At 60.4% G+C, this 65,375-nt stretch overlaps 7 protein-coding genes across 12 annotated transcripts in view; 2 read left to right on the top strand and 5 right to left on the bottom strand.

The window, feature by feature from the left end:
* SPEN (spen family transcriptional repressor) overlaps positions 1-1,598 on the top strand; it is a 62,271-nt gene extending 60,673 nt beyond the window's left edge. Inside the window, exon 15 of the mRNA XM_088529616.1 lies at positions 312-1,598. Within this exon, the coding sequence (XP_088385742.1) occupies positions 312-443 (132 nt within the window). The 3' untranslated portion in view covers positions 444-1,598. The remainder of the gene's footprint in view (positions 1-311) is intronic.
* A 1,606-nt stretch (positions 1,599-3,204) lies between these two features.
* On the bottom strand, positions 3,205-11,811 carry ZBTB17 (zinc finger and BTB domain containing 17). The gene is made up of 15 exons (XM_088529504.1): positions 11,726-11,811; positions 10,108-10,177; positions 7,624-7,830; positions 7,277-7,465; positions 6,739-6,867; positions 6,181-6,419; positions 5,950-6,092; positions 5,312-5,612; positions 5,134-5,221; positions 4,705-4,821; positions 4,497-4,617; positions 4,211-4,341; positions 3,905-4,120; positions 3,570-3,659; positions 3,205-3,479 (listed from the first exon to the last, which is right to left on the bottom strand). The coding sequence occupies exons 3-15, from the start codon at positions 7,826-7,828 to the stop codon at positions 3,205-3,207; spliced, it is 2,244 nt and encodes a 747-aa protein (XP_088385630.1). The 5' UTR covers positions 7,829-7,830; positions 10,108-10,177; positions 11,726-11,811.
* Positions 11,812-13,981: 2,170 nt separating this feature from the next.
* HSPB7 (heat shock protein family B (small) member 7) lies at positions 13,982-15,018 on the bottom strand. 6 transcript variants are annotated; one of them, XM_088529522.1, is made up of 3 exons: positions 14,871-15,018; positions 14,575-14,716; positions 13,982-14,167 (listed from the first exon to the last, which is right to left on the bottom strand). In XM_088529522.1, the coding sequence occupies exons 1-3, from the start codon at positions 15,005-15,007 to the stop codon at positions 13,982-13,984; spliced, it is 465 nt and encodes a 154-aa protein (XP_088385648.1). In that variant the 5' UTR covers positions 15,008-15,018. The 6 variants fall into 6 exon arrangements, with proteins under 6 accessions (XP_088385648.1, XP_088385650.1, XP_088385647.1 ...); XM_088529524.1 differs by having other exon boundaries at positions 14,590-14,716; XM_088529521.1 differs by having other exon boundaries at positions 14,575-14,720; positions 14,872-15,018.
* A 1,565-nt stretch (positions 15,019-16,583) lies between these two features.
* On the top strand, positions 16,584-20,572 carry LOC104570501 (chloride channel protein ClC-Kb). Its single transcript, XM_088529503.1, has 19 exons — positions 16,584-16,749; positions 16,827-16,955; positions 17,199-17,327; positions 17,416-17,555; positions 17,656-17,733; positions 17,837-17,915; positions 18,004-18,129; positions 18,221-18,305; positions 18,430-18,531; positions 18,621-18,705; positions 18,783-18,941; positions 19,021-19,090; positions 19,195-19,296; positions 19,420-19,633; positions 19,715-19,851; positions 19,927-20,006; positions 20,093-20,170; positions 20,283-20,369; positions 20,451-20,572. The coding sequence occupies exons 1-19, from the start codon at positions 16,584-16,586 to the stop codon at positions 20,487-20,489; spliced, it is 2,085 nt and encodes a 694-aa protein (XP_088385629.1). The 3' UTR covers positions 20,490-20,572.
* Positions 20,573-21,434: 862 nt separating this feature from the next.
* Positions 21,435-30,379, bottom strand: EPHA2 (EPH receptor A2). Its single transcript, XM_088529615.1, has 17 exons — positions 30,301-30,379; positions 27,932-27,999; positions 27,168-27,834; positions 26,559-26,714; positions 25,787-26,119; positions 25,588-25,712; positions 24,624-24,783; positions 24,415-24,514; positions 24,201-24,256; positions 23,982-24,107; positions 23,700-23,882; positions 23,469-23,530; positions 22,914-23,123; positions 22,691-22,840; positions 22,233-22,426; positions 21,991-22,146; positions 21,435-21,635 (listed from the first exon to the last, which is right to left on the bottom strand). The coding sequence occupies exons 1-17, from the start codon at positions 30,377-30,379 to the stop codon at positions 21,536-21,538; spliced, it is 2,925 nt and encodes a 974-aa protein (XP_088385741.1). The 3' UTR covers positions 21,435-21,535.
* A 1,979-nt stretch (positions 30,380-32,358) lies between these two features.
* CPLANE2 (ciliogenesis and planar polarity effector complex subunit 2) lies at positions 32,359-33,645 on the bottom strand. The gene is made up of 5 exons (XM_088529502.1): positions 33,435-33,645; positions 33,219-33,371; positions 33,030-33,154; positions 32,823-32,959; positions 32,359-32,629 (listed from the first exon to the last, which is right to left on the bottom strand). The coding sequence occupies exons 1-5, from the start codon at positions 33,643-33,645 to the stop codon at positions 32,359-32,361; spliced, it is 897 nt and encodes a 298-aa protein (XP_088385628.1).
* A 1,969-nt stretch (positions 33,646-35,614) lies between these two features.
* On the bottom strand, positions 35,615-65,158 carry FBXO42 (F-box protein 42). Its single transcript, XM_088529614.1, has 10 exons — positions 65,080-65,158; positions 53,144-53,410; positions 50,920-51,036; positions 48,921-49,055; positions 40,558-40,711; positions 39,477-39,587; positions 38,973-39,069; positions 37,549-37,605; positions 36,985-37,101; positions 35,615-36,812 (listed from the first exon to the last, which is right to left on the bottom strand). Exons 2-10 carry the CDS (start codon positions 53,391-53,393, stop codon positions 35,739-35,741), a joined length of 2,112 nt encoding a protein of 703 aa, XP_088385740.1. The 5' UTR covers positions 53,394-53,410; positions 65,080-65,158; the 3' UTR covers positions 35,615-35,738.
* Positions 65,159-65,375: the final 217 nt, after the last annotated feature.

The following is a 65,375-nucleotide window of genomic DNA, read 5'->3' as shown; positions in this document are numbered from 1 at the left end:
AGGGTTAGATGGTTTAAGCCAGCCCAGCTGCTGCGTGTCTCCATAATGAAAACCATGATTTCCCTCCCGCTTTTACAAAAATCAAAAAAAAAAACGAAGGAAGAGTGAAAGGATTCTCATTCCTTGCTCAGTTGATGACTTGCTTTGATACAGTCGTTTGCAGTTCTTGTGATAACTTCACAGTAGAGAGGGGGAAAAGCAGCAGCTGCTCCTTCCCAAGGCTTGTGCTTGGGGCAAAGGGGAGGTGGGGAGGGTTCCTTAGCTCCTGTCTCTCTTTGTCTTCATTTCTTCATTTTTTCCCTCTTTTGCAGCCTGCCTACGTTCTGCAGATATTCCCACCCTGTGAATTCTCGGAAAGCCACCTGTCCCGTCTGGCCCCAGACCTCCTCGCCAGCATCTCAAACATCTCTCCTCACCTTATGATTGTCATCGCGTCGGTATGAGCTGTTTACCGGTTACAGACTTTTCCAAGGCCCTGCAGCAAAAAAAATAAATATATATATATATATATATATATATAAAACACAATTAAATAAAAAATAAATAAGAGAGAGAAAGTACTGAAACAAGAAAATGCTGCCAGACTACCAGCCTCCTGCCCTAACAGGCCTCGATCAAACTGTTGCTGGGTAGTGGTTCTGCTACCTTGTATGTTTACATATTGCTTTAGCTTATGGACAACTGATGCACTCAACAGGCGGACTGGTATTGGGTTTCTGTGCCTCCTTTTGGGGAAAATAAAGGATGGCTATTTTTTTTAACAAAAAAAAAATAAATAAAAAAGAACCTGAACTGCCTTTGCACTAAATTAGTGACTCGGACCTTTGCACAGTTGGAGACACGCTGTGACGTTCTGGATGTCTTGACACACAGTTAACATTTGCGTTGTGGACTAAACGCAGGACCTGGGAACTTCTGCTGAGATTTGTGGGTCAAGGATCATTTCACACATTATCTTTTTGGTCCTTTCTTTTTTTGTTGTTTCTTTTTGTTGTTGTTTTTTTTCCTCCTCTCTGGATGTGAACCTTCCTCTCCTCCACTTGCCCCTGCTGCAGCCGTCTTCTCTTCATCTGGGATGTACAGTTTACACTGAAAAAAAAGAAAAAAAAAAAGCAAAACAAAAGGGAGAGCTATTTTCCTTCCTGGTGGGATATGCAGAACTCAGTGGGTGTGTGTATATATAAATATATATATATAATATATATAAATATATATAATGCTGACTTTAAAGAAAAAAAAATCAAATCCCCACAACATACATTTTTTTTTAATCTGTGCCAAAAATGTGTTTTCAGAGAAAATCTTATTTTCATACTCAGACTTTGTATTGTCACTCATTTGTAAGTGCGCTTCATTTAAACATGCCCTTCCCCGCCCTCATCTCACGATACGTGGAAGTGTTATACACTTGTGCAAAAAGACTTTGGACCTTCCTCCCCTCCTCCTCACCTCCCGTAACACTTATTAATTTATGGAACTGTTTTTTTTTTTTTTCCTTTTTTTTTTTTTTGGTTTTTGTTTTTTTTTTTTTTTTCTCAGCGCAGTTTTTGTTTTGTGTGTCCATTGGATTACAAACTTTATTAAAAAATACAAAACACGTTGCGCCCGGCTGTGCTGCGTCGCTCGCTGGGGGTGGTCGCGGCGGCGGGTCGGGCGCGTTCCCCCCGCCTTGATCTTCGCTGTACAGAGATGCTGCTGCGGGGGGGGGGTTCCCTTGGCGTCGGTCTTGTTTAAAAGGGAGAGAAAAAAGTAGAAAAACCAGATAATTTTATCAGAGTAAACTCTAATCTTTGTTTATTTTTGGTTGCGTGTTGTAAGTATTTGTCGAACGGCAAAGTTGCGTTTTATTTTTAACCTGGGTGATGTTAAAGCCACTGGTAATTTTCATATGTTGTAACAAAATAACTTACTTTAAAAAAATCCCCAAAAGAGAAGGAAAGAGAAAAAATGCATTTTTTTAAGAAGGGTTTTGTGTCTTCTCGATGCCAGGGCTGAGGAGCAGGGGAGCTCGGCGGAGCAGCCCTGGGGTGCAGAGCGGCTCTGGGGCTGGTGACGGATCATCCAGCCGCCTGTGAGTCCGACTGTGCAGCCGTCAGGGTGTGTGCCCAGCCGGCCTTGTGCCTGGGTGTATGTGCAGCTGTCCATGCAACTGGCTGGCTGTACAGCCAACAGCCGGTGTCTGGCTGTGCATCCAACAGCCCGTATGTCCAGGCAGCTAGCTGTATGTCCAGCTGTGCATGGATCTGGCTGTATGTCCGACCAGCCAACTGTCCAGCTGCATGGCCAACTGTTGGCGAGCCTGGGTCATATCCAACAGTCCACCAGCCTGGTTCTGAGTCCAACCGTCCATTTGTCTAGCTGTACAGCCAGCTGGCCTTGTGATTGCCTGGTCATGGTCCAGCTGTCCATGAGCATTGGTTAAATCTTAACTGTCCGTTTGTCTGACTGTACATCCAACCATCCCTGAAGCTGCCTATGAGTCCAACAGTGCCCTTTGTCTAGTTGTACATTCAACTCTGTGCAGCTGCCTGTACAGCCATGAGGTCGGCTGTGAGCACAAGCGCCCCTTCCTCTAGGTGTACGTGCACTTGTCTGTGCGCCTGGCTGTACCTCCCGGTGTCCCTGTACACCCCCTGGCTGGGTGTCAGCCTGTGCCTGTGTCCCTGGCTCTGCCTGCACCACCCTGGAGGAGGCCGGTCCTGGCACCCACTTACGGCCACGTCCTCCCCTCTTCTCCCTACCTGACCGTGGGGCCCAACAAGGAGCCAGGGGGGCGCTGGGTGCGTTGGCGGGGGCACAGGGGGAGCAGACGGATCACAGCAGCGCCGGCTCCGCCGGGATAGAGGGGAGTCCCTGGCCCGATCCATGGAAAACCTGGAGCAGCCCCCAAGCCAGGAGAGGAGAGAGCCCCACCATGCGGATGGGACACACTAGGGTGCTGCTGAACAACAGAGAGGGCAGCAGGACAGCTGTAGGTTTTAAATAAGCTTTAGAAAATAATGCAATTTATTTAATCTAGATATTACACAACTTTAGAGCGGATTTTTAGTCTTTTCTCTCTCATTACAGAAATACACTTTTTACATCATTCCCAGGAGCTCTTTAAATAAACCGGGCAGCGAAGCAGAGGGCAGGCCAGGGGGCTCCCCGGCCGGCGGAGGGCGCAGAGGACGGAGTGGGGGGACGGGACGGGGCCACCGCGGGTCACTCGGCGGGGGGCTCCGCGGCCGGCGCTTCAGCCAGGGGCGCCGGCACCTCGGCCGCTCCGTCGCGGGGCCGGAAGAGCAGCTCTCCCGACTGGATCACCTGCTCCGCTTGCCAGGTGGTGGCGGCGCCGTATTGCTGGTAAAAGTCCGTGTCGGCCTGGAACATGACGAGGGCCTGGGCCGTGTGGATGCGGACGTGCTGGGCCAAGCTGTTGGCGTCCAGGAATTTGTCCCCGCACGAGTCGCAGGCATAGAGGATCTGCGTGTTGGGGTCTGCAGGGCACAGGAGATGCCGGGGAGCCGCCTGCTTGCGCGGGCAGCCTGGACCCCCGGAGGGTCCTCTCACCCATCCCAGAACCTCACCTGCTTCTTGCACCTGCTTCACGGCCCTGGTGATCTCAGCTTTAAGTGCTTCAGTCTCATCTGCTGTCACCGCGGCCGCCACGGGGACCACTGCAGGGGGAGGAAGAGCAGGGAAAGGTGAAGCATCAGCGACTCCCCCCGGCAGAGAGATGGAGGGTTTCAAGCTGTGATGGGGACATGGGGCAGGGCAGGATCTGGCCCATCATGGTTTTGGAGCTGGGTCCAGTTCGGTCATATTTTTCCCAGCCCTCCCCCTGCCAGGCAGGGCCCCCCCGAGCCACCAGGTTCCTCTATGGGGTCGGGTTCCCGCAGGGCAGGTGATGCCCAGTGCTCACCCGTGAGCTGCGTGACCGCAGTAGTTGCCAGCGCCTCGGTGGCCAGCGTCACCATGTCCTCCGAGGCTACCGTGACGATGTTCACCTCGTCACCCTCCTCGGGCTCCAGGATCTTGATGCCGGCCTTGCCCTGGTGCACCGTCTTCACGTGGGAGCGCAGATTGTCCACGCGGTTGAAGCCACGGCCGCACTTGTCACACAGGAAGGGCTTCTCCCCTGGGGCAGGAAAGGCAGCGGTCAGGAGAGGTGACAGGACGGGGAGGCAGCAGCGAGCGCTGCAGCGCAGGGCAGGATCCCTGGACCCACCGGTGTGGATGATGATGTGCTTGGAGAGGTCGCCCACGTTGACGAAGGCCTTGTTGCACACCGTGCACTTGTGAGGCCGGATGTTGTCGTGGTGGCGGATGTGGTTGGCCAGCTGGCTCGACTGCACGAACCTGGCGTGGAGATGAGGGGACGGTGGGGAACGTCACGCGACTCCCACCCCAACGGGACGGTCCAGCACCCAGCGCCCATGAGAGCCAAAGAGGACGGAGCTGAGGGGCCTGATGGCATCCCAGCCGCATGGGCAAGGTGATGCGGGGACACTCACCTCTTGCCACAGCGTTCGCACACGTAGGGCTTCTCGCCCGTGTGCTGGCGCACGTGGGCGATGAGGGAGCTCGCCTGGGTGAAGGCCTTGCCGCAGAGGCGGCACTGGCACGGCTTCTCCCCTGGGGAGAGAGCAGGGCAGCTGAGCCGGGCCAGCGGGAGCAGGAGCACCCCCGGAGCGCCCGGTCCGCACGGCCCCCTGCGCCTACCCGTGTGGATGCGGACGTGACGCTGCAGCGCCCCAGGGTCAGCAAACTGCCGCTGGCAGTGGACACACACGTAGGGCTTCTCGCCGCTGTGGATCCGCAGGTGCCGCTTGAGGTTGCCTGCGAGTGGCCACACGTGAGGGAGGGGTCAGGGGCCTGTGTCGCCTTCCCCAAGCGCCACTCGCCCTCCCCTCCTGCCATCAGCCCTGCAGTCACATCTGTCCCCCCATCACCTCCAAGCCCGGCCTTGGGCACCTGCCAGCGGCACAAGTCAGAGCAAACAGGCAGTTTTTGGGGCAAACACCAAGTTTCTACTGCAGCATCGAACTTTAAAAGCTCTTCTTCTGCCTTGGCGGCCGCCGGGGGCAGCCTGGATGCCCCAGGGATAGACACGGGGCTGGCACTCAGACCTTGTCACCCACCAAGGGCTACCTGAGGTTGTGAACTGCTTGCCGCACTCCCGGCACTTCAGGGGTCCGTCCGCGATGTGAATCTTCAAGTGCGCCTTCAAGTTCCCCACCTGGGGGCAAACAAGGACAGGCCGAGCTCGCCGCAACCCTCCACCACCTCCCTGCGGCGGCACCAGCGTCCGCGGCGCCTCCCGGCTCACCTGGTTGAATTTCTTGTCGCAGTGGGGGCACTTGTGCTCCTTGTCAGTGTCGTGGGTCTCCAGGTGCCGCATTTTGGAGGTGGGGTCGGAGAAGGAGCGCCCGCAGTAGTCGCACTGATAGGGCTTCTCCCCGCTGTGTACCAGCTGGTGCCGCTTGAGGTTGCCCGAGGTGGTGAAGAGCTTGCCGCAGTCGTCGCAGCGGTACCTGGCCTCCCCCGTGTGCCGCTTCTTGTGCAGGTTCAGCAGGCTGATGAGGCGGTAGCTCTTCCCGCACTCCTCACAGCCGTAGGGCTTCAGCGGGCTGTGGGAGGGACAGGGAGGTCAAGCAGAGCCGGGGGGACACCCCATCCACGTGGCCCCATGTGGGAACCAACACCCAGCTCTTCTGCTGCCCTCTCCGCATCCCAATCCCAGCTCTCTCCCTGGCCCCAGGCAGAGGTTTTTGGACCCCACGGGATGTCTCGAAGTGCCACAGTGCAGACGAACGCAGGCCAATCAAGCCAAGAGGCACGGAGAAGTTCACCCGTTTACGGACCTCTTGCTCGAACCATTCAACCCTCAGGCAGTGACTGCAGTGGCCACAAGCCTCGTCAGGGCGGCTCGGCCCGGCTGCACCTTGTTGGCCCGGCACGCGTTACCTGTGCGTCTTCTCGTGCGCTTTGCACGCGGCCGGGTCCGAGAAGGCCTTGTTGCACTCCCGGCAGGAAAAGGGCTTCTCCCCGGTGTGGATGCGGATGTGCCGCTTGAAGTTGCCCGTGTGCGTGAACTCCTTCCCGCAGTCCTAGGGACGCAGAGAGAGACGCGGCCGCCAACACGTCCAGGAAGGTCCCCGGCGCTGGAGACCCGCGCGGAGCCGCGGCCGGCCTCACCTCGCACTTGTGCGTGACGGAGCCGTAGGCTTTCGACTCGGTCCGGTCGCTGTAAGTCCCCGAGCGCAGCAGGCGGGTTTCCCCCGAATTCTCCTGCCCAGAGTCTGTGCTCCCCGATTCATTATCCTCAGCGTTTTCTCCATTTTCTAACCTGGGTTGCTCTTCCTCGGCAACTTTAGCTTCCTCCTCCTCCTCCGCTGTCGTCTCCCCTTCTTCCTCCTTGCCTTCCACTCCCATTTCTGCAGACATTTAGAAAATGTGGAGGCCAAAAATGAGAAGCGGCATCAGAGACACAAAACCTGTCTTATTTTTCCTAATCCTAAACACAGGTTTAAGGTGCTGGGGATTAAGGTGCTCTGCTCTGGGTATCCGTATGGTACAACACGGGTGCCGTGCACATGCCGAGATCTCAGCTCAGGGTTTTTGCAGCGCTTTACTAGCCCTGGGGCACAGGGCCAGAGCTCTCACATGGTCTGAGCGGTGTCTGCCCCCCTCTCCTCGCTTTGTGCCAGGGCAAACCAGGCACTCGGGCCCCTCGGAGCGCGGCCGCGAACGCACCTGCACTGTCGGGGCCTTGCTCTGCGCCGCGGGGGCCGCTGCCCTTGGCCGCGGGGCTGCCGCTCTCTGCCGGCGGCTGCGGGCTGGAAAACGCAGCGGGCGGCTCCTCACAGGCGGCGTCACCCGAACCTGCGAACGAGGGAGCGTTGCGGGGGAAACACTGCGGGGACTTGGCTCTGCGGGGCGGAACGAGGCGCCCGGGGGAGCAAGGGCAGGGGTCTGCGTGCCAGCCCCTGCCTGCTGACCTGCAGCGACCGCTCTGCTCCCCGCCGGCTCTGCCTGCTCCGCGGGTCGCGCCGTCGCGGCTGGGACGGTCTCTCCCTTCACCTCGTGCTCGGCTCTTTGCTCTGCGCCGTCGCAGCCACCCGGCGCTGCTGCCGCTGCCGGTCTGGCTTCAGCTGCGACCTTCTCAGCGCCTGCGAGGGAAGGGGCAGAGCAACAAACCACGTTTGCAGCCCCCACGCACCGGGCGGCTTCGAGCTCGGCACGGAGGACGCGGAGACCCGGATCCCCGAACGGAGCGACGAAGGCTACGCACCCGTCCCGGCGGGCGCCTCCGGGCTCTGCTCGGCGCCTTCTGCCCGCGCCGCCAGCGACTTGAGCGCGTTGCAGGCACTGACTATCTCCTGCATCTGCAGGAAGCCAGCCACGGCCAGCACGTCCTCCACGTTGTCGGGGTTGAGGCTCAGCTTGGCCGTGTACATGAACTCCAGGACCTGCCCCAGGCCTGCGGGGGACACGGCGCACACCGAGCCGTCACGGAGCAGCCCGCGGCCCCGTCTGCAGACCCCTTTAAACGGCCGTCGCCGGCTCCATCCGGGATGCCGGACAACGCAGACGACCCGTTAAGGAAACGGGATAGCGGGAGCTCCGCGCAGCCGGTACCTGCCGCGTTGCTGATGTCGAGGTGCACCACGTCCTTCTGGTCCACGAAGAGCATCCTGAAGTACTCGCTGCAGGCCGCCAGCACCGCTTTGTGGGCCTTGAAGTCGATGCCGTCCACCACGAAGGTGCAGTCGCAGAGCAGGCCCAGCTGCCGCTGCTGGTTGAGCTGCTCCAGGACCTGCCTGCTGTGCTGGGGGAAATCCATGGCTGCGGGAAGAGGAGAGGGCTGGGATGGCGCCGCACGGAGCCGCCCCGGCCCCGACCCGGTGGGCAACGCTGTGTCCAGCACCGCATGAAGACGCAGGCAGCCTCAGAACGGCCCGTGGCAGCCCATGGCACTCAGAGAACACCCTAAGGAGCAGCCAGCAGCTCCTCCAGCGCCTGCAAACACCCGTCTTGTCCCCAGCTAAACACAACCCCGCACGAGGGAGCAGATCCGATGCCCTGGCGGGCAAATCTCCACCCCCCAGCCCAAAGCCAGGGTCTTCTCTCCCAACAAGCCGCTTTGTGCCCCACTGGGCTGCCAGACAGCCCATGGAGTGACCGCGTTTGCGGGTGACGACGCCCAAAATGCCGAGCAACAACCTCACTGCAATGATACAGCGAGACCCGGCTGGCCCGAGGCCGAGCCCTGCAAGCCAAAGGGGAGCAGGGACCCTTCGGAGGTCACCGAGAGCCGGGATACGTCAGGACGGCATCGCACGGGAGGCCGGCAACAGGCAGGAGCCAACGGGCTCCCACAGTCCGAGACGACCCGTGAGGATCTCGGGACACGGATAAACACCGAGGAGGGAAACGCCGGGCGCACGAGGCCCGCGCTTTCCCGGGAGCCCTGATCCACATCCCTCGTTGCCTCTGCCACGTTTTCCAATCTTTTCTGCGCCCGATCCCCCTGGCCTGGCGTTCTCCCGATGAAGGCTGGAGACGCCCCTGGCAGCACAGGGCTGAGGTTGAAAAACCTGATACTCCCCAAGAAATGTCCCGCACGGGGGGACCCACCGCAGGGCTGGTCTCCTCCCATCTCCTAAGGAATTCCACCTCAGACAGCGGAGCAAGTGGATTGGGAAAGGCCCTTTGTTCTCTGCTACAGTACCCGCCTGTCCCTTTTTTTGGGGCTTGGGCAACAATTCCACAGCGGAATGCTGGCATCCCAAATCCCTGGTTTTCCTCCCTGCTGAAGCAAGGCGGATCCCAAACCACTGCTTTTTCCAGGGATCTCCCGGAGTTTCTGCTCCAAAGCGATGCCCGTGTGCACGACGCGCTCCTGTGACAGGAGCTCCAAGCACTGGAACCGCCGTGGCCCGGCCCCGGGAGCAGCTCCCAACGCTCACATCCGACCTCCTCCCAGGAGAGATGCCCTTTGCCATCGACTCGCCACGGGGCCTCCCCCCACAGCCACCGAAAAACAGGGTGATCTTCAAGCAACCACCCACGACCTGCTCCAAATGTCATCCCTTGAGAGCCAGGAAGAAAAATAAAAATTAATCAATATTTGTATCAGAAAGGACCGAGTCCCGTTGAACTGAACAAGCTGGGCTAATAACAACCCTCACGTGTTGGGAAAGAGGAAGTTTTTATTTGCAGGGAGGGAAATGGAAGCAGGAGGAGGCCAAATGGGCCACATGGAGGACATGGAAGGGAGAGCAACTGACGGTCGCTCCGCTCTGCTCCGCTCCAAGTGGCTGCTCGGAGGGTTGAGGGAAGTTTTCCCTGGAGGACTGGCCTTTCCGTGAAGCCTAAACAGCGGCACCAACTCGGAGAACTGCCTCAAACACACAAACACAAAGCAGCAAACAAACCCCGAGGCCGCTTCCAGAGGAGAGGTTGTGACTGCCAAAACCCACGGTGCATCTAAGAAGCTGCCCCAGCTTCCCCTGCCGCTCGGGCAGGGGCTGTTTGCAGCTCAGGGCTGTGATCCGCCTGTTTCCCGGATCGAACGGGACCTGCTCAAACACCGGATCGCTGAGTGAAGCTACTCCCGTCGGCACTGACCGTCCCTACGGGCTGTTTCAGGAACGAGGAGGGAGCAGCCCCATCGGAGGCTCCCGGTCTGAAGGGCTCAGATAAGGCGGGAGCGGCGGCCGAGCCGGCTGCGCCCGGAGCGCGGAGACGTCCCGGAGCAGAGCCCGTCGAGGAGAAGGCCCCGGCTCCCTGCACCTGCCCTCTGCCTTCCCAGCGCTGGAAACCAGAGCTGCAGGGCCGCTCTGGGAGGAACCCGGGGAAAAGGGACATCTCGGAACTCCGACCCGGAGACACCCGCAGAGCCACCTGTGCAAAGGAGACAGCTCGACCCTCCGAACAGCCGCGTTCGAGCCCTCCGAGCAGCACTGACCCCCTGAAGCCTCCAGCGAGGCTCTTCCTACCCACTGACCCCCCAAAGGGCCGGCGAGTCTCGACGCGCCCTCATTTTTCCATCTTCAGCAGCTGCTCTGCTTCAAGATGTTTTTAAATTAAGATTCTGATTTTTATGCTCTCTGTACAAACCTTGCTTTGCTCTGTCCTTAGGCCATCACCAGTGCATCATCAGCTCTTCTACTTCTCATCCAGATGATGTCTACTAAACAAAAAGAAACAAAATCCTGCGGTGATTTGGGGGGAAAAAAACAGTGGTTTGATGCCATTTGATGCCATCACCAGCCCCCTGCATGCTCCAACGCCGAGCGGATAAAAGAAAGAGGTGATTTATTTTCTGCCTGCTGTCAGTTCTCTCCTTTCAGGCTCTGCAAGGAGCAGCGTGTCCCTGTTTCCAGTAACTCGTGGCCTGATTCTGCAATATTTGCAGTTAAGACAGGAGAGCTGATGCCAGGTGCTCAAGGTGCAGGTGCGCCGCTAAGGTTGCAATATCCCCGTTCCAGCGTCGGGCCCTATCCCTCCCTTCAATCCTAAATCCTCATCCTTTAAATCCTCATGTAAACTGAGCTGCCTCCTGCGACGTCTGGGATTTTTTAATAGCTGCTTCCATGCTAAAAAAAAAAAAAATCCCTGGAGGCAGCATGGAAAGGTGAAGGAACCAGAACAAGGCGCTACCTTGGAGACTCTCTTTAGCTTTTGGGCACACCAATAAATCCCTGGAAGTGGAATCACGGACCAGCCGGCTCCGAGCCGGGCGCAGGCAACCTGAGTCCCGGCTGCTGTGGGACGGACAGCAGCACCCGGGTGTCCCCAAGCAGCACCTGGGCAGCACCCGGGTGTCCCCAAGCCGCCCCAGACACCCCCGCGAGCCCCGTCACCTCCTGTCCGCGTGTCCCGGGGCTCCGCGGGGCTCCCTCCGGTGCCGGTGGCTCGCGGCTGCGCGTGCGGCGGTGCCCTTGGAGCCGAGGAGCGGCGACCGGAGAGGAGGCAGCGCCCTCGGGGATCTGTGAGGAAGGAGGGTAAAGGCTTCAGCTCGCGCTCCTCGGTGGGCAAAGCTGCGACGTCTCCGTGCCGCTTTGGGAACACCCGGGGCTCCCTTTGGCTGCAGCGGGAAGGGGCAGAGGTCGGGCAAGGCCGCCAGGAGCGACGGCTGAGGGAAAGCTGCTCGGAGCCCCTCGGAACCGCCCCAGCGACGCCTCCGTCCCGCAGCGCCGGCTCCATCCCAATGGGAAGCGGCCTCGTCCGGCACGAGGAAAGGGAACGGCACGGAAAGTGCCACGGGGTGGGTGGGGAGGAGGCGTCCCCTGTGTCCGGCGGGGGTGACGGACACCGTGTCCCACGTCTGAGGTGGGGGACGGGACGCGTGTCCGGGTCGCGGGGGGACGGGACGGAGCGTGTCCCGGGGCAGCCGCGGCCCTCGGACCGGGCTGATCCCGCCGCCCCGCGGCTCGTGCCCACAGCACCGGGGTGTCACCCGCCGGGGCGACAGGCGGCAATGCCCTGAAGGAGGGGAAGGTGGCGGGGGACCGCGTCCCCAATAAAAACAAACAAACACACCAAAAGAAAAAAAAAAAAAAAAAGCCAGGCTGCCCCAAAACTTGGGGCTTTTCTCCCCAAACCGAGTTGGGCGGGAGGGGCACCCCCTTCCCCCAAGGCCCGGCCCCGCCCTCCCCCCGGCGCCGCCGAAGCCCTCGAGGCCGCGGGCGCCGCCGCCGGGCCCGGGGGGCCTCACCTCGCCCGCGGCGCTCACCGTGACACGGACCAGACAAAGGGCGCCGCCATCTTGGCGCCGGGCGGAAGCGGCGTCGCGCCCCCTCCCTCGCGCTCCGCCCGGCGCCGCCGCGCATGCGCGGGGCGGAAGGGGCGGGGCGCCGCGCATGCGCGTGGAGGGATTGGGCCAGGCGACCTCCTTCCTCTCCCCTCCCCGTCCGCCCGAGGCCGCCATGATGGTGGTGGCCGCGGGGCGGCGGGAGGAGGGTCGAGGCGCCGGTTCCGCCGTCCCCGAGGGCCGCTGCGACCCCCGGGGGTCCCGGCTGCCCCTCGCGGCTGCCCCTGCCCCGGGCGCGCGAGCGGGACGCGCTGTCGAGGCGGCGCCGACGCCTCCTCCGCCCCGGGAGCGAAGGGGGAGAATTCCCGTTTCCCCGGGAGCGTCCGGTCGGGGCAGCCTCCTCCTGCCCTGCTTCACCCGGGGCGTCCCGGCGCGCTGAGAGGAGCCCTGTCCCTGTCCCGGGAACCAGCCGCCTCCGCGGCTTCGCTTTTATATATATATATGTGTATATATATATATATATATATATGTATATATGTGTGTATATATATATAATTTTAATTCATTTCGTTTAGTTGTATTTGTTTGATTTCCTATTTTAATTCCCCTTCTTTCTTTCTGGCCTGTTTTCTCTCTTCTAAACAAATTCCTTGCGTTATTACTATTTTCTTAATCCAGTCTTTGTTTTGCTGCGCCGCTGGGTGGCAGCCCCGGGCGCCCCGTCCCGTCCCCGTGCGGGGGGCTCTGCCTTCCCCGCTGCCCTCTCGGCCTCTGCGGGACGTTTTCCCTCTCGTTTTGCAACGTTTTCCCTCTCCTTTCGCAGCGGGATGTGCAGCGCGGGCCGGACACCCCCTTCCTCCCCGCTGGAGGTGGCGGATCCACGAGATACGAAACAGAGGGGAAAAAAAACATGGGAATTGCTGCTTGTGCCCCCCGGTCGGGTGCGTGCGAGTAGCACAGGGGGTAAACGGAGGCCGGCGCCTCGAAGCCGCTCGGTGACGTTTTGCCACCGCGGTGCTTGTGGCAGCTCCAAACAGCCCGTGGGGGCTCCGGCTCCTGCCGGGAAGCGGCCGCCGGCTTCGGAGGAGCCGCCCGGCCCTGGGAGGAAGGAGGTCGTCGGCAGCCCCATGGAGGTGATCGGGTCTCTCGGGGCCGCTCTCCTGACTTGCGCACCGGCCTCCCCTGTATCCTTCAGGGCTCCCCAAAAATGCCCAGGGTTGCTGGGTGCAGGTGGGCGAGCGGAGGAGAAAGGGATTTGGTGACCTTGCAGGTGGGCCTGTGGCCCAGGGGTTTTACAGCTGAGGGAAGGGCTCAGAAATAGAGTGTCGGGGAAGAAATGAGTCACGCGGGCTAGAAATAAACAGGAGCAAAGGCGCGAGAGGACCAGGGGAGCCGGGCGCGCGCGGTGGCCGATGCTCCGGTCTCCTGGACACATCCCAGCCCTGTTTGGTCCCGGCAGGGCTGAGGCCTCCCACACTCGTGACCAACAGAGCCAGGAGAGGGGCCTGAGGGTGACACGGAGCCTGCGGGGACGGGGGCTCCTCAGCAAACTGGGGATGAAGGAATCGCTGCCATAGGAGCACCCAAGGGACCGCGGCGCCCAGTCCCCTGCAGCCGCGGGGTGCAAAGCGCAGCAGGGAAGCACGAGCCGGGCAGGGCGATCTGCGACGTTTATAGCGCGCCACGTACAAGCTCTGCGCAGAAAAGCGGCGCGGGGAAGGGCTCGCGCACCGGCCACGGCTCCCGGCCGCCCTGTCCCGGGGGCCGGGTGGCTCCGGCGCTCTCGCCGCAAATCCCCGCGGTCCTCCCGCCCCTGAGGCTTCCCGAGCCGCAGCGAAGACTCGCGCCGTCGTCACAAGCCCCTCCATCGCGATGTCCCATGGCTGGGCTCCCCTCCTGGCTTAGCGTGGATCAGGGTGCGTCCAGATCTCTTCCCTCTGGGACAAGGCACGTCGCATCCCAGCAGCTCCGCGCGGCTCCCGGCGGCTGTAGCCCGGAGCAGGAGCTGATCCACGCGCTGTGCGCGGCCACGGAGCCGGGGCGCTGCCGTGTCCCCCTGCGCCAGAGCTGGCTCACGGCGCCATCCCACCCCGCGCGCTCCCGCAGCTAAATAAATAACCCCTTAGCCCAAACGCTACCCAAACATCAGCGCCTACGTCTAGAGGGATGTGGGGAGGGTTTCCGTGTGGATGCGTCCCCGCCGGCCTCCCCGGGCTGGTCCCCCCTGTGCCGCCCGGCTCAGATTTTGATCTCAGTCCGGAAGGTTTGCTGGACGTGCTCGGTGTGCCGGGCGGGCTGCCGCTGCGCGCGGATCGTCAGGGAGCCGTCGTCGGCCAGCGCCGAGGACACGGACGTGGGGTCCACGTCGTCGGGCAGCTGGCACTTGTGGGTGAAGGTGTTGATGACGGTGCCGTCGGCGGCCAGCTGCGGAGGGAAGCGGGGAGCGCGTTGGAGCGCCGCGGCGGGCAGCACCGCCTGTCGCGCGGGGGTGCTGGTGTTGGGCTCCCTACAGGTGTGCGGGGTGACAGGCGGCAGCGGGACACGCGTCAATCGGCCGGGGCTGTGCGCACACGAGGGTGCTGTTCTCACCGAGGGCGGTAGGGGAAGGAGCCACGACACGAGTTTGCCCGGCCTCAGGCGTGCCAGGGCAGTGCCAGGAGGGGGGATCTCTCCCAGGATTTTATGGGTGCCAAATCCATTAGGGAGCAGCGCAGATCAGGTCTCCGGGATCCCTTGGGCTGCGCAGCCTCCCGCAAGGTCGCGGTGCCCAGCGGCAGCCCCGGGGGTGCCCTGCGGAGCGTGAGGGCTCGGGGGGCGCACGCAGCCGTTACCTTCTCCGCGTGCACCTCAATGTGGTTGTTGGAGGTGGTGACGATGATGTCCTCGGGGGCGAAGTCGCTGACGTCCACCGTGAACTGGTAGGTGTTGCCCAGGGTCTTCACGTTGCCCGCGTTGCCGGGCCGAGCTGCGGGACGGCAGAGGCGCTCGCGAAGCTCCGCGGGGACCCCTCCACCCCCTGCTCCATCCACCCCCCTGGACGCTGCGGCACCAGCAGGGGCGATTCAAGGAGCATCACCCTTTCCCGGGGCTTTTCTCCCCAGCTGGTTCTTGCTCCGCCCAGCCCAATTTACCTGGGAAACCCATCGGCTCCGTGCGTGGCCGCACAAAGGTCCCAAAAAGCTCCATGGGGCGTCCGGGAGATGGCGACGAGCTCCGGTGGAAGCTGCGCTCCGAGCGGAAAGCCGAAGAGGACTTCAAGTTCATGCACCGCCGCGAGTGCTCCCAGGATAGGGGAAAAGCCAAGAGTGAAACGTCCAAGGTGGGGAAAAAAATGGGAAAGCAACAAGTGAGATGCTGGAGGAGCTGTCTGGAGAGAAACCCGGACCCCAGGTGCGACCGGGAAGCCTCGTGGACGGAGCCAGTGAGCTCGGAGGCAGCCGTGGAGCTTATAAAGCCTGTTAGGCTGTGGGCTGCCTTCCAGACCTCTTGTAAAACAGGCTAAATTTAGGTCCTGCTACATCACTCCGCATAGGGTAGAAATTTTTCCGCAGGCCCCCCCCTTCCTCCTTACCCTCCTGGCTACAAACAAGCGGCAAAGGGAAGAATCCGATCCCGTCGCTGGCATTCCTGTCTGCCTGGATAATGCAGCTCCTGGCAGCCCCCAACTTCCCGAAAAAAGGAAGGGGAGAAGAAAGCACGAGGTGTGGACCAAAGTGCTAATTCTGACCCCCGCTCCCCGGCACCCATGGAGGGGAGCAAAAAGGCTCTGTGGAGCCGCCGCTCCAGGAGCTGGTGGCTCCTCGCGGCCTGCGAAGGTCGCGTGAGGTTTATGGCAACAGCAACAATAATAATAGAGACGTCACTAAGAGTTATTAGGAGCCGGAGGTGCCCTTGGGAGGACACGGGGCTGGCGCCAGGTGCTGGCAGCGCCCTTAGCGCTGGGGCACCGTCGGGAAGGGCTGCAGGGGGTCCCCGTCCCACCGTCGCCGCGAGGCTGTTGTTTGTCCCCCCAGGTGAAGGTCGCGGTGTCCCGCACGTGCCGCCCTTCCTGGAAAAGAGCAGCCGCGGACACGGATTTCTCCCGCCTGGCTGCTGGCCGGGCGCCGCCGCGGAGCCTTTCCAAGCCCCGGTGGCGCCCGGGTGCTGCCGCGGGAGCGAGGGGCTCGGATGAGGGACCGGGAACGAGGGGCTGGGATCCGTGCCTGGAACGAGGGGCTGGGATGTGGAACCGGGAGCGAAGGGCTGCGCTCGCGGCGGCGCCGGGAAGGGACCATGTAAGGCGTTATTGCCCGGGCCCCCGCGCCGGCCCGGCTGACCCGCTGGGCGGCCCTGCCAAAAAATGCGGCGGCCGGGCCAGGCTTGCGGCGCGTCGGGGCCGCCTGGCCCGCGGCCCGGCCACGCGCTGCCCCGGGGCAGCGAGGGGGCCTCCGGAGCTCCAAAACGCAACGCTGAGTAATTGCAGCTGGTGCCTGAGTCACGGTCGCCCGCCGCGGCCACTTGCGGGCCCGCTTGGTGCCGAACGGCCTCGGGGCACCTCGGGCCACCCTCCGCGAGAGCATCGTGAGCGTCCCCGCGCGCGGCGGAGAGCGGCCGCGTCCGCCCGGGAAGAGGAGGGCGATGGGTGCGCGGGGCGGGAGGCGGCCTCCCCGCGCGCTCCGGCCGGCGCCGGCTCCGGCCGCGCCGGGCTGGGTGACTCTGTCAAGGTCGTTCTTAATGAGCCCGCGGCCGGGGCAGGGCTGGGGCTGCGCAGAGGCTGGCGGCGGAGGCGGCCGCGCGGTGCCAGCAGCCCCGGCAAGGTGAAGCCGGGGGAGCTCCCCGAGCACCTTCCAGCCCCGCGGAGATGTTGGATAGCGCCGGGGACGCGGAAATCTGCCCTCCTGCCGCCTCCGAGGCTGGCGTGGAGCCCAGGGACGGCGACAGGTTGGAGGAAGAGGAGGCGGTGGAGCGGGTGCTGGTGTGGGAGAAGAGCTGGCGACCCTGCCCCAAAGCCCGGAGGCGGCTCCAAGGTGAGGGCCACCTCGGTGGGTCCCCGGGTGCCGTTGGTTGATGGGGGGGGCGGCTCACAAGCCCCGGCATCCCGCAGGGTGCCTGGGGTTCGTGCGGCGGCAGCTCTTGCGCGTCGGCGAGGACTGGTACTTCCTCTTCGCCCTGGGCGTCATCATGGCCATGATCAGCTTCATGATAGACCTCATCATCTTCAGGCTCTTCGAGGGTAACGCCGACCTGCCCGGGAGCACCGGGCGGTGGGCACCGGAGCGGCGCCCTTGGGGTGCTGGCACCCTCTGGGCATCCTGGAGTCCCTCCAGGGCTTGATCCCGCTGGGAAACAACGGCTGTTGTGTGCGTGGGGTGGAACGGCGGGTGCTGGAGGACCCGAAGGCCGGGAAGGAGACGCTCGGCCCCGGCGTGCCTCCCAGCGGGTGCTTTCCCTCTCCTTCCCAACGCTTCTTTCCTAGCCCACCGCTGGCTCTACCGAGAGATTGGTGACTATGCGGTGCTCAAATACCTCTCGTGGACCATCTACCCGGTGGCCTTGGCAGCCTTCTCCACCGGCTTCTCACAGAGCATCACGGCGCACTCGGGGGGTGAGCACTGGCCGTGGCACCAATGGGACCTCCCAAAAGCCCTGGGGAGAGGCCCTGGAGTCTGAGCATCCCATCTGTGTTTCCTCAGGCTCCGGCATCCCTGAGCTCAAGACCATCCTCACGGGTGTCATGCTGGAGGACTACCTGTCCATCAAGAACTTCGGCGCCAAGGTGGTGGGGCTCACCTGCATGCTGGCCTGCGGCAGCACCGTTTTCCTGGGCAAAGTGGTGAGTAGCCCAGTGCCGGGCTGGGATTCATCTGCGGATGCCGTGCTCCCGGGGGTGGGATCCAATGGGATCCAGCCTTTGCTCAGCCCGGTATCCCCAGGGCGCCTGCGTGCACATCTCTGCCATGCTGGCAGTGTACCTGGGCAAGATGCGGACATCAGTGACCAAGGAGTACGAGGTGAGGCTGTCGCTGCTTGGTTTTCGGGTTCCATTCCCTGCCATCTTCCCCTTTTCCCCCCCAAAAAAAATCAGAATGTGGCTCATGGGCAACTCCTCGGCAGGACAAGTTCAAGCAGAACGAGATGCTGGTGGCGGCGCATGCAGTCGGGGTGGCCACGGTCTTCGGGGCGCCCATCAGCGGTGAGAGCGCGGCGCCCGCGCGCCCTGGCCAGGGACGGGCCACGCGGCGGGGGCGCCAGCGGCCGCCGTCACCTCCCCTTGTGCCCAGGGGTGCTCTTCAGCATCGAGGTGATGGCCTCCCACTTCGCCGTGCGCGATTACTGGCGGGGCTTCTTCGCCGCCACCTGCGGCGCCTTCATGTTCCGCCTCCTGGCCGTGTTCAACAGCGAGCAAGGTGAGGCCGGCGCGGGCAGCGCGGGGACCGCGCGTCCCCGCTCAGCGCGGAGGCCGCTGCCCCGGCCCCACGGCCTCCTTCCTCCTCCCAGAAACCATCATCGCGCTCTTCAAGACCAACCTCAAGCTCGATTTCCCCTTTGATCTCCGGGAGACCTTCTTCTTCCTCGCCCTGGGGTACGGAGCAGCACGGGTTGGGTGCAGGAAACATTTTTTCCCATGCGTGGCACGGACACTGTTTTTTGTTGTTGTTTCCTGAGGGCCTTCAGCATTCCCACCCCATCTCCTCTCGCTTCGGCAGGGTCATCTGCGGGGTGGTCGCCTGCGCCTACCTCTTCTGCCAGCGCTGGCTGCTGGGCTACGTCAGGGTGAACAAGTTCACGGCCAAGCTGCTCCGCACGGAGTGAGCGTCGCCGCGCGGCGGGGACGGGAGGGAGCGGGCGGGAGCCGGGCTGGCCCGCGGGAGCCCCCAGCGCGTCCCTCGCCCCGCAGCAAGCCCGTCTACACGGCGCTGATCGTGCTCCTGCTGGCCTCCATCACCTTCCCCCCCAGCCTGGGCCAGTTCATGGCCTCCCAGGTGAGTGGCCGGCGTGGCGGATTCGGGGGTCTCTCCCTCATGGGACTAAAGTCACTCGGGTCGGGTGTCTGTCCCAGCTCACCATGAAGGAGTACCTGGTGTCGCTCTTCGACAACCGCACGTGGGGCGAGCTGGGCTGCGACGCGCCGGCGGGCGGCCCCCGCCACCTCTGGCAGGAGTGGTGCCACCCCTCCGTGTCCTTCTTCGGCACCTTGGCCTTCTTCTTGGTCATGAAGGTAGGTGCCCCCCACCAGAACCCTTCCTGGGGGGTGCAGGGTCCATCCCACTGCCTTGGCTCCCCTCCTGTCCCCCCAGTTTTGGATGCTCATCCTGGCCACCACTTTGCCACTGCCCGCCGGCTACTTCATGCCCATCTTTGTGTACGGTGAGTCGGTCGCATCCAGCCGCCGGTGCTGGGACGTGGTGAGGGGTGTCCATCCGTCCCCCCAGGAGGTTCAGCACCATCCACCCCGTACCCCTCTTCTGCAGGAGCTGCCCTGGGGCGCTTGGTGGGCGAGACGGTGGCCGCGCTCTTCCCCCAGGGCGTCACCATGGGGTACCCGGTTGTCGCCGGCGGCTACGCTCTGGCTGGTAGGTGAAGACAGAGAAAGCAATAATAATAATAAAACACACAATAAAGTTGTATTGTGGGGTGGAGGACGTTGTTATGCGAGGGGCTCACTCACGCACCGAGCGCGCCGGGTCTCTGCGCAGGGGCGGCGGCGTTCTCGGGGGCCGTGACGCACTCGGTGTCCACGGCGCTGCTGGTGTGCGAGGCCACGGGGCAGCTGGCGTGGGCGCTGCCCGTCACCGCGGCCGTGCTGGCCGCCAACGGCGTGGCGCAGAAGTGGCAGCCCTCCTTCTACGACGGCACCATCATCGTCAAGCGGCTGCCCTACCTGCCGCCCATCCGCAGCCGGCACATGGCGTGAGGACCCTCCCGGGTGTCTCTTTTTTCAGGAATTGTTATTTTTGAGGGGTGTTTTCACCTTTTCCCCCCCGCCCGTAGCTCCTACCGGGTGCTGGTGGAGGAGTTCATGAGCCGCCGGGTGCTGTCGCTGGCCAAGTCGGCCGCGTTCGGCGAAGTGCTGGCCACGCTGACGGCCGCCACCGACGCCGCTGACTTCCCCGTGGTGGAGAGCGCAGGTAGATGATCCCCCCCGGATCCGTGCGTCCCCCCCATCACCTTCACTGCTGTCCGTCTCCCTCCTTTCCCCATAGAGACGCCCACGCTGGTGGGCACCGTGAGCCGCACGGAGCTGGTGGCCTTTCTGCAGAGCCACGGTGACGCCGGCGAGAAGGTGACCCCCGTCCTCCCCAAAAAGACATTTATTTCTTTTTTTCCCCCCCCATGGGGTGTTTCCAACTTTTTTTTTCACCTTTGCAGCCGGCGGGGACGGTGGGGGACGACTGCACCATCGAGCCCATCATGCTGCAGCTCTCGCCCTGGACCTCGCTGCACCAGGTAGCGGCTGCGGGGCAGGAAAGCGGAGCGGGGCGCTGGGAGGGGGCAGAATCCAATGGGTCCATCCGTCCGTCCGTCCATCCCTGCATCCATCCGTCCGTCCGCCTGGCAGACCCACCACCTCTTCGAGCTGCTCAAGCTGCAGCGGCTCTTCGTCACCCGCGGCGGGGAGCTGGTGGGAGCGGTGACACGGGCCGAGGTGAGGATGGCACCAGGGGGGACACGGGGATGGGGTCACACACATGCGACAGGCCACATGCAGCCGCTCCGTCTCTCGCAGCTGCGGAGAGCCATCGAGGAGCTCGCCCATCCCCAGTGACAACCTTCGGCCTTCTCCTCCTCCTCCTCCTCACCGCAGCAGGGAGGGAGCCCGCAAAGCGCCAGGAGGGCTGAGGCCGGGACCGCTCATTGCACCGACAGCAGCGGCCCAAGAAGCGCTGCCCTCCATGGCCACGTGTCACTGCGGCGCCAGAAAAAGGGGACAAAAAGGGGATTTTTTTTTTAAGAAAAAGAAGGCACAAATTTATTAAAACCATTTATTAAAACCAGATTTATTAAAACCTCACAAAAAATAAAACCGTTAAATCATCAATGGGGAGAGGAAGAGGGTGAGGGGGCAGAGTGCGGCGTTTCCGAGTGCTGTTTCCACCCCCCCTTACAGGCAGAAAGCTGGGGAGAAATGTGATCGCTCTCAATAAATATAAAAATATATAATAAATTATGTTAAAAAAAGGGGGGAAGGGGAGAAGGTAACACTGGCAGCAGAGCGAATGGTGTTTGGGGGGAGGAATTAAAAAATAATTAAAAAATAAAAAAATAGACGGGCTGCGGCACGGGAGTTGGGGCAGAATAAATAGGGAAAAAGGAAGGGAAAAGAGGAGCCGGGTTGGGGTGGGGAGAAGCCGCAGCCGGGGCCAGGGGCAGCCCTGCTCTTGAAATGTGGGAAAAAAGAGGAAAAACCAACCCTAAACAACCAAAAACCCTTAAACCTACTGAAAGAGAAGAGGGCCCGGCCTGAATGAGGCATTTTAAATTAACATATAGGGAAAAGGGCCGGAGGCGAGGCGGAGGAAATCTGGTTTTTTTCCTCCCTGTTTTGAAATTTTAACTTGATTTTCTTTTTGAAAGAGGGGGCATTTTCTTACCCCTTTTGCTCCCCCTGCCCCCTCCCTGCTTCACCAAGGAGCATCTCCTGAGCCACGGCACCTGCTCCGGTGCGAAAAATCTCAATAATAATAATAATATAATAATAATAAAAACCCTCTCTTAATTCTAGAAACAATAAATAAGACCGGCTCGGCGGCGGCCGGGCTCCCTTCACTGCTCCGCTTCAAGTATTTCGGGGAGGCGGGGGGTCCCCCCGGCTCAGACGGGGCCGGCGCCGAGCTGGTCCCTCAGTGCCACCAGGCTGCAGACGATGCGTTTTTGGTGGCCCGGCAGGCGCACGCCAATCCGCTTGATGTCCCTGCGGGAGCAGGGGAAGCGGTTAAAGGGGATAATGAGGATGGGTTGGTCATGAGCATTCCCTGGGGAACGGTTGATCCCCAAAATCCCTTTGGGATGATTTGGTCTTAAGCATCCCTTGGGAATGGCTTGATCCCCGGGAGCCCTTAGGGATGGGTTGTTCCTTTGGGGACAGGTTGGTGCCCACCATCCTTCGAGGACGAGTTGGTCATGAGCATCCCTTGGGAACACTCGGGCCTTGAGTATCCCTCAGGGAACATCCAGCCCCAAACCCTGCTTGCCCCATGGAGGAGACATCTGCCCCACACCACAGAGGGGACACGTATCCGTCCCCAGCCCCGCAGCGTGACACTCACTCTGTGCTCATCGCCGCCACCTTCTCCAGGGTGCTGTAGCCAGCAGCCAGGAAGTGCTCCGTGTACTGGGGCATCTTGATGGACTCGAGCCACTCGGCCACGGAGCGGAAGGGGAGCCCCTCGGAGCCGCTGGCGCTGGGCAGGCGCATGGAGACCCTGCGGGCGGCCGGTGCTACCTCCAGTCCCCAGAAGAGCCACCCGTCACCCACGCGGCCCCCCAGCTCCCCAGCCCACGGGCTCACCGGGGGTCGAAGTCTGCCAGGGCGGCGAGGGAGTCGGGCGCCCGGATGAGCTTGTCGAGGATGCCGAGGATGTCGGCGAAGCGGGGCCGCCGGCCCCGGTCCTGCAGCCAGCACTGCAGCATCAGCTGGTAGATGGCCGAGGGGCAGGCGAGCGGCGCCGGCAGGCGGAAGCCCTCGCTGATGGCCTTCATCACCTGCGGAGCGGCCGTGGCGACGTTGGTGGGGTGGCCATTGGGCCCCGAGTTGGGGGCTGGTGGTGCAAAAGGGCTGGGGACGGTGACATGGGAACAGGGGTGGTGGAAGTTCAAAGGGGCTGGTGGTGGCGGTGCAACAGGGATGGTGACATGCACAGGGGCTGGTGACAGTGTAACGGGCACGGTGACATGCACTGGGGCTGGTGACTGTGCAATGGGCACGGTCACATGCACTGGGGCTGGTGGCACCAGCAGCAGCCTCACCTCGTGGTTGGACATGTCCCAGTAGGGCCGCTCGCCGTAGGACATGACCTCCCACATGACGATGCCGTAGCTCCAGACGTCGCTGGCCGAGGTGAACTTGCGGTAGGAAATGGCCTCCGGCGCCGTCCAGCGGATCGGGATCTTCCCCCCCTGCGGAGGCCGGCGGCGCTCAGCACCGGGCACCCGGCACCACCCGCGTGTCCTGTCCCCTGTCCCCACTCACGCTGGTGGTGTAGGTGGCCTCGGGGTCGTCCTCCAGCACCCGCGAGAGCCCGAAGTCGGACACCTTGCAGACCAGGTTGCTGTTGACCAGGATGTTGCGGGCTGCCAGGTCCCGGTGCACGTAGTTCATGCCGGCCAGGTAGTTCATGCCGGCCGCGATGCCGCGCAGCATTCCCACCAGCTGGATCACACAAAACTCCCCGTCCTTCTCCTGCAGCAAAACACGAAACCTTCTTAACCCCTCTTTTCCCATCCTCAGACTAAATCCAAGTTTTTTCCACCTGTTCCTGGTCTAAACTCAGCTTTCCCACCCATTCCCAGCTCTGGGTACTGATTCCACTGGCCGCCCCGAGCACAGGAATGGATCCTGGTGGGATTTTCCCACAGCAGCTGCACCCGCTCCAGTGCTTTCCTGGGGCTGGATTCCCCCTTGCAAAGCATTTTCCCAAAGCCAGGTAAATCCCGGCACCCAAATACATAACAAAAAAGCCATCTCAGGGGATGGCAAAACCTTCCCCCCATCCGGATTTATTTCCGGCCATCATGCATCGCCTACCCGCAGGAATTTGTCAAGTGCACCATTTTCCATGTACTCTGTGATGATCATGAAGGGCTTATCTGGAAAAAACAAAACACAAAAATGAGCTTATCAGCCGGTTAAAACCCCGCTTTTTTCCTGCAGGTCTCTGAAACAGGCACCAATTTGGGTGGTTTTTTTTTTTTTTTTTTTTTTCATTCTGTTTTCACCCGCGTTTGGGGCTAAGGAAGGGGGATGCCGGATGCTCACTCTTGGAGACGACCCCCTCGAGGCGGATGACGTTGTGGTGGCCGAACTGGCCCATGATGCCGGCCTCGCTGAGGAAGTCCACGCGCTGCTTCTCCGTGTAGCCGGCCTTCAGCGTCTTGATGGCCACGGGCACCTCCTTCTTGCCCCGCTTCAGCGTGCCCTTGTAGACCTCGCCGAATTCGCCTGCCCCGGGGGAGCGGTGAGTAAATATGGGCCCACAATATCCCCAAGAGGGGATATTTCCCCTTTTTTTTGTTGTTTTTTTCTCTTTTTTGGACCCACCTGCACCAATGACCTTCTGGCGGGTGACCAAGGCTGGGTGGATCTCGGTGGTGAACTTGAGCACCGCTTGGTTGGGGTCCTCGTAGGTGTGCGGGTCCACATAGGTCTTCAGCGGCTTGAGCTGCTCTATGGGGGGGACACATGGCAGGGTGAGTGTCCCCTCTGCCTGCGCGTGTCCCCTTGTCCCTGTCTGTGTCCATCCTTCTGTCCGGCGCTCACCTGACTTGGAGAAGTAGACGTCCTCGGAGGCCTGGCGTGTTCGCGAGTGCCGATTCCTGTGGGAATAAAAAGCCAGGATGAGCAGGATGCTCCCAGTGGAGCGCGATTCCCGCTGCACGAATCCCACTGCAAAAAAATACACCCTTTTCCTTTTATATTATTACTATTTTTCGTTTTTCCCCACCTCTTTTCCCAGAGAAGATAAAGCACCGACCTGCAGAAGATGTAGAGGAAGATGCTCAGCAGCAGGAGGACCACGACGACGCCGGCGATGGAGCCGCTGATGACAGCGGCGGAGGCCATGCCCTCGGCGCCTGCGGGACAAGGGGACGCACCGGGGCTCGAATCACCGTGTTCCCCACCAAAAAAGAGCCCCAAAGAGTTTTGGTTTTTTAAAATTCCCCCCTCAAAGCTCGCACTCACCCTCCGGGAGGGTCTCAAACTCGTGCTGGGGGCTGTAGGTGCCCTCGCCCTCCTGGGTGAGCGCCTGCACCCGCACCACGTACGCCGTCCCCGGCGCCAGCTTGGGGATGGTGACAGAGGTGTCCTCGCAGCGCAGCACCGAGTAGCTGTTCTCGTCCGCCTGGAGGTTGAGGGGAGCCAAGGGAGACGGGTTGAGAACGGCGCGCTCGTGACACGTGTGGCAGCTGGGTTGAGGCCGGGGTGCTTGTGGTGGCCGTGGCCGGGCCAAGGTTGGAGCACTCGTGACATGCATGGCTGGGCTGAGAACGGCGCACTCGGGGCACACACGGGTAGCCAGGCTGAAAACACCATGCTCGCAAGATGCATGGTATGGGTTGAGACCGGTGCAGTCGTGACATGCATGGCCAGGCTGAGACTGGCACACACGTGACACGCAGGACCAAGCTGAGGACAGCACGCTAGCAACGCATGTGGATGGGTGGAGACCGACTCACTCGTGACACAAATGGACGGCTAGGCTGAGAACATCATGACCACAACAGGCATGACCGGCCTGAGACTGATGTACTCATGACATGCGTGACCAGGCTGAGACTGGCGTGTTTGCAACGCACACTAGTGGGCTGAGACTGGTGCGCTTGTGACACGTGTGACCAGGCTGAGACTGGCGTGTTCATAACGCATATGACTGGGCACTCATGTGCGGTGCATGGCTGGGCTGAGACCGGTGCACTTGTGACACATGTGACCAGGCTGAGGACAGCACGCTCACGACAGGCATGACCGTGCTGAGAACGGCACTACAGGGACACGCGTGGCCAGGCTGAGCCCAGCACGCTCATGACATGCACGGCCAAGCAGAGACCGGCACGCTCGTGACACGCAACGAGGCTGAGAACGCACGCACGACACGCGTGGCCGGGCTGAGACCTGCGCGCTCGTGGCACGCGTGGCCGGGCCGTACCTTCTTGCTGTAGGTGACCTCGTACTTCCAGACGCGGGCGCGCTGCCGGGCCGGCACGCTCCAGGCCAGCGCCAGGCTGGTGGCCGTGCGGCCCTCGAGGCTGAGCGCCGTGACGCGCGGCGGCTCTGCGGAGGGAGGGCGCCGTGAGCGCGGCGCTGTGGCGGCCGCCGCGGGGCCCGCGGGCCGCGACCGTCCTCACCCGTCTGGTTGACGCTGACGGTGGCGGCGGCGACGCTGCGGCGCGGGCTGAAGGCGGAGACGCCGTTCCGCGCCTCCACGGTGAACGTGTAGGCCACGTGCGGCTCCAGGTCGGCCACGGCGAGCGCCGTGTCGCGCAGCCCCCGCGGCGGCGCCCCGTAGCGCAGGCCGCCCTCGCACGGCCGCCCCGGGCCGCCCTCGGCGCCGCGGCGCTCGCAGCTCACGCTGTAGGTGACGTCCCCGCGGCCGCCGTCGTCCTCCGGCGCCGACCAGCGCAGCTGCACCGCGGCCCCCAGCGCCTCGGCCGTCACGGCCCGCGGTGCCGACGGGGGCCCTGGCGCGGACGGCGCCGTCAGCACCAAGGCCCCGGCCCGGCCTCGCTCGCCCCGGCGGCCATCTGCCCCCTCCTGTCTCCCTTTCCCCCCATCCTGACGCAGCTTCCCCATCCCATGGGCCAATTTCTCCTTCTCCTGCCCCAGTTTCTCCCACTGAACATTAGTTTACCCCATCCCATGGGTCCGTTCCCTCCATCTCCCTGTCCTGCCTCAGTTCCCCCATCCCACAGGGCAGTTTCTGGTATCCCCTGCCTCAGTTTCCCCATCCCATGGCCAACTTCCCCCCATCCTTCCTCAATTTCCCGCCTCAGTTTCCCCATACGGCACATCACCTTCTCCACCCGGTGCCCGTTTCCCATCCCATGGGTCCGTTTCCCCCATCCCGCCTCCCTTTCCCGCTACGTCCCCGTCTCCCGCCCGTTCCCCGCGGACACCCACGCGTGCAGGGGGAGCCGGCCGGGTCGTCGGGCGCTCGGAAGTAGCCGTCCTCGCAGGGGCAGGCGCTGGAGCCGGCGGCCGCAGGCAGCGTGTGCGCCGGGCACGGCTCGCAGGCGCCGTCCGAGGCCTCCGCCTTGAAGGTGCCGGGGGGACACTCTGGGGAGAGCAGGAGGGACGCTCGTTTTGGGGCAAAAACCTTGTGGGAATCCATCCTCCCCCTTCCCTGAATGCTGTTATCCCAGGAAGAGGGGCCCAGAGCATCCCAGATTGGAGTGGGAAGGGGAGAGGACAGATGTAGGGGGGGTCTTGGGGTCACCCCACACTATCCAGCATTCCCTGGATAAAGATAAAACAACCCGGAGGTGGATCTTCTCCTCCCCAGTTTTCCCCATGCTGCCCCAGCTGAGCCCTGCTGCGCTCAGTGCACTTGTGCTCAAGGAGGGGGTGCCTGTCCCCGAAATACCCCGGATGCATCAGGAATTCATCTCCCCATCCCCTCCGCCCCCAAGAACATCCCATCTTTCCTCCTCCCCCCCAGGCAAGTCCCGAAAGCGACCGGAGCGTAGGGCGCCCGACGCGTCACGAGTTGCGCCCCGGCCTCAGCCTCACCCTCGCAGGTCTCGCCGGCGCCTCGCTGGTAGCCGGCGCGGCACAGGCAGCGCCCGATGGGCACCAGCCACTCGCCGTCGGCGTTGCAGTGCAGCACGGGCAGCGCGTCCGCCGCGGCGCCCTCCACGCAGGCGCCGCGCACCTCGGCCAGCGCGTGCGCCTCGCCGCCCGCCACCGTCTCGGGGAAGGCGGCCAGGCCGCGGCGCACGGCCGGGCACTTCTTGTAGTAGACGCGGACGGAGAGCAGGGCCACGCAGGCGCCCAGGTCCTGGAACGCCAGGTAGAAACCCTTGCGGCTGAGCGGCCCCACGGAGCGCACCTCGGTGTTGAGGCGCACGCTGCGCGCGGCGAAGTCGTCGCGCGCCGTGATCTCGTCGGGGGCGATGGTGTCGATCTTCTTGAAGAGGCGCTTCTGGAAGTTGGTGCCGTAGTCGACGTCGGACTCGGCGTAGTAGAGGTTGAAGGTCTCCTTGCAGGCGCCGGCGCCGGCGCCGGGGAAGCTGTTGCAGTCGCGCACGGTGAAGCGCAGCTCCACGAAGAGGCGGCGCGCTTCGCTGCGGTAGATCCAGTTGGTGCGCAGCCAGTTCTCCTGCTCGCCCTCCAGCACGTTGCACACCGCGTACAGGTAGATGAGCGAGTCGTTCATGACATTCTGCAGCAGGTCCCACTGCCGAGACAGGGGAGAAAAGCAGAAAAGGAGGTGTCGTGTTGGGGGGTGTCCCGGTGCCGCCGCCGGCCGCGCCAGCCGCCCCGCGGGCACCTACCCCTTTGCCGTAGGGATGCGTGAGCCAGCCCAGCTCGCCCTGCGCCTTGGCGAAGTCCAGCAGCACCACTGCGGGGAGACGGCAACGGGGGTCAGCGCCCGGCTGGGAATTTTGTCACCCACGGCCCCCCTGTGACACGAGTGCCCCCGTGGCCAGTGCCCTGCGGTGACATTTTTCCGCCCACGACTCCTATCCCAGTTTCCCGGGGTCAAAGGCCCCGCGGTGATTATTTTTTCCCACCATTTTCAGTGGTTTTATGCGCCCCCCCGGCCGCCACCAAAGTCGCCCTCCCTGTCGGAAAAAGGAAACGGAGGCCGGAGGGAGCCGGAGGAAGAGGAGCGGGAGGAAGGGGAGTGCGCGGAAGCTCCCGGCCGGCCGCCCCGTGATTCAGGCGCCAGGAATGCGCCCGGTGCACGCGCCGAGGCTCCCGGACGCCTGGGTTCACCGCGCCTGGCGCCGGGCCGCCGCAGACGGAATATGGGCTAAGGGGGGGGATTGGGATATGGACTGCGGGGGGAGGAGGGGGAAACGGGAGCCGGCGGCTGCATCTGAGGCCGGGCAAGCTCGTGACGTGCCCTGTGCGGACGGGGCAAAGTCTAAGGCTTGGCGTAACCGCCCGGCGCAAGGAACCGCAACCGCCCCCCTCTTAAAAAAACAGGGGCCAGGAAGGACGTTGCCGGCGGATATCCCGGCCTTCCCGCTCCATGGAAATTCCCCCCCCTCCTCTCCTCCTTTGCATGGAAAATAAATAAAAGATTTTAAAAATCCCGTCGGGATCTTTCTTTCTCCCGGGCTCAGGCGGCTCCCGCGTGCAATGAGTTGGCGGGTTCTCGGCAGGGCTGTGCCCGTGACGCAGCGGCCGGGGCAGAGCGGGGCACGAGGCCAGGCCGTGCCCAGCACTGAGTCAGGCCCGGGACAGCGAGTCCCGAGCGAGGCAGGAGCCCCACATTCCAGGGGGAAACTTTGCAATTAATAGTAATAGCAATAATAATTAATACTAATAATGATGATAATCCTGCACCCGGCTCCATTTTGCTGGCGCTGCAAAATTTATAAATAGCTGGGTGGCTTTTTCGGGGTTCACGTTGGAGTTTTTCTTTGCCCTCCCCCCAACCCCTTTTTACTCTTTCTGGGAATGCCACAAATTGCAACATCCCCCCCGCCGCCACCGCTCCAAATTCCTCCGTGCCAGAGCCTCACCGAAACCGAAGCCCAATTTCTTCTCCCCCCTTCCCAAAACCCCCGGCGGCAAATTCAGCCCCGACGCGGGGATTTATCCTTCCCCCCTCCTCCGCGTTTTTCCCCGGGTTAAAAAAGCAACTGGTTATTTTTCTTCTCCCTCTTTTTTTTTTCCCTTTCCAAAACACCCACCGGCCTCCCGGTTATTTGCATTCGCTGCGGTCGCAGCCGGATTCTTTCATCCTTCCCTTCGCAGCAGGCAGATTTCAGGCAGAGGCGCTTTGAAATCCCGGCTTTGCACCCCCAGATCCCACTTATCTTTTTGCAAAGCAAGGTGGGAAGGTGGGGTGGGGGGTGTCAGGCTTTTAATACCAGTCCCTAAAACCCTTCATTTTGCCCCAAACCTGTGCAGGTTTGGCTGCAAAAGCACTGCCGGGGAAGGGGACGCGGAGCTGGGGGACGCAAGGTGGAGGCGGTTTGTTTTTCCCAGTTTTCCTGACATTGTTCTCTGTATTCCTGGCCCAGATCCTGCCTGGATCATTGGGAATTTCAATGCATTTCACCTTCTTTTTATATTATTTTCTGCGAGTGGTTTCGGTGTCTTTTTCCCCCCTGGTTTCGAGGAACGCGGGTTCCCCCAACCCGGATCAGACGAGCAGGATCCGGCCCCCAGTGCACGGGTCAGGGAGGGTGGGGGGCTGCTCAAATCGCCCCCTCTAAAAAGGGACAAGCCCCAATTAACCCTCTCCCAACCTGAAACCTTTGCAGAGCCCCCAAGTTCCACAGTTCTCCCAGACTTTCTATGCGACAACCCGAAACCTCCGCGAAGCCCCAAAACTTTCGTAACGCTCCGCATTTTCCTTTGCGACGTCCCGAAATCGTTGCAAAAACTTTTGAAAGGGACCCCGAAACTTTTGCAAAGTCCCAAAACATCTGAAAGCGTCCCCGAAACGTTTGCAAAACCCCCCAAACTTCTGTAAACGTCCCCAAAACTTTGCAAAAAGTCCCGATCGGAGCCCGATCGCGCGTGTCCCCGCCGCCCGGCCCAGCACCGCCGCGCTCTCCCCGGGCCCCGCAGCACCCGTGGGTGCCGCCGGCCGGGGCGCCCCGTCCAAGATGAAATCCCCGTTTTTCCTCCCCGCTGCCCAGCCCCAACCCGGCTCTACGGACCCCCCCCGGTCCCCTCTCACCTTCCTCGGCGCCGTGGGCAGCGGGGGAGAGGAGGAGGAGGAGGAGGAGCGGGGGGAGGAAGGCGGGCGAGCGGGCCATGCCGGTCGGGTGCCGGCGGGCGCCCCGAGACCTGCGCGATGGGCGGCGGGAGAGCGGGGCGCGCGGCGGGCGCTGTTCATTCATGCCCCGAGCTGATGTCACGCGGCCCCTCCCGGGAGGAAGGCTCCGGCAGCGCCTTTAAAGAGACAGAGCCGCCCTCCCGCCGCAGGGCCCCGGCGCTCGGCTGGGAGCCTCGCCTGGGCCGCGTGTCCCCGCGTGTCCCCCACGCGGTGTCACCCCTTCCCCGCCCCACACCGCCCCTCGCCTTCCCCCCGCTTGGCCCGGCCTCGCCTTCCTCTTCCTCACCGCTCTCTCCTCGCGCCCCTTCCCTCCCCTAATCCCAGTGCCCCCGAGTTGGATCCACCGCCCCGGCCGTTCCCACGCCAGCCCTGGGTCCTCCCGCCTGCTCAATCCCGGCTCTGGGAAGCAGGATCCCGCCCGCCCCGTCCCCCCGTCCCGCAGGAGGCTCCAGGCACCCGCCGGGCAGGGAAGGGTTAAAGGAGCAGGGGCGGGGGGGGGGAGCCCCCTCCTCTTTCATTCATAAATTGGGGGCGCGGGAAACGCCGGGGCCGGGCAGCCAATAGGGTGCGAGGGGGCGGGGCCGCCCAGGTACCCCCGGGGGGGGCGGCGCTGTCTGTGTGTCCCCTTGTCCGTCCCTCTGTCCATGAATCCATCCTTCCCCCCATCCTGCTCCTCCACGTGTCTGTCCCGCTGCTCTCCTGCCCATCCCTCCATCCATGCATCCACCCACTCACCTATCCATGCATCCATGCATCCCTCTGGCTGTGCATCAGTCCATCCACTCCTGCACCCCTCTGTCATTCCATCTATCCCTGCGTCTACCCATCCCTCTGTCCATCCATCCCTCAGTTCACGCGTCCATCCTTCCCTCCCTCCACCTGTCCATGCATCCATCCCTCCCTCCTTGTCCATCCCTCCATCCCTCCACCCGCCTCCCCGGATCCTGTCCATCCCTCCATCCTTCCACCTGTTTCCCGCACCCATCCATCCTTCTGTCCATCCACCACCCCCCTCCTTTACCCCTCTGTCCGTCTGTCTGTCCCCAACCGACACCCCCGCACCCCTCCCGCACCAGGGAGGGACCCATAGAGATAAGGGAAACAGGAGCAGGGAGGGGAACATCAAAGTGTGCCGAGGAGAGGAGGGGAGGAGGAGGAGGAGGAGGAGGAAGGGGGGCCGGATCTGGGAAAGCCGCGGGCCAGCGCAGGGTGCCCGGGCTTGCCCCTCTCCCGGATGTGACTCAGCAGAGGCCGCGGCAGCTCATCACAGCCATGGAATGCGGGGTGGGGGGGAACAAAAGGCCTTTGTCACTGATGCCGCCCAAAAGGAGGGGGAATCCCCTCCACGCCGCCCGGCAAAGTGCCGAGGAACTCGGTGCACGTCCCGCGGCGCCGGCTCTCCCCCGGCCTCACTGACCCCCACCCCGATCCCCGGAGGGAGCCAGGCCGGGAACCGGCCTCTCCGGGCTCAAAATAATCCCGTGCGGCTCCAGAACCGTCCCAGGATGTGGGAGTTGACTCGGGAGCCTCCTTGTGACCCCGCAGGATCCCCCACACCAAGGGCCCTCGGTGCCCCTGATACCCCTGGTGACTCACTGGGGTCCCCAGGGTGTCCCCCATTCCCCTGCAGGCACCTACTGGATCCCCACATCCCCCCCAGCCACCCACCAGGGTCCCCATGATGTCCCCAATCCCCCCCCAGGCCACTCACCAGGGTCCCTATGACCTCCCCGCTCCCCCTTGCCCCTCACGGGGGTCCCTGTGGTGTCTGCAGCCCCCCTGGGCCACCCCTGTCCTCAGGTGACCCCAGTCCCCCCCAGGGCCCTTCCCGGGATGCCCCTGATGTCCCCAACCTCCCTGGCCACCCGGCAGGGTCCCCACGGTGTCCCCAGCTCCCTCAGCTCGCACCCCAGCAGTAAAGGAAAAGCAGCAGCACCCGGGTGGAAAAGCAGCGCCCGTTTACTGCTCCGAGGAGGCCGGAGGCCCCGGCGAGGGGCTCCCGGTAGCCGGCGGCTCGCCGGGAAGGAGGCCGGCGGCCACCTGGTCGCGCCGCCAGAGCCGCTCGACCAGAGCGTCGAGCAGCGGGGCGACCTCGGCCAGCTCGGCGCGGGCCCCGGCGCCCGGGCGCTGGCGTTGGGGCCGCGGGGCCCGCAGCACCGGCAGCCGCCAGGCGCGCTCGAAGGCCGCCACGTCCCGCTGCGCCACGTCCGCCTGCGGCGACAGGTCGAACCCGGCAAGGTCAAGGGGAAGCGCCGGCACGCGTGGCCCGGTCCCCATCCCGCCAACACCCCCCGAAGGGAGCCCACGGCGGGGATGAAAGCGCCGTTCTCAGCTCGCCGCGTCAACACCTCCCGGCTGGGCTCGAGCGAATCTGCCCGCTCCAGAGCGGGGAATTTCAGCCCGGAAGGGCTCCGGAAGGATACTTGGTGCCGACGACGACGCGGAGCAGGTTTTCCTGCGGCTGCAGCACGCGGGCCATCTGGGCCGGCAAGTCCTCGAAGGAAGCGCGGTCGGTGAAGGAGAAGAGGAACAGGACGCCGTCGGCCTCCTCCTTGCAAGCCTGCGAGCAGGAGGGTGTCAGCCCGTCCGCCCGACCCCTTTCCAAAAACGACTCAAATCAAAGGACTCACGGGCAGAATGTGGTCGAATTTCTTCAAGGCCGCTTCGCCGCAATCCCACAGGTCGAGGCGGAAGAGGACGGGGCGCCCCGCGTGCCGCAGCTTGGCCGCCCAGTACACGGAGGTGGCCTGGATGCCTGCGCGGGACGGGGTGGGTGCCGCGGCGGGGACAGCGGCGCCGTCCCCGCGGCCCCCGCGTACCCAGGGTCTCGTGGTGGGCGGGCGGCACCGCGGCGCCGGCCAGCGTGGCCACGAGCGCCGTCTTGCCCACGCCGCTGCGGCCCGACACGAAGAGCTTGTAGGCGACGGTGTCCGTGGCCAGGGCGGGCGGCAGCGCCGGGCGCTCCAGGAGCCCTGCGGGAAAGGGGGTGTCCAGCGCGTCCGGGGGGTCCGGGCGTCCCCGGGGACGGCGCTCACCGAACAGGCGCCGACGGCCCCTGTGCAGGAGGGCGTCGCGGTGCTGCCGGCCCTCGTGCGACAGCAGCCAGCCCGGCTCCAGCAGCGGATCCGGCTCCAGCTCCGGCTCCAGCAGCGGCTCCGGCTCCAGCTCTGGCTCCAGCAGCGGCTCTGGCTCCAGCTCCGGCTCCAGCTCCGGCAGCGGCTCCGGCAGCGGCTCCGGCTCCTCCATGGCGGCCGCAGCCCCCCACACTGCGGGCCGGGGGGTGCCCCCCCCAGGTGGTGACACACGACTCCCCCCCCCCCCGCATATCCCCTGTGTCCCCAAGCGCTGTGACAGGGGAGCGAATCCCCCTGTCCTGCCCCAGGACCCCCCGAGCGCCCCCCGGTGCCCCCCGGGCTCCCATAGCCCCTGTGCGCTCCCCATAGGGCCCTGCCCCCCCACGGACACCCCCTGAGTGCCCCCACAGACCCCCTGCCCCCCATAGACCCCCCATAGACTCCCTGAGCCCCCCCCCCCCAAGGGCCCCGTGTCGCCCCGGGGTCCCTGCACCCCGAATCCTGCCCGGGGGGGGGGCTACACATCCCCCCCCGGGCACCCCAACACCGCCCCAGGGCGCCCCGCGCCTGGCCCTTTAAGGCGCCCCCCCCCCCAGCCTCACCTGCGTCCACTTCCGCCTCGCCTGCCGGTGACGCCGCCGCGAGGGGCGTGGTCCCGCCTCACCTCCGCCCCGCCCACCCGGTCGTGGCGCATGCGCAGTGGGAGCAGGGGGGACGGAGCCACGTGGAGCCGGGGGGGGGACCCGGCTATAGGGGCAGACCGGGCTATGGGGGAGCCGCCTATAGGGACGGACCGGGGAAACCCCGGCTATAGGTGGCCCCCGGGGGGAAAACTGCCGCCTCACCAGTGCTATAGGGGGGGTTCCCTGCCCTATTGGTGCTCCGGGCCCTATAGGTAGAGTGCGGGATGCCCTAGGGATGGGGGCACGGGGGGAGGGCATCGCCCTTTTTTCCTCAAACTTCCCTTTTTTTTTCCCCCTCCCTGCCCCCATTTTTCGCATTTGAGACCCATTTTTTCCCCTCCATCCACCCCCTTTCCCCCCGGGAATGTCGCCGCTCGGGCCAGGCCGAGCTCCCCTCCCCAGCACGCAGGAAGCAGCCAGCCGGTTCTCGCCTTTTTATTCATTCAACCCTAAAAACGTCACGGGGGGTCGGGGGGACACACGACCTTCCCCCCCCCCCAAAAAAAAAAGAAAAAAGATTTTTTTTTTACACATTTAAATATCACCCGAATTCGCTCCTGGTCCTGCGCTGGGCTGAGCCTCCATCCACGGGTGCCCCCAGCGCATTTTTGCCCAAACGGGCAGTTTTTCACGGAGAGCTGCGAGCCCCGAGCTCGGCTCCGATGCCGGAGGAGGGTTTGGGACGCGGAGGGTCGGGGTGGAAGTTTGCAGGAAGCGGTGGGCAAGCCTAGCAAAAACTCAGTGGCCGGATGGAGAAAACAAAAGCGTATCTAAAAAAAACCTAGAATATATTATTATAATATAATATCTAAATTATAACAGTAATTATTATATTATAATAATACAATTATATATATAAAAAAGGGGGCCACTTCATGGTACTGCCAAGGCGCAGGGTAAGCGCCCGCTCTTCCCCTCCTTGGGCTGCGGATATGGGATTGTTCCCAGCTCTCGGAGCCAGGACGGAACAAGGATGGATGTGCCGGGACGGCACGAGCCCCGGATCCCTGTGGCCTCCGAGGATTTGCTCTGGTGGCAGGGAAAGCGCCGGGGAGGGGGCTCCATGCAGCCCCCAAACCGGAGCCAGGGGGTGGAATCGGAGCTGCTGGGAAGCGGGGGCGGCTACACCAAGTTCTGCCTACCTGGATCTGGAGTTTGGGCATTTCCGTGCAACGTTTTGTCCTTTCCACCTCCTCGAGGGCCAGCGCTCGGGCCAAAGGGCTTCGGGAGAAGCACTGCACGTCCCTCCCTCCCCCCAAAAAAGGCATCGTGTTTGTGTTGAGCAAAGGTTACAGAAAAGATTGGCAGCGCTGGACGATTTGGGGTCTCTTTGGATATTTAGATATCCTTGGCTTAGATACCGGCCTCAGGGCGCCCGCCGGACGCCGCGGGCCCTTCCGCGTGGGCAGCCCCTTGCGGCAGCGGGGGCCTCGCTGCTTCGCTTCGCATCTTTATTGGTTGGGCGGCACCTGAAAATTCACAGCTTCAAGGACGGCGAGAGCGAGTCGAGGGCTTAAAAAGAACAGGAGGAGAGGGGGAGCCGCGGCGAGACGGGGACGAAGGCGGCGGGGCGAGCGCCGCATTATCTCTTTGCTCGCACAAAGTACAAGGCATTGGTTTTGGGATAGTACTTCACGTTCTGTTTCTTGTCCATGAGGCCCCCGAAAATGATGAGCTCCCCTCTGCCTTGCACCACCGTGTGTAAACTGGTCTCGGGCGGCCCCACCACGGCGCTGCTGCTGAACACCTTCCACTTGACGCGGCCCTTCTCCTTGGTCTCTTTGATGTCCAGCACGTACATCTGCATGGGCTTGCAGTTCATGCTCTGGTACAGGGGCTTGCCCACGTTGAGGGACTGCGGAGGGTGGTGGCCCAGGCGGCGCGCGATGGCCGGCAGGGAGTGCGCGTCGCCCGGCGCCGAGGGCGGCCGCGGCGCCGACCCGGCCTCGCTCTGCCCGCCGGGGCAGCCCGGCGCCGCGGGGGGACCTGGCGCGCCCGGGGGGCCTTTGCACGAGAGGGTCTTGACGGCGTCGAGGCCCCTGCGGAGCGTGCCGGGAGAGACGTCGCCCGTCGGCGACGTGGCGGCGCGGGGCGGCGTGTGCAGCCCGTTGGTGCCGTTGTGCTCGGCGGCCATCCTGCCGCCGGGCGGCCGGCCGTCCGCACCGTCCGTCGGAGCGGCCGCGGCGGCCGCTTTCTGCTCCCAGCCCAGCTCGGCCAAGCGCAGGTCCTTGTGCTCCGGCAGCGAGCCCCGCCGCGGCGCCGGGGAGGCGCCGGCCTTGGCGTCGTCCCCGTCGGCCGCGGACGGCGTGCTGGGCGACACGGCCTGCACGGGGCTGTCCAGGGACGCGCCGCCGGCCGCTCCGGGCGAGAAGCTGCCGCCGTTGAGCACGGGGGAGCCGTCCCCCCTGGCCGGGGAGAGGCTGCCTTCCCGCGAGCCCGCCTGCCGCTGCGCCCTGGGGCGCAGGGTGCCCCAGCGGCCGTTGACGCAGGGAGCCTCGTCGGCGCTCCGCACGGGGGACTGCGAGCGGTACTCGCGCGTGTCGGGCACCAGCGCGGGCGGCGTGGCGCTGATGGGAGACGGCCGGGAGTTCAAGCTGGGGCTCAGCGGAGCGCGGCCGCTGGGCGCCTGGCTGAAGACCACGACGCACTGTCCCACCTGCAAGAGGGCGAGGAGAAAGAGCAGGGTCAGCAACCGCAGGGCGCCCCTTTTCCGTGGGGAACAGCGAGCGGCTACGGAGCGGTTGGAACAAGCAAGATCCACTAAGGTAGGAGAGACCGGGATGGCAACTGCCCCGCGGGACCAAGCGCTCCGGCGCCTTCGCTCTTACCCTGCAAGCAGGATGGCACCACAGCTCCGGCGCGCCGTGGTCCTCGTTCTCCACCTTGAGCGCCTGCCACGTCCAGGGGTTCGTCCGCATGTGCAGCAGCCAGGCGTCCTTGAAGAGCTGCGGGGAGAGGCGAGGCGGGCTGAGGAGCCCCGCTGCCCACTGCACCTCCCCGTCGGCGCGGGGCAGCGGGAAGGCAGTTTGGAGCAGCAGTTTGGAGGACTGGTGACCTAGATTGGGATCTGGAAGCGGAGGAGCGACTACGCCTTGCTACGGGTACGGCCAAGTCGCTTCATCTACATCTTTTATCCCATTAGCAAATCAGGGCTAATTCTTCTGAGAGGCAATTAACCTCGGTGAGCTGCTCAGATAGTGCCCGGGGCGCTTTTTATTAATTAAAGGCGGCTCTAGCTCGAGTGACAGCTTCGCTGGGAAATCTAGCACGGGCGCCTGGATGGGAAAAACGGTGACTATGAAGCCCCTGGCACCCGGGGGCCATGGCCCAGGTAACACTGCTCCTCCCCAGGGCCCTGCAGCGCAGCGAGAGCCCTGCCCTGCTGTACTCACTGCGTTGGGGCCACCGCAGCCGCCAAGGATTAAGATGGTTTCGTCATCTATTACAATCTGGAGGGGAGGCAAAGAAGAGCGTTTCAGGACAAGCAGGGTGCAGGGCTTCTCGGCAGCATCGACAGGGGCGAATTTTGCCTGCCCCGACACGCAGGGTGGAGCTGGGACACGGAGCCGGTTTGGCGGGGCCCAGGGCGAAGCAGGGTTCGCGGCCGGCGCTCCAGGCTCTCCTCCGCGCCCCGACCTGCTCGTGGAGCTGCTCGCGGTCCCCGGCGGGGCGCGGGGTCCCCACGCCGCGGCTCCCGGGCCTTGCGCCTTGGCCACCAGCAGCAGACGGCCCTGCGAGCTGCGCCCCGAGGCACCCGTCCCAGCAGCTGCTGAAAATTATGTGGAGCTGCTGGAGAGAGTCCAGCGCAGGGCCACAAGGATGATCAGGGGCCTGGAACATCTGCCCTATGAGGAGAGGCTGAGGGAGCTGGGCCTGTTCAGCCTGGAGAAGAGAAGGCTGAGAGGGGATCTAATCAGTGTATATAAGTACCTCAAGGGAGGGAGTGCAGAGGACGGTGATGGTCTCTTTTCAGTGGTGGCCACTGATAGGACTAGAGGTAATGGCCACAAACTGAAGCACCAAAAGTTCCACAGGAACTTAAGGAAAAATGTCTTAACAGTGAGGGTGCCAGAGCACTGGAACAGGCTGCCCAGAGAGGTTGTGGAGTCTCCTTCTCTGGAGATCTTCAAACCCGCTTGGACGCAGCCCTGTGCCACGTGCTCTAGGTGACCCTGCGTGTGCAGGGGGTTGGACTGGATGATCTCTAGAGGTCCCTTCCAACCCTAAGCATTCTATGATTCTATGATTCTATAGGGCTTTAAAGCCCATCGCAACCTCACACCGAGCGCTGGCGCCTGCAAGGAGGAAACCGGCTGCGATGGCGACGCCTGCACCGAGCCAGGGTGCTCCAGAAGGCTCAGGACGCCGGGCAGGCAATGAACAGGCCCTGTGAGGGGACAGTGCCAAGTCACCTAGGACAAGACATCAGAGTAATTAAGAGGGCACCAACACGTGACACTATCACTGGAGCTGCCCAGGTTGATGTTGGCTGCTTTTTGCCCTAACGGGTGCAAAGCCCAGCGATCTGGGTTCTGGCAATGCTCGTTACGCCGCTGAGTCACACGCAGGACCCGGCACAGTAGCGACCTGAGCGTTAAGGAGGCTTCAGAGCACGACCTCACCAAATGAACGGCTAGAAAACATAGGCCTGGCAGGCAAAGACAGCAAAGATAACTTGGAAATTGGACAGTAGCTTTCGGGAGAGCTGCAGGGGGCGGCTTGGAAGCTGGAAAGCAGCCAGACAAGGTTTAATCTCTGGTTTCCCCCTGGCAGCGTGTGCTGGCTGCGGAGCGGAGCGCGCCAAGGAGAACGTTACCTGAGACTGGCCGCCTCGCGGGTGAGGGCTGGGCCCGGAGATGCTGGGCTTGGACCAGGCCCACTGCTCGAGATCCAGCACCCACACGTCGTTGCTCCTGCAGGGACGAGACAGCAAACACTGAGCTGCGGGCGCAGGCGCTCGCTTCCCCCCCGGCTCCCAAACGAGCAGGCGGATGCAGCGCTGCCCTGGTTCCTGGTGATACCGCTCGTGCAACGCGGCCCTCGGGGCGCCCAAAATGCTGGTTTAGGGTAGATCCTCCCTGCCAGAACTGTGCTCCCTGTGGGCTGATGCCTCAGGGGATTTCCAGGTGAGCGGTGTGACAAATCAGACCCTGGAGCTGGCCTGCAGCGAGCATCACCCCATCCGTCACCCTTGATACCGAGGGTGAGCGGAGAGGGTGGGAATCACAAGTGGGGAAAGCAGCAGTGAGGAGGGCTGCCCCGAAACGCGCGGCAGCCCCGAAACGCGCGACACGACCAGGCGCCCTCCGGCTGAGCTCACATTTGCCGAGAGCCCAGCGAGCCCCCGAAGACGATCATTTTGTCTTCGATGACACAGGAGGAGTGTCCCGCCATGGGAGGGGGGCCGTGGGTGGTGACGATGCAGTTCCACCTGGGAGGAGAGAGAAGGAAACGCCGACCATTAAATGAGAAAGGGAAACAGGAATGAACGGCTGAAAAAAACCCAAGCCCCAAATCCCACAGGCCAGCAAAGTCCTCAGGAACGTGGTACAGAGGAAAACCTCGGGCAAGGCCAGCAGAGGGACGAAACTCATCAGAAATACTAATGTGCCTCGCATTTTTAAGGCATGACAAAGTCACAAGGCCAAGCTGGAAATCTCGCCCCTTTCAATTAAGCGGGCCCTGAACTATTTCCACTGTGGCTTAATTACAGCGTCCGCAAGTCGCTGCCCCAAGAGCGCGTTGGGTAATTGACCCTTGTGATGATTAAGCGATGAAAGGGAAGCAAAATTCCTTGCCCTTTTGATAGCACATTGGCTCCTTTCTCACACAGAGAGGAGTGGAAGCGTGAGGTCTAATAGCAGCAGAACGGTGTCTAAAATGGTACAGAAAATTCCTGCATCTCCTTGGCCACTGCTGGATACGTTCGGAGGCTAGGAGCTGTAATGGCAAAAAACTTTCCAAAATGGCATAGACAACTGCTTTATCATTTTCCCCTTGAAGTGGAATTTGGACCATCAGCAAAAGCAAAACCCACAGCAGTTGAAGGTTTCATCTCTTATTTTCCTCAAAGACCTCAAGCAAACAGCCCCATAAATTACATATTTTAAGTGCACACATCCAAGACTTCCTGCCTGGCAAAACACTTGGGGAGCCTGTAATATTTTGTGTATGGTTTCAGAGGAATACGGAAGTAACCGAGAGGGCTCAGACGGCATCGTGCTCAGCTCTCCAGGGCTTGGCCACAATGCCGTGCATTTTTGTTTGCTTTAAAAACAGATCCTTGGACATGCCAGGGTTGGTGACACTTAGGAAGCCAAGGATGTACATCCAGGTGAGCACAGGGACACCCAAGGGCATCTCCTCGCGTGCGCTTCAAAGGGAGACGTCCGCGTCCTCACCAGTTTTTGGAGGGCGAGTAGGTGTGGATTTCATCAAAGAACCTCTCGGGCTGGTGCAGGGGGTAAGGGCTGGGCCGCGTCCACCCGCCGAAGAGCACGAGCAGGTCCTTGTACACGACCAAGGTGGCCCCAGCCTTGGGCGAGGGGTAGGAACCTGAGCAGGGACAGAGAAGCGGAGAGATGAGGACACGGCCGCCGCGGGCGCCGAGCTGCGCGACGACGCGGAAGCTCCCCCTCGCCAAGACGAGGAGAGGGAATCGAGTCGGGAGCCTGGGAAGAAAAACTCCTGCCAATTTGTGTCAATGTAATTAGCAGCAGCCTGAAAGCACGTTTCACGTATGGCAAAACATCTGTCAGTCACCGGCAGGAAATTACTAGCTTTCTAACATCCCCCTTGAAATTACTGCCTTAGCGTGGGATAAAAGCAATAATTACTCCCCGAACGCCTGCTAACGTCTCCTCGAGGAAGCAGCGGCAGCGGGCGCCGTATCCAGCCCGTCATGGCCCTGCCACGCGACACGCGGCGTCGCAGCCGGCGCCGCGAGCCGCGGGATCTCGCTGTCCGGAGACGCTTCTCGGGCCACAGCGCATCGCTCCTCTGCTCGTTTTTAAGGGATTTACGCCTGTCTCCTCCTAGGTTTGGCGGTCTTGGGCATCCCAGGTTGTCCCCCTGCTCAGGCCAGGCACTTTTGAGACTGCAAAAATACCCCCCCAAAACGAAACCTCCTGCAGCCGAAGATGCTGCATCACGATCTCCTCAAATAGACAGTGTGGAGTTTGAGATGTTCTCACTCGCTATTTTTAAAAGCGCCCGGAGCGGCTATTTTGGGATGCAGCCTCCGAGAAAAGCGGTTTGCTGGGGACGGCTCCAGGCGGGGGGTGTCCAAAGCCCAGGCCGGAGCACCCCCCATGCAGCTGCAAGGGGAGATGCCAGCGGAGCCCCCGCTGCCCTGCCTCGCTCTGGGCACCAAACGCATCCTGATGCTGCTCCAGGGACACAGCTACAGGGAAGAACAGGGAATAAAATCATCCAGGAAACCCTCCTTAGGCTATCTATGTGCTCTGGTACACCCGGAATTTGAGACAAGGTCTCCTTAAAGATGAAAACACCAGAAGAGGGTCACGCTGGGTTACTCCTTGTCAGGTTGAATTTTCCTGGTTCGTTACACGGCTGTGCTCAAAAGCATCCGCCAGGACAGCGAGAAAAGCAACCGCACGAGCGCCGTGAGCGCAAGGTCAGCCCCTGCCTCGGACACAGCTCCCTGGAGACTCCGAGCAGTTCTGAGACAGTCCGAGGTAGAGGATAGGCCTGTTTTTTCCCAACAAGTTTTGCGTAATATCGGCCGTTGCACAGGTGTAAGCAACAGCAAAGCTTCACTCCGCTTCGCTCGTGAGAAATCTCCGCTTCAGGAGCAAACGTTTGCTTTCTAAAGCTACATCCTTCCCCTCTGCTGCCCCGCGAGACACGGTATCTGCGCGGTTCAAAGGACGCAGAGTCACGCGTGGCCCTTGGGAAGCTCCGTCTCTGCAGAGCTGCTCCCAGAGCGCTCGGACGGGTGCAGTACCTCGGTGCGAGACACCCTGGTGCAGGATGAACTCGTCCCATCAGAGATGACTTGACCTCCTCCGTCTTTGGCTTCAGAGGAGGCACGCTGGACGGAAAACAGGAGAACCAGCACCTCCAATTCCGCTTCAAAGACGGGAGCAGAGAGGTGCTGGGGCCCTGGAGGAGCAGGAGCGGCCAAAGCGACGGCAGGACGAAGCCTTTGCAACGCGGCCAAACGGTGCTGGTTACAGCCAGGGCCAGCGGCAGAGGCGCTCGGCAGCCTGGAAAAACCTGCGCTTGGCTTTGGTGGATCTGCTCGGGAATGGCCTAAGGTTAAGGGTGTATGGACCCAAGCTGAGCGCTTCGGCCTCCACAACGAGCACGTGATGCCACTGCTGTCCCTGCAGCTTCGGGAAGGCAAAGGGCATCTCGGGGAAGCCGGAGCAGCGAAACGAGACAGAGCAAAGGCCGGGTCTGACACGGGCGACGTGGAAAGGGGCTGCCTCAGTCACCAACAACCCCGTAAACCACCCTCCGAGCCGGGTGGCTTCGTGGGGCGTTTCAGAGCCCGCTGGCAGCACCGCTGTCACGGGAGGGCTTCCTCCCCTCCGGCGTTTCAGTGAAGCGCTAGCAGCATCCTGCTGTTACATTTGCAAATGCCAAGCGTTCGGCTGCTCGCCACGGACTCCGTTAGCCGACCGCACCGTCTGCAACCGCTTCTGCCGTCAGCAGCTGGACCACGCTGAGAAACGGAGAGGGGTCGGGCTCCTCCTCGCTGAGGACCAAGCTCTGCCACATCCCACGGCGTCGCCTTGAGGAAAGCGGGCAGGAGGTGCAGCGCTTAACCGTGGATCTGTGGAACCTGGGGAAGCATCGGAAAAGAGGCGCTCCGCTGGCACAGAGCGAAGCGCTTGCACAAGGCCAGAAACCAGGTTGAGATGGGAAGGTCTCCCTGCACTAGCGAGGTAAATACTGGGGCAGGTACCGTGGAAGACTAAGTTTTCTGGATACAGATTAGGGAAATGCTCCTGATGGCATCTGGGAGCTGTTACTGCTGCTCCTCCAGCAGCCTCAGCGGGAGACGCTGCTATTTTCAATGCACTTCCAAGCGAGCCGATCGCTGGCACCGGGAGCAGATTCTGCTGGCAGCCTAAACAGAACCAGGCCCGGCCGCGGTTCCGAGTCCAGAGTGCGGGTTGGGGAGCTGAGCGAGGCCGGGCCGGCGCCCGCTGCGCTGCCAAGGGAGCCAAGGCCGCCCACGACCCGCGTGCGGGACGGGGCGAGGGGAAGGCTCCGGGGCGAACGGCGCCTTCCTGCACCGGCAGCCCTGCTCCCAGGGCGAGAAAATTCCCAGAGGAACGCGCTTAATCTCAGGGATACGGGATCGGCTGGATGTATCGCGCCCCAAAAGCGTGGGAAAGCGGAGGCAGACGCCAGACTGCGTAATCGCTGCCCACCCTTCCTTGCAGGGCTCTGCTAAATTACTTGGCTCCCCCATCCCCAGCTTTATGTGCTACTACAACCTTGCATTATTTGGAGGAAGAAGCTGCACAAAGCTACTCTGATGCTGAGTAAAAAGCTCAACATTTGGAGAGGGAAAGGCTTGATCAGCTCCTGCTGCTGCTCTTCGCTCAAGGATGCGCACAGAGAAGGGAGAATTGCTCTATCAGACCTCACTGGATGAGTAACGGACTGATTTTGGTGACGGGAGCAAAGCCCAGCCGGGTGGCAGAGCGGCACGCTCCATAGTCTGCTGCCGGCTCTCCGGAACGTCGCTCTCCAGAACCAGGGTGAGAAAAGTGCCCAGACACACTAAAACACCCACTCGGCGTCCAGTCCTGCTCTGGGCATCCTCCTTTAACCAGCTCCTCCCCTGCCTGCACTTTACCTCTCATCCTCGTAGCGCGAGGGTTGATCAGCTCAAAAAGCTGGCGACTTCTGCACTGCGCTTTGTGCATCCAAAATTCAGGCTTTTCTCCTGTAGCTGCTGTGCTGCATGCCAAAATTGACCAAATATTTCATCGTCATTACTCTGCTCTTGGCCTGGAGACAAGCACGATGCAGCACTTGGTCATCCTGTGCACCTCCCAGATCCAAGGAGAGGTTTCTAGAGCCTACGCTTTAGTGCAAGACGTAAAGGCAGGTTCCGAAGCGCAGGTCAGTGCCTAAGGCCTACAGCAAAGCAGCAATCCCGCTGCTGAACCGCGTCTCCGCTCACGGGACGGATCGGGAATGCGCAGCTGCTTCCTTGGCTGCTTCCCTGAAATCTCTCGCCGATAGGTGGCTCCCCAGCCTGCCTGGAGCTTCGGGAACCTTTTCCAAAAGTCCCAGCACTTTCCCTGTACAGCTAAGGGAAAACCAAGGAGTGGGAAGTGATCGCCCAGGAGGGAATGCGCGGCCACACATCTAGGAAACAGGCTGCCCACTTCCTTCTCGGTGTCACGCATGGCTCCGAGCGGAGACCTGGCAGCTCTGAACACTAGAGCTCAGCACGGAGTGAACGCTTGGATTTAATCCTTTCCTGAAAAAAAGAGAAGAAAAACGGATGATTTTACCCGTTCGTTTTTTCCTTTGGTTGCTCTCCACCTCTCAAAGGCTTTTTGGATACCTTGGGTCAAGTAAGCTGACCCAGAGGAACGGATACTCTCCAAGAAGTAAAATCCTCTCCAGTTTTGTGAAATCCCGGCACGGAATTTTGGCGGTTGTCTAAGGAGTATTTGAGGGTAGACACTGCATTTTCAAAGGCAGATCCCTGAGGTTTCCCCCCAGTCAGCCTAACTCTCCCAGCACTAAAACCTTGGGCATTTCCAAATGCCCGGGCAGCGCCGGGGTGTCCGGTGCCGTGACAGGACACGGCTGCTCATTTGTCCGTATGAGGATTCCCAGCCTCGAGAAACCTATTTTTGCGGATGGCAATCCTATTATTTACCAACTGGGACACAAATAGTTTTCCCCAATTTTGGAAGGAAGCGCTCGTCAGCGCTATCTGCAGATGACTCTGGGGGCAGGTTAAAGGGCGGCTGCATCGCTCCGGACTCGGAAAAGCCGCACGCACCGACCGGCCCTCGATTGCCGGGCGCCCGTTCCCTGCTCAGGACGACCTCTGTGCGTTGTCGGAGAAGCTAAAAATTCCCCATGCCAGTCTTGGAGACAGAGGCAATAGTGGGAAAAATTCCTTCCGTTAATCTCTGGAGGGATCGGCGCCCGGGGAGCTGAGCTCTCGGTATCTAAATCTAACGAGGTTAAAGCAACAAGCTATTTTTCATGCCTTTCCACTCGATCCGTGCTGATAATGTCTTCAGAGGGCTCTGTTTTGCTGGCATCGATTTTCCCCAAAAGCCTCCGGCATCAGGGCGGGAAAAGGGAGCTCGCCGTCCTTGCAAGAGCAGCGCCCGGAGCTGGAGGTAGAGGAATGAGACTAACCCCGGTCTGCAGCTGCATGAACAAAACCCCAGCTTAAACCACCTCCAAACCTCCATCGGACCCTCCTCTGTGCAGATAGGCTGGAGGTCAAAGAGCCCAGATTAACGTCCGGCGCCTCCTTCCCTGGCCATTTGGGATCACTCGGGAGCCGGGTTCGGAGCAACGAAGGCTGCAGGGAAGCGCTCAGGGGAAGGCACCTCGTCCTGGGGAGCAGCGGCTGGGTAGGACAGCCCAGCAGTGACAACAGCAACGAGGTGGTATCAGGGACCCAAGCAGAGAGCGTGGCCCGTTCCCGGGGGTGTCGCAGCTCCCTGCAGCGGGGCACAGCTGGGCTGGCAGGAGGCAGCGGCGGGTGCTCCCCGCGGAGCGGAGCCGTGCGGAGAAACCCATGAGCTCCATGGACAAACCTGCGAGCTCCCCACGGAGCGGAGCCGTGTGGAGAAACCCATGAGCTCCATGGACAAACCTGTGAGCTCCCCGCGGAGCGGAGCCGTGTGGAGAAACCCATGAGCTCCATGGACAAACCCATGAGCTCCATGGACAAACCTGCGAGCTCCCCGCGGAGCAGAGCCGTGCGGAGAAACCCGTGAGCTCCATGGACAAACCCACGAGCTCCCCGCGGAGTGCAGCCGCGCGGACAAACCCATGAGCTCCATGGACAAACCCATGAGCTCCATGGACAAACCCATGAGCTCCATGGACAAACCTGCGAGCTCCCCGCGGAGCGGAGCCGTGCGGACAAACCCATGAGCTCCATGGACAAACCCACGAGCTCCCCGTGGAGCAGAGCCATGTGGAGAAACCTGTGAGCTCCATGGACAAACCTGCGAGCTCCATGGACAAACCCGCGAGCTCCCTGCGGAGCGGAGCCGTGCGGAGAAACCCGTGAGCTCCATGGACAAACCCATGAGCTCCATGGACAAACCCGCGAGCTCCCCGCGGAGCAGAGCCATGTGGAGAAACCCATGAGCTCCATGGACAAACCCATGATCTCCCCGCGGAGCAGAGCCGTGTGGAGAAACCCATGAGCTCCATGGACAAACCCATGATCTCCCCGCGGAGCGGAGCCGTGTGGAGAAACCCATGAGCTCCATGGACAAACCCATGAGCTCCATGGACAAACCTGCGAGCTCCCTGCGGAGTGGAGCCGCGCGGACAAACCCGTGAGCTCCATGGACAAACCCATGAGCTCCATGGACAAACCCATGAGCTCCATGGACAAACCCGGGAGCTCCCCGCGGAGCGGAGCCGCGCAGCCCGAGGAGCAGAGCCAGGACGCAGCCCACAGCGCACGCCCCGCCGGGGCCCTCCTCTCCGGGAGCACCGGCTTCCTCGGCTCCTACGAAAGGCAACCCTATTGTTTGAGATCTAAGCAAAATGTACTTGGAAACCTCAAAAATTAGGTTTTTTTTTGAAGCAATTATCTCCCTCCTCCGTCTCCAAGACTAGAGGAACCCAGCCCAAATATTTCTTTGAAGGCGAAATATTTACTCCTTCAGTGCAACAGCTCAGCCGGGAGATGAATCATCCAACTCTGACGTCTCATTGCCTCCGAGTAAGAAAAGCAAAAGGAAGATGCAATTATATACCAAAAAAAGGAGGTTTCTCCTGAACTGCACAGAGCCCTTCCCGAGAGGAACGGGACGCAGCTCTTTCATCTCAGCTGAGCCATCGCGCTGGGCAGGGTCCAGGGCATCGCGCTTGGGCGTTCGCATTTCCTTTAGGTGGCCCCACCTGGGTGTTTTTCACCCCAACAGCAAATACGGGGCGGTGGAGAGAGTGAATCCAGAAAAATTCCTTGACGTGGGAAGGCGGTTGCTGCCTATGGGCAGAGCCTGGGCTCTGGGCTGTGTGCTCTGGGGGCAGCGGCCGACACGGTCAGCCTGACGCGATGACCAAAGCAGGCTGCAAACCCGAGCGTGTGCGGAGGACACGAGCCCTGCCTGGACACCACGCTCCAACGAGGACAGGAGCCGGCGTCGCCACGCGGGACCTGCGGAGCAGCCGCCGCGTTCCCCTGGAGAAGGACCCACCTCCGCCCTCCCGCCAAGCTCCAAAGCTCTCGGCTTTCATCCCCTCCAGTCACTTTTCCTTCAGCGGGTGCCAACGCTTCGGTTAGGGCACCCGAAAGGAGAAAAAGCAGCTATGTGCAAAGAAACCCCCACGGGCAGCAGCCCGGGTGACTCATCCTCGCGGAAGGCGGTGAACAAGAGCGCTCTGTTCAGCGAGGCCGCCCCAGGTTTCAGCTGCGATCCAATCTCGCTCCGCGCGCTCATGACAGCAGCCGAAATATGTCCTCGGGGGCTCTTCCCATGGGACTCAACTCTGACACATATTCCCACAGAACTCTCTTTTTAAAAATAATAATAATAATAAAAAAGTGCTACTTGCTAGTAAGGCAGTGGGAATTTTGCTTTGTGAAAATACCAAGGGGGTGACGGAGGTGGCGACCAAGCCGTTTGGCGCAGCGCGAGTGGGAGCAGCATAAGCAGGATCCTGGTTATGCTCCTCGCAGCTCCTGCTCCACCTCTGACCGGAGACAGAGCAGAGAAGGAGGCAAAAATAAGTCACTTTCCACACACCTGCACTGTACTATCTTAGCAATCCCTCTTGGTTTTCAGTCAAGCCTGTATATGCTCTGTGCTTCAGCCCAATGCGGTTCACTTAATTGTGGCGCTTAGAGGTCACACGTGATCTTCTCCCACCCCCCCAAAAAAATTTAACCACGTGAAAGCGTGAAGCCCTTTCTCCAGAGAGCATTGTCACGCACAGAGTCACCCCAAGACAGAACCCATGAGGCAGAAGGAGCTTTTGGAGGACTTGAAGGAAGGATCTTATGGGAAAACGCAGTTTCAAGCGATAACTGAATAGTCCAGAACACAGGGGATGGCTCAAGGAGACACACGGCTGATGCCGAGCTGCTCTCCTCCTCCTCTTCCCGCTCCTCATTAAGTGTAAAATTTTGCTGAAGCTGGCACTTCTGTGCTCACTTTTCACCCACAAAGAGCTTCTCTCCTTCCAATTCTTAAACTTTTACCCAAGTTTTTCCAGTCAAACACAGAGATATACAGGGGGTGGGGGGAAGTACTTTGTGTGTGACATTTCAAGCTCAAAACCAGTGTGGGAAATAATCCCTGGCGTTTGGGCCATGTGGCCCAATCCTGGGCCACGTGGCCCGCAGGAATGTACCTGTTTTCCAAGGCTGCCCTGGCTGATGCGGGCAGCCCGCGCGGACACGTCTCATCCCTCCTCCAAACACCGTTCAGACAACGGCAACGCACGCGGCGGGAAACACAAGATCAGCCCCGGGGGCAAAACGTCGATAACGGCGCTGGCAGCACGGAAGGGAGTCGGGAAAAGGGCTGTGGATTGCTGAGCACCCATCGCTTCTCACCTGACGCCAGGGGCCGGATCCACTCTTTGCTATTCAGGTCAAGCCTCCAGAGATCGTTGAACGCAGCATTGCAACTGCTCTGCGTGCAGCCCCCAAACACGTACATGGACTGATTAGCGTCATAGTAGCACGCACCTGGAAAGAGAGAAAACAAAAAAAAGATCAGATCAGTCGTTCCTACTCTCGGGGCCGACGTTTCTGATCTTGCACCCAGGTTTCGGGGAGGGGAAAACAAAACCAGCCCACGAGCGACTCGAGTGAAACCGCCGCTCGCTTCTGTGCCTCCCCGAGCACTGCGAACCTGCAGCAGGGGCCGTGTAAGGTGCTTACTTCCACGAGCTGAGCTGCAAGGAAAGCTGCCTTAACGCTTGCAGTTAATTAGATTAGCTCTGATTAAAGCATCCGGCGCGCTTACCTGGCTAAGCTAGTCTGCGGGGCCGCCAGATTTTACTGTGTGGACGGACTGGGTACCAAAACCCAGTACCTCATCCCCCCTTTCCCAAAGCTGATGGTATTTTGCCTCATCTCATCCCAAGAAAACTCCATGGGATACTTGCATTCCCCTTTGCCTCTCAGGGAAAGGGGCAGGAAAAGGAAAAGGGGGACAGGGAGGAAACGCATCTTGACAAGCCAGGGAAAAAGGGCACCGCTGGCCCCCAAGAGCCCGCATGTGACACGAGCCCCGTAACAAGCACCAGGAATTCGGCAGCATGCATGGAAACGGACCCAAAACACGGAGGAAGCGCTTTGGCAACCCCTGTTCCACTCGGCAAAGCCCAATTTGATATGAGTGCTCTCAAAGCTGTAAAAAAATAAAATAAAATAAAAATCTCCCATTGACCCCAGAAATGCAAGCGATGCCTCTGTGGAACAGGGAGCAGGTTAAGGGAGCCATTCCTCATCCACCCACGTGCAATGTAGCAACCACAGAGTTTTAGGCTCTGGGAAGGCTGAAGGCATCGAGTATTGGCTGGGGCTTGCAGGGAGCAGGACTAAGTGCCCTCACGGTGACGAGAGACATATATTCCAAGAGAGAAAACGCTCAAACGCCCTAAATCTTGCTGTTCGGAGGGGTTCCCAGAGCCGAAGAGCGTTTCCAACGCAGCCCCAGAATGCGCAGTTCCCAGGAGGAACAGAGCCCCAGAGCACTGTCCGTGATGGAATGTTTTGGGCTTCTCTGGGGAACCTCCGGCAAATCTTTCTGGTTCAGAGCAATGAGCCCCTCACTGCAGCACAAAAGCCCCCTCCAATTTGCTAGGGTGGAAGCGGCGCTGTTGAGGTCACCCTAAAATGCAGCCCGATCAGGATGGTCGATCCCGCCAGCAATTAGAGGAAAATACCAGCGCGTCTGCAGCACCTGCAGCAAGCGCCGCCCCTTACGCACAAGCTACGAACCCTGCTGCCTTCGTGTATTTATTACATTTTTTTCTTCAGCAGGACAAAGAAATCTCTGCAGAAGGTGATGACTTCAGGCCGAGTCCCCCACGGCACCTCCCTAGACTTGTCTGGGCATGTTCTGCGCCCTGGCTGCTTCATCGGTTATTCCTGGGGACTATGAAAGTTTTACGACTCTGCTGACATCACCTTTATTTACCTTTTTTAAATGAAACTCTGTGGATGTGCGGACTTATCTGCTGTAACAGTCACTGGATTCAAGTCACCAGCAAGTGAGGGGACAGGGAGAGCTCAGATGAGAAGGGGATCTGCTCAAAGGCATGTGAAATTTGCAGAAACAGCCAAAGCACAGGCACACCAAGGGTTAAAAAAAAAAAAAAAACACCTCAGATTGACATTTCTGCCAAGGAGCAGAGCGCCGACAGTGCTGCAGAGCTGCCGAATCCCTGTTCTCGTGCCAGGTGCTCGTGCTGGCAGAGCCGCGCGGCACCGCAGCCGGTTCACGCTGCGGCAGCAACAGGCACACACGGCAAGGGACACGCACCGGAGCCTCCCCTTGCAAAGCAGGGCGAAGGAAGGGGTTTCCCCCCAAGCAGCTACTTACTGTGCGAGAAGCGTTGCGTGATGGGGGTCCCGGGATAGGGGTAAGTGCGGCTCTCCCACTGGATATTTCCTTCGTGCACCGCTTTGATAAAGCCGTGGTAGCACTGGTGGGCCACACCTGCAGGAAGACAAGGCAGGACACGATGCGGGCACGGCAGGAAGGATCCGGGCTCGTGCCACGGCCCCCGCGCAGCTCCCGGTGCAACGGGCACCGCGCTGCTCCCTGCCCAATGGCCTCTGCAGGGAGCAGCGAGCTCGCAGAGCAACGGAACCGATCGCAGTGAGTTATCCTAAGTGAACAGGGAGGGAGGAGGAGGAGGAAAGAAGCTCGTTGGGAAGGTGTATAAATACCCTGGTAGAAGTTGAGGGAAATCACAAGCTCTTCCAGCTGGAACAGCTGCTAAAACTGAGCTCTGCTGCAGAGCGCGGGGCTGCAGCCCGACCGCAGCGGCGAGAGGCCGCGAGCTCCAACCTCGTTGTGCCCAGATCCCAGCAAAGGAGCTGCCTGCGGAGCAGCGGCACCGCAGCAGGAAGGGGCTGCGCGTCCCGATGGATCGAGCACCTCGAAGCAACCAAGCGTCCAGCCCCGGAGCAGCAGGGAGCGCGTGGAGCCAGCGCGGCCGCGCGCCGCTCCCCGGGCAGAGCTCCCGCGCACCGCGGCGGCCGCTCTGCAGCCTCTACCCCGCAGCACGTGCGGACGCTCGAGCCTCGACGGGGCCATTGGCCCCTTCACACGTCAACACCAGACAGAGCAAACCAGGCTCCGGGGCACGGAGCTCCCAGCTTCCCAAACTGCAGCCTGCCGGCAGCAGGGAGGTGCCGGCTCGCTCCGCAGCTCCTTGCTGGCACCTGCACCATGGCAGGAACCACCCTGACCCCATGAGATATTTTTCCAACAACTTTCCTGAGTTTTCCCAGGAAATCCGGCCTTCCAGGTATTACACACGAAGCCCCGGATCCCCCAGGCAGCTGGTCCCTAAGAGCCACAAGGGAAACGCATCTCAGCGAGCGGGTTTCAGAGCAGATGCATCCTGACAAACAGGAAAAATGAAGCAGCAAAAATCAAACCAAGCCTTTACCTCCAGTGACCTCTCTGCTTCGCAAGGCCTGGGTAGGAAAGGACACGCTTTTCCTGGAGCCACCACAAGAGTAAAAGCGACGGGGCCACCCAGCAGTACCTGGCACCCAAAGCCCTAGGCTCAAGGGATGGACTAGTCACACAACATCACGTTGCTCTTCCTGCCCTGTGCTTCCGAGGATGTCAACGGCAGGAATGGAGGCACCTCTCACTTGACCGCTACTTCATTTTTTTTTTTTTGAGATGAAACGAGTTATCCTAGTGCAGGAGTGCAGATTTCCTATGGTTGCAGGGTCTTCTCTCTAACTGCCTGTAGAAATGGTTGTCCCCAGGGGTGGCCCCTCTTTGGTCAAACAAACCAAAAATCAGGCAGAACTTTCAGAAAGTATCAGTAGCCGAGAGTCAGGAACGTGTGGCCAGGTTTACAGGCAAAGCTCTTTGCCATATCACACGTATCTAGCATTAAAATATCCCCATAAGGCTTCAGCATTAATGCTGCAGTGAGACAACGGGAAGCATCCGTATCTCGGGGCGGCTCTTGCAGGGAGCCTGGCAAGAGATTTCGTTAACGCCGCTGCAGCTCACACTGCCTGGTATCTTCAACAAGAGCTGCAGGAGCTCTTTCTGCAGCCAAAAATTAAGGTTTTGTGTGCGCAATTCAGAGCGAGGTCAGAACAAGGCACATTCAGTCACATTAGACGTGGGGCAGTGGGAACGGGGGGGTCCCATGTGTGTGCTGAAGAGGAGCCCCAAGGAGCACTGCCCGTCACGGGGACGTGGGAGCATCCAAGAGAAACCACGAGCGGGCAGCCGCACCACGAAGGTGCCCGTGCCCTGCCCAACGGCCTCTGCTTGGGGTTTTCAATCCTCCAAAACTCCCAAGAGTGTATCCAGCCTAGCCAGGAACAAGCTCCCGCAGCCCACGGGCTCCATCCTGGAGCATTTCTCCTGCACTGCTTTCTGCAACGCCCGGAAACCAATAGCTATTTTTTTCCTGGCACTAATTTTGTGGAAGGTAAATTTCTGAGTTAAAGGGGGGAAAAAGCCCTATGCAAATAGGTGGGTCTAAGGCAATGCAAAGAGTGGCTGGAATTACCATTCCCACAATTAAGAGAAGGAGATGCACTCACACGGCAGCTGTTAGTACCTTTGATCAGCCGATACCACTGTTTGCAGACAAGGGCGGCGGTTTTGTGCTCCTGGTAGGGCGAGAGGAAGGAGAGGATGTATTCCAGAACCTCCTCTGGGAGCTCCAGCATGGATCTGTTGTGCCTGCTCTCCTGCAGCTCCAGCTCAGCGTGAGGCTCGTCGTCTTGCTCCATCGTCCCTTCAACCGCGGCGTCTTCGGGGTCCACGGCCATGAAACCATCATCTTCGCTGTCCGAGGAGCTGGCCATGGCATCCCACTGCGCAGCTTAGGGGAAAGACATAGGATGTGTTAAAGGTCACAGGGAAACTTGGGAACGCTCTGACCCGCGAGCTGCAAAGCGCGGCCGCAGCGTGTTCTGAACACGCGCGCGGTCCCAGCACGCGCCGAGTGAAGCTCTCGGATTTTGCAACGCTCTGAAACTCGCTGCAGATTCAGCGCCAAGCTCGGGGCAGAGGGGCCCGGTATGGAGAAACCCAGGTTTGGCACCCTTCCTCCCCAAAACCACTGCTGCACGTGGGAAAAGGACCGAACGAGGGGAGGTGCTGGGCTGCTCCCTGCACCGCGTCTTCCCAGGCCGCTGCTTCGGAACTTGCTGCTCTCAGATCTACAGAGACAGCCAAAAAAAGACCTGCTCCGGAAACCAGTGTCCCAGCGCCAGCGCCGCCTCTGTGCCCTCCCCAGGTGCTGGAGGGCATCGGACCTGCCGTAGGGGCAGCTCCTGGCGAGGGAATGGGGTTGGCAAAGCCCCCCGGGGACTGCCCCACGCTGAATTCCCAAACATGGAGACTGGACGGCGAGCGGAGGCGCCAGGGGCAGGCGGCTCCCCACAGCAAAGCCGGTTGGAAGAGGAGGCGACAGCTTCGCGAGCCCTCCCGCTTTGCGGAACCAGTACGGAGCAATTGGGACTTCTCAAGAAAGAGGAGGGGAGGGGGAGGAAAAAAAGGGGGAAAAAATCCCAAATCTCTGCCAGGTTCCTCCAAGAACCCCCTTGTGCTTCGTTTTCAAACCACGTGCACTCATTTGCTGTAGACTAGAGGTGGAAAATATGCAGGATTCGCTCCCTGTAAAAGGCAGGAAATGGGAGCTCCAGGTGTTCAGAGGGCCCTAAGTGTGAGATAAAGCCCACACAACAGGAAGGTGCTGCAAACTGCTGCAGTAGCTGCATCCAGAGCAGCCGCCTGGCACGAGGCGCAGGCTGCAGCGGGTAAGTCCATTCGGAAAGGGAAGCAAAGCCCCGGAGCCCATTTCCCAGCAGATCTCCCTCAAATCCTGCTCAGCTCTTCTTGGAAGCCTCCAAAGGCAGAAATCCTCGAAGATTCCCTAAATCCAGAGTTTATTCACCAAAACAGAGACCCCACCAAGCCCCGGGGGCGGCACGCTGTGCGATGTGAAGGAGCAGCGGTTTTGGGGGATGAAGCACGTGGTTATCAGGCTACCGGCCGCTCCGGCACCTTCCCGCGTCCCCCGCCGCGCCAAGGGAACACCGGGAGCGGGATGCCAGCGCCGGCGGCAACAACGTGGAGCCCAGGCAGGCGCAGCCAAACCCACGGGTGTCCAAACTGCAGGAGCTGGAACCCTCACAATAAAGGCAAAAGTTGCATTTAAATTCCAAGAAAATCATCAGAAGCGCGGCCCGGGTCGGGTGCAATGGGACATGCGGAGGTGCCGCACGGGGCTCCGGCTGCTCCTCCCCACGCTCGTGTCTCTCTGTGGGTCTGCTGAGAGGCTTCCTGCTGGAAGCAGCAACCAGGCAGGACTCGGGAGCGCAAAGGGCTTCGGAAAAGCCCTTCTCAGGGGTGCCCTTCGCCCGGCGCACGCGGCCGAGGCTCCACGCCGGCTCCTGGGAACATCCTTCCCTGCCGTGTCGTTGCCAACCCCTCTTTAAGAACAGTCTACGGATTCTTGAATTTCTCCGGAAAATTGCAGGAAGCAGCTTGAAGCCAAGAGGAACCCGGCGGGGCATCAGGACAACAAGCACTTGCCGGGAATTGCTCTGCATCCCCCCCAAAGAAACAGGGATGATGTCAGACGACAGCGGATTTAACTCGAGCTCGCTGTTCCGCACCGATTTGTAAAATTATAAATATTTAAAGGCGCCTCCTTCGCTAAATCCCGGGTTTCTGCGAAGCCCAGCTCAACAAACAGCCCCTGCCAAGCCTTGTGCACGGGATGCCAGGACGCGGATCACCATTCCCATTTTATTTTCCATTTTGTGTCGAGTTAACTAGACACCATCTCTCAATTAGATGGTCTTGCCAGTGCTTTCTATTGGTGCTGAACCAGGCTGCGGTTTGTCATGCAGGCGAAAATTAATATCCGAGCAATGCAAAAAAACACAACCAAGGAATTTCAGCCACGGCCTCATCAAAAATTAAATGCGATTCAATTAACTTGCCAGGATGGATGTGGAAGCCCCGTCTGACTCACCAGTGCAAAGGTGCTCGGAGCTCTTGAAGCACCAGTGACATTTTGCACCTCACAACCACCCTGAAGAGCTCTTATATCCCAGCAGCAGAAGTACTTCAGGGCATTTAGTCATTAGCTGAAAGCTCCGCCAGAGGGAAAACTGAGACTGCTTTAAAAAAAGAGCGTGAAAACGCCACAGCACCATCAAACCAGAGCTCTGCTAGCACTGAGCAAACGTCCCAACCTCCCTGCAGGTTCCTGCCCTGCCAGTTGGCAAAACTCTTCCCAACATCTCCCTCCTTTCAGGGGACAGCAATTTTCTCCCCCTTCCCCATGGGCTCAAGGGCCTGCTATCTATTCTGCCAATGCGGTTACCCGGTGCAGAAGGATGAGCACGGGAGCAGGATTAGACACGAGATGCAGTTGGTTCCCGTCACTCTCCAGGAGCCACAAGCCTCATTCCAGCAGGTAAATTCCATCAGATCCCAGGAATAAAGCACTATTTCCTCTGCTGAAGAGGGGTTCACGCTTCTTTGGCAGAACAAGAGCACAGGGAGGGAGCAAAGCGGGTACTGACGGGAGAAAGAGAAGATCTCAAGAAGCCACGGGAAACCTCGCAACGCTGCTGCAGTAACAGTGCCACGAAAGGGAAGGAACAGCAACAGCAAAGCCGGGTATTTAATCCCAGTCACATTAGGGAGGGGAAAGCAATTAGTTTCACGATAAATGAAGCCATGAATTGCTTGGGGTTGGGGTGAGGAGACCATTCTGGGGGGCTCCAGAGTCCTGGCAAAAAGTTGCTCTCGGGCACTTCCAGCTCTCCAAGCAGCACATCCCGGTGCGAAGCTCTGGGAAACGGGATGAGCAACATCCTGCCACAGGGCCTAAAATGGCAGGATGAAGGAGGGAGGCCTTGAGGACACCTGCGACCAGCTTTTCTTTTCATGCCCACCAAACAGGCAATTACGAGCTCTTTGAAGCAGCTCCCTCACCCTCACCCCCGCCCCTTTTTGGCAGGAAATTGGGTTTTTCCTCCCAATAGGATCTCACTGCAGCCTTGAAAACAAAGGTTCCGTAGGCGCCACCTGCAAGTGTCCCCCTCCCAGCACCTCCTCTGGCTGCGCCCTCCTGCCGTGTCGCTCCGCGGGGCTTCCGCAAGGATCCCAGAGCCAGGTCCACACACAGGTTCACAACGACGCTGCTTGCGGCGCAGCGCGTCCTGCACTGCACCTGGAACCCGGGAATCTGCATGGAAATGCTGCAAGGAAAACGTTTTACAGGGTTAGCAGGAACCCCTGCCATGCCTCCACGGGGCTGTGCTGCGGGGTTCACTCTCCGCCAGCGCTCACTTTTATTTTAAGCTTTCAGCAAGAAAACGAAGTCAAGCAGCAAGGTTTATTGTTGCACAATGGCAAACTAACTTGAGAAATTATACTCTGCCTAGTGCATCTTGCTGCGAAAGCTCAGAATACTTCCCAAGAAAAGATGAGATTGCTCCTGGATGTACTCTCCAAGTGCTCGCCCCCGTTGCACACACTTGCACGCTGCTAGCATGGCGCACGGTTCATCGGAAGGGAGGAGCGTTTAGGGACAACGGCTTCGAGCACGCGCGGGAGAAACCTGCCTTTGGGATTCCGCTGGGATAGGGCGGCAGGAACAGTTTGCCTCGAGGGTTAGTGAAACATTCCCGGATGGAGAGGGCAAAGCCGAGGCGCCAGGACTGTGCGCGCTGCAGAAAGCTAAGTGCAGATCTCCAGCGTGCGGCCACAAAGCCCACATCCACAGCAAACGGGTCTGAAGCCTCTCTGGTTTCTTGGGACAGCCTTATTTCACTTGAAATAACTTGTTTGTCCAAGCATCGAGGTATCGGAGACCCCAGCAAGACTCCTCCAAAGCAGAAGCTGGCGAAAGGGGATGTTGGTCAAGTTGTTCCAGCGCCTGCTGCTGCCTGATGAGCCCTGCGTTCAGACACATTAAACACCCTGGCCCCGTGAAGCTGCATGGGGCTGCATCCTCCCCGCGCTCCCACTCAATCCCGCGCATCCTGGTGAAATTCCCCTTGGATTTTCACACTTCCAGCACCAAGGGCGCTGCAACCCTCCAGCCAATGCAAGCATCAGCCCCGCGCAGACACAACGTTCCAGCCAGGCGGACCCAAACGCGGCCTGTTCCAGAAACTGGGATGCCAGAACCTGCTGGATTGTTCCCATCTAGCTCTGCTCTCAAAATCCATCGCCCAAAGCCACCCCAAACGTTGTCGGAATCGGGAAGAAATACTCACTGGGCTCACGCGCTCCCTCTGCTGGCTCCCTCCAAGCCATTAAGACCCAACTAAAAGATTAAAATTTCAGCTCCAAAGCGAACAAGGGGAAAAAACGCACGCCAGCCAGCAAATAGCCAGAAACAAACTGGCATATAAATGGCCTGGAGAACTCAAAATGCATCAAAAGGTTGTCAAGAAGGTGCAGATACTTTTCATGGTGTAGCACCAGCTGAGGATGCACTTTTCATAGTGGCACAACGGCTGCCCATGTAAGAACAGACAAGGTTTTTTGTCCAAAACTCCACTCCTGTGTGATGCAAAACAAACAGGACAGCAAATACTTGAGATAAACGCAGTCGCCCTCCTTCCATGTGGCAGTATAAGAAGGCTAAAGCTCATCGGTGGCAGCTGTCAAGTTCAAATTCACCTGCTTCTGCAGAGGACAAGTCCCCAACACCAGGGCATGGCACCGTTTCCTGGCTTTCGACGGGCAGCATCTCTTAAAGATGCAGAAACTGCTAAAATTCTCTAACTGCTGAGCGAGACCAAATCTGCAGGCAAGGCTGTCAGGAAGATGAGTGCTACTCATCTAAAAGCAAGAGCCTCGAGCGCGGCGGGAAGGAGCCGTAGCGCAGAAACACCATCCCTGTAATAACGTGTCCCAGGGCGCCGCGACGCCCGCTCCTGCGTTCCAGTAACGCAGAAAACCTGCTTGGGCAAAACAAGCGCCGCAAACATGGAAACATCGCGGGGAGGGGTTTGCAACACAACCGAGGGTTGAGCAAGAGCTCCCCAAACACGTTCAGCGAGTCCGTTCCCGACTTTTGACAGACTTAGATGCGTATTCACTGCAGCCACCAAAGCAGGCGCCTCGGGAACACAGAAAATGCAGTTTTCCCTCGATGCAGCCCTTGTGTGGAGCACTTGGGCTGGGGGAGCTGAACCCTCATCCTCCCGGCTATCTCCTCCACAAAGGAGAGCTCCAGCTGGCTGGTTTCCTTAGGGAAAGCAGTACCAGCATCCCTCCTCTCCCTTCATATTCCCTACAGAACTTGAAGGAACTTAACACCCCTGAGATATTTCTCCCTCCGCTCAACCAGGCTGAAAAGCAACCGGATCAGCATGAGAGGGGAAAGCGAGACCCAGCCAGAGTTGCCATTCCCAAAGCTGGGGAAGAGGGAAAGCAGAACCCACTGTTTTCCCTAGAAACTAGGCATGCATCAAGGGGATTCAGTAAGTGCTCACCTGTGCTATGCTGCTCAAGACATTTAAATCGGGCAGCCACTCATTGCTTTAAGTGTAGGATGGCTGGTCAAGACCGCGGTTTCCAAGAGTGCTCCAATTCAGGCTTCCCGTTTTCAGGATGGGAAGAAGGAAGCCCCAGCCCTCCATGAAGTCAATCGCAGCAAAAACACTGCGGCGAGGCCAGCTCTAACTAGGGACAACTCACACGCAAGAGTTTGTGTTGAAGCCTTTGCTCAGCGCCCTCGCTGTGGTCTTGGAGGCGGCGCTGGTGGAAGAACCGAGCGGTTGCAGCAAACTTCTTCTACAAGCTGATTTCAAAAGCCACAAGGGTCTGTGATTGACTATGAAACTGGAGGAACAAGTAGCCCTGCGACATCCCACCTGCTGGGAAGAGCAGCTCCATGTTAACGACTTTAGTGTCAGCAAAGATCGACTAGAAAAGGTCGGGTATTAGCAAAGAAGGGCCTCGGCCGCCACGGTTTCATTCGGGTCAGTAGTGCAGCATGCAGACGTGCCGTGGGCTTCAGAGGAGCTTGCAGGGCTAGCACGGAGGGTCCCAAGAGAGCCACTCGCGGCCACCGTTGGCACAAGCACTGGCCAAGGACGCTGTCCTCTCCGTAACGGACACGCTGGCCGAGCGCGTTTGGTGACGTCCACCCAGCAAGTCCTGGCCCAGGTTTGTCTGCAAACGAGCTGACCTCACCTCTAAAGCAAAGGCTTCAGCGCAACCGCCCGGCGGGAGTTACCCCTCCGGAGACCCCGGCTTCCCACTGCCCAGAAAACCGCTCCACGGCTGCAAAGGGACCCATTTCTGCTCCGCTTGCTAAACGTGCTAGAAGGAAAAGGAGAAACTCAGCAAAAGAGGAAACGTTTTCATTCTCTCAGCAGCAGAATAAAGAGGTCACGTTGGTAAAGGCGACACATTGTCAGCGAGGAGACACCCCGGTGCCTCCCAGCCCCCGGGCCCCATCTCCCTGGCCCGAATGACCCAGCACAACCCCGAGCCCCACGGCACAGGGGCGCAGAGCAGCGGGCGTCTCCCTGCCTGGTCTGTAAGCAATGCAGCTCTAATCAACCCAGTTTTATGGGGAAAGGAACAAAAATCACCAGGAAGCCGAGGTCAAGGAGCAAGGAGTCCTCGACAGCGCCGGGACTGCAACGTTGGAGATTTCTGGCTTCCCCGACCTGTGCTTCAGAAACTAGGCCATTGCCTTGCGCAAGTTAAGATGAATATTCTGATAGCACCAAGAGCTCTTTTTTTATTACTTTTTGACAGCTAGCTGGAAATACATCGGCACTGGAAGGGAAGCAGAGAGACATTAATCAACACATAAAAGGGCGACAGAAAAAGAGTGAGATTTATGGAAAGCGAGCGCAGCGCTCAAGTACTCGGATGTAGAAACGGGGCTGAATTCAGGGCTCGTGGCCTTATTCCATGGATGATAATGAGGGAGGGCGAGCGGCTCCCGAACGCGGGATGAATCCGCGGACACCCCTCGCAGCACGGCGCTGTTTGGGCCGGAGAACCTGCTTGAAGGCCCAGGCAGACGGGACACGTCCATTGGTGTCGGCGTGGGAAAGGGCTTGGGAAGAGGGGCTGGAGCCTCGCGGAGCGCAGGGGGGAGCGCCTAGCGCCGCCTCCAACACCCTCTGGGAAAACCGGGAAGAGGGGCAAAACCCGGGAATAACCCACGCGCCTCCGCGACGGGCAGCAAGCGGCACCGGCAACACCGCAAAGACGCTGCGAGCAGGAGAACCTGCGAGAGGAAAACACACGGGGCGACTCACGGCAAACCAGTCTCGTGGAGCCACTTTTCCCCCTGCTCCGTGGAAGCTCTTCGAGCCATTTGCTGCGTCCTCCGCGGAGCAGGGAGGAAAGCGGCTCCTTGCGACACGCGTCCGCCTCCCGCGCCCGGAGCCTGCCGGATGACGGGACTTTCTGGAGTCACCGGTGCGACAGGGAAAAACAGGCAGAGTAGAAACAAATGCAGGAAGAGCCGGCATTCAGCAGGGCCGGGTAAAGGTGGCTGCTCAACGGACGCGCGAGGAATTGACCTGGATTCCAGCGCGGGGCTGCACGACCGAGGGACAACAATGGTGCCAGGGGAGCCACGTTGTTTTTATCGGACGTCGGAATCCCACAAAAGGACTCGATGCACAACCAGCAGGGCATTTTGCAGGGGATTTTGCACTGTTTTAGTTTTAAAAGCACCCGAAATAAGACAAGAAATGACTGGAATGGGATTAGCAAGAAACGCCAACGGGAGAAGAAAACGGCGGCATTGAAAACCTTTTCCTTCTGAGGAATTAAGCTTTTAAAATATATTTAATACTCCACATGCCTTTGGCTTCTTCCTCTGCAATCTCGCTAAGAGAATGACTGCCCTGCAATAGCAAAGGGATTCACCCTATTTCCCTAACACAAAAATAAATCATTTTACCATCAAAGTCTCTCCAACATGATAGAAAACATAAGACATTCAATGAAGAGAGTCTTCTGCTCTCGAAATCCCTGTTTGAAACGTTCCACGATGAACGGTTTGGGATGTGTCTTTGCATACTCCTTTCTTCCCGTGGTCACCTAGACTGAAGAGGGTCTTTAACAGGAGCATTTTTACACTTACGAACTATTTCTTATCCAGAAACTCCCCAATTACTCAGTCACCTTTTGCCTATGTGCAATTTTCAGACAGATTATATATTCATGCAGGCAAGAATCATGATTTCCCTATCACTACAGGCATCTTTGATGAGGAGAACGTGTATACTGAGACATTTGCGAAGGCTACCTTGTATTTTCAGTATTTCGTGGCAGATACATCTTTAAAATGCACCTAAAAACATATGAAGGGATTCATATAAGCCAAAAATCACAGCTGGCCAAACTACACTAAGTAGGGGGAAAATGCACATTTTTATCTTCACTCAGGAACTTGCTTGGCTAGCAGATACATTTTTTAAAAAAACTTACCATAAAACTGGGATGAGAATATACATCACAGCATGCTCAGATATGGATTAATTGAAGATCTAAGGGAGTAGTTGCAGCTCTCAATACAATAAACCCCTGCAGGAACAAACAGCATTTTCTGCACGTTGAACAACGTCGTGTTTCTCATCCCGACTCTGACACGGATGTGTCGCTCCTCTCCCCTTTTACACAAAGATAAGCAGCCTTGAGCAAAAAAAGAAAATCAGGCTTCGATTTCTGAACCACATCAAAAAGCTGCGTTAGCTCTTAAGAGCAGCCCAGCCTGGCTAAGCCCAAAGCAGCAGATATCTCAACTCGAACCTCTCGGGGATGTCACCGACTGCACGTCGGGGTCGGAAACACCCCCCAAAAGCAGCTCTTATCTGGCAAAACACCTATTAAACACATTATCCGAGCCACCAGAGCCCTCTTTTGAAAAGCTTTTATCTAGGTTTGGAGCGAGTCTCACTGCCCAGCGCCGCGTTCTGGCTCTCCCCTCTTTCGCAAGCCCTTGCCGATCCCCTCGCATGATGCTGCATTTTCCACGCCAACAAGTGTATTAAGCTTATCTGCATTCGATCTCAAAAACAAAAATTGGTCAGGGCAAAGTCTAAATCAGTGTTTTGCAACAAACCCTCCCGCGAATAAATCCGCGGGGAAGGTGACTTCCCCCTGCCGCCCGGCTCCGCTGACACGGGAAGCGGGGCCCTTCTCCAGCCGCCTCGGTCACGTCCTGGGGAAGTGGCTCAAATCGGCAGTGCCTGAAGCGCTGCAACCAGCGACGCTTTGAAGACCCCAAAACACCCATTTAATAACAAACAAATAATCATTCAGGTCCGGGAACGCACGGAATGTGCTCTTCCACTCCAAAGCATGGGTTGCTGTCACTCTTTCCATTAAGGATAACGAGAGAGGAAAAAAAAAAAAAAAAAAAAGTTGGAGACCAAGCACAGCCAAGGACATCCCTGCTACCTTCATACACAAGCGTCCCCCCTCCAAAAAACGTGCAGGAATAGGAACAGTTAAGAGCCCGAGTGCTTTGCAAGGTGTTACACCTGCCTCTGTGAGAAACTGCTGCCAGGGTGGAGCCACGTGTCACTCAAACGCAGGTGACAGAGCAGGGAGGGCTGCGCACAAACATCCGAGCTATGTGGAAACACGCAGGAGGAGAGATACTGCACACACGGCTGTTTTGGGAAGAAACACAGGTGGGCAGATGCAAAAGCACCAACGAATTCCCAGGGTTGAGCAATTTCTCCCTCTCTGGTAGCTATTCCTACCTACACCTGATATCCAGCGCCACGTACAGTCCGGGATCAGCCGAGCTCCCTTTCCCTCCCAAACCCGAGCAAGGAAGAGCTGCAGGCACTGCAAAGGAAGGCAATCAGAACCAAAGCAGGCAGAGAGAAAACATCCTTACTTTAACAGCCAAAGCAATAGCCTGGAACTTAAATATTGGAAAACGAGAAATCCCACTCATGCTGGCAGCCACTAAGTGGAAAACCAGACCAGTTCCACGCACAGACCCATCCAAATAAACACTGCACAGTTTAAGTTTGAATTCCAACCTGAGATTTCCAACCCTGCATTTCATCAGACAGCTTTGACTCGCTGTCCTAATACACGTAATTCCTATCTGGAATTTCCTACCTGGCTTTTGGCATCAGCAAAAGGGACTCGCAGCCACAGCAGGACCCTTGGGCCCCGCCTGGCTCTTTGCTAAGGCTACAAGCGGCAGCCGCTGCCTTTTCCAAGCGCGGATGGAGCGGCCGGGCCGGGCGCCGCGGCGGCATCGCGGACCTGGCGCTTCCCAAGCCGTGCAACCTCCAAGGCAACGCATCCGTTAAGGCTTGGGGATGCCCCGCAATGACGGGGCGGGTGGAAACGCCACCGCGCCGGGGTCCCAAAGGGAGGTCGGCAGCACCTCAAACCCGACGCGTTTTGAGCTAATACAGGTCCCCTTCGGCAAAGTGGGCGGCGATTTGCGCCGAGGTCAGAGCTACCTCTGTGTCCACGTACCCATACAGAGCGCTGCTTTGCCCAGGCTCTCCCAGCCGCGTATCCAAGTCTCCCTAACGATAACTACAGCCCTTTTAGGCTTCCCTACAGACAGGAGAGACTCCCATCAAACGGACCAAGCTCCTGTGCCGCAGCCCGGCACCTCAGCGCAATCAGCCTTCACCCCACTTGCCTTTTGTTCCTCCTGCGAGCACGGATTCGGGTTTGGATTATGAAGAGACCGAGGGCTCTTGCTGCCAGGGCAGGAGACAGGGAGCCGCCGGGGCTGCCGCGCTCGGATCGGGAAAGCCCAAAGGGCCGTGAGGCGGCCGGCACGGAGCGAGTCCTGGGCGCAGCCGGCCCTGCGGTGACGCGGTGCCCTCGCACCGGGGAAGAAAAGACGGTTCACACCGGGGCCGGGGAGCGCGGGGAACCTCCGAGCGCGCCGGCTCGCACGCACCAGCGGCAGCAACGCTGCTGCGTTAACCCAAAGCTCCCAGGGCAACAAAATTAAAAAAAAAAAAGGGAGGGAAACTGCACTGGGAGAAGCGCATGGATCCTGATGTAAGCCCAGGGGAGCGGGAAGCTGAAGTTAGGCAGCGTGTCGGGAAACCCACCGAGAAGGGGGATTTTTTTTGGCTCCTAAAAACGAGGAAAACGGTTCATTTCAGTGCCAGTGACGGCACCGCGGACGAGGAAGCGCAGGTGCCTCCCGTGGAGCGGGCGTTATCGCTACTCCCGCGTTGCCGCCTTAGGATTTTACGGTGAAAAGTCCCTCTTGGGGCTTATTTTTAAGGGAGAAGGGATTGTATTGCAGCCCTCTCCCCTCAGGGAGCCTCCCCGGGGGCTTCCCCATGCGGACAATGAGGCCGCGCGAGGAGCCGGCGCTGCTCGGGGCCGCGGGAACCGCCGCGGAGCGACCGGGGACCGAAGCGGGTGAGGGGCAGCGGGGCCCGGTGCCCCCTCCCCACCCACCAAGGCCTCGGCAGTCCCGGCCGCCGTCCCCCCGCCCCGCGCCGGGGCAGCCCGGCCCCGCCGGACGCTCCTCACCTGCCGGCGGCCGCCCCGCGCCGCGGGGGCGGAGGCGGCGGCGCCGCTCAGGGCCGCGGGCGCCGGGGCCGCCCCGTCGCCCGGGTGACGGCTCGCGCCGGCGCCGCCATCTTGCCTCGCCTCGGCGGCCGCGTCCCCGCCGCTGCGGCCGCGGCGGCCAGCGCGCACTGCGCGCGCGCGGGCCGGCCCCGCGTCACGTGAGGGGGCGGGGCCGGGCCGCACGCCATGATGGGAAGGTCAAATACACCCCCATGCGCCTTTCTCTCGAGGGGGCACCATGTTGGGAAGGTCACGCG

This window comes from Tinamus guttatus, unplaced genomic scaffold (assembly GCF_059628265.1).
Source record: "Tinamus guttatus ecotype Peru unplaced genomic scaffold, ASM5962826v1 Tinamus_guttatus_pri_ptg000332l, whole genome shotgun sequence".
Lineage (NCBI taxonomy): Eukaryota > Metazoa > Chordata > Aves > Tinamiformes > Tinamidae > Tinamus > Tinamus guttatus.
Note: the sequence above shows the minus strand (reverse complement) of the source record. Positions and strands in the feature narration are given on the sequence as shown.

Coding starts and splice junctions, on each gene's coding strand:
- ZBTB17 (XM_088529504.1), bottom strand. CDS start 7,828: ATGGATTTCCCCCAGCACAGCAGGCAGGTCCTGGAGCAGCTCAACCAG. Junction 6,868..7,276: donor GGAGGCGCCCGCCGGGACGG/GTGCGTAGCCTT, acceptor CCTCGTTCGCAG/GTTCGGGTGACGCCGCCTGT. Junction 4,822..5,133: donor CAAGCAGTTCACAACCTCAG/GTAGCCCTTGGT, acceptor GGCCACTCGCAG/GCAACCTCAAGCGGCACCTG.
- HSPB7 (XM_088529521.1), bottom strand. CDS start 15,007: ATGAACTTGAAGTCCTCTTCGGCTTTCCGCTCGGAGCGCAGCTTCCAC. Junction 14,721..14,871: donor GCCGATGGGTTTCCCAGGTA/AATTGGGCTGGG, acceptor GCGAGCGCCTCT/GCCGTCCCGCAGCTCGGCCC. Junction 14,168..14,574: donor TTGAGGTGCACGCGGAGAAG/GTAACGGCTGCG, acceptor TTCCCTCCGCAG/CTGGCCGCCGACGGCACCGT.
- LOC104570501 (XM_088529503.1), top strand. CDS start 16,584: ATGTTGGATAGCGCCGGGGACGCGGAAATCTGCCCTCCTGCCGCCTCC. Junction 18,706..18,782: donor GCCAGTTCATGGCCTCCCAG/GTGAGTGGCCGG, acceptor TGTCTGTCCCAG/CTCACCATGAAGGAGTACCT. Junction 20,370..20,450: donor GAGCGGTGACACGGGCCGAG/GTGAGGATGGCA, acceptor CGTCTCTCGCAG/CTGCGGAGAGCCATCGAGGA.
- EPHA2 (XM_088529615.1), bottom strand. CDS start 30,379: ATGGCCCGCTCGCCCGCCTTCCTCCCCCCGCTCCTCCTCCTCCTCCTC. Junction 25,713..25,786: donor CGTCAGCGTCAACCAGACGG/GTGAGGACGGTC, acceptor CTCCCTCCGCAG/AGCCGCCGCGCGTCACGGCG. Junction 22,147..22,232: donor CTGGCAGACTTCGACCCCCG/GTGAGCCCGTGG, acceptor GGCCGCCCGCAG/GGTCTCCATGCGCCTGCCCA.
- CPLANE2 (XM_088529502.1), bottom strand. CDS start 33,645: ATGGAGGAGCCGGAGCCGCTGCCGGAGCCGCTGCCGGAGCTGGAGCCG. Junction 33,155..33,218: donor CGCCCACCACGAGACCCTGG/GTACGCGGGGGC, acceptor CGTCCCGCGCAG/GCATCCAGGCCACCTCCGTG. Junction 32,960..33,029: donor AATTCGACCACATTCTGCCC/GTGAGTCCTTTG, acceptor TCCTGCTCGCAG/GCTTGCAAGGAGGAGGCCGA.
- FBXO42 (XM_088529614.1), bottom strand. CDS start 53,393: ATGGCCAGCTCCTCGGACAGCGAAGATGATGGTTTCATGGCCGTGGAC. Junction 49,056..50,919: donor CACGCAACGCTTCTCGCACA/GTAAGTAGCTGC, acceptor CTCTCTTTCCAG/GTGCGTGCTACTATGACGCT. Junction 37,102..37,548: donor GCTGCGGTGGCCCCAACGCA/GTGAGTACAGCA, acceptor CTCTCCCCGCAG/CTCTTCAAGGACGCCTGGCT.